This window comes from Sceloporus occidentalis, unplaced genomic scaffold (genome assembly GCF_023333645.1).
Source record: "Sceloporus occidentalis isolate IW3139 unplaced genomic scaffold, rSceOcc1.0.p SCAF_15, whole genome shotgun sequence".
Classification (NCBI taxonomy): Eukaryota; Metazoa; Chordata; class Lepidosauria; order Squamata; family Phrynosomatidae; genus Sceloporus; species Sceloporus occidentalis.
In genome coordinates, this window is record NW_028316995.1 from 15,756,082 (window position 1) to 15,828,170 (window position 72,089).

The window sequence follows — 72,089 nt, forward strand, 5'->3', positions numbered from 1 at the left end:
TTTTATTGTCTGACTACCCATTGAGTGACTGGTTCATGCTGAACTCCGGTTCCTTTGTAGAAAAAAAATCCTAATTCACACTTGAATTCGAGTAAACAAAATCTACAAAGAAGCTATTTCAGGCTAGCCGGGAGATTTACCGTATTTGCTCGATTATAAGACGAGGTTTTTTTCAGAGCAAATGCTCTGAAAAATACCCCTCGCCTTATAATCGGGGTCATCTTATAATCAGACCTCAAATAGGTCTGGCTATGAGGCGACTAAGATCCAGATCCCCCGCAGCTGCAGGGGACATGGATCCACCTGTCCCCCCCGCCGCCCCACTTACCGGTACTTCTGAGTCCCCGGTGTGTAGCTGGGGCAGCGTGTAGATGACACCCCCGCTGCTAGCCACACCTCCTTCCGGCTGAAGCGCAAGTGCGTGGGATCTACACGCTGCCCCGGCTACATGACAGGGAAGTCAGAAGCACCGGTAAGTTGGGGGGGGGGGGCGGGGGAGTGTTAAATGGGAGGCATAAGGCATTTCTGGAGGCAGAGTACTCTGTGAAATGCCTTTTAACCCCCTTAATGCCGCTCTGCCTCCAGAAATGCCTTTTTAACCCTCTATACGCCACTCTGCCTCCTGAATGCCTTAAACCTCCCTATATGCCACTCTTCCCCATAATATGCCTTTTAACCCTCTAAATGCCAGAGTGGCATATAGGGGCATAAGGCATTTCTGGAGGCAGAGTGGCACATAGGGGGTCAAAAGGCATATCATGGGGCACAGTGGCATATAGGGGGTATAAGGCATTTCTGGGGCAGATGTGCATAACTGGGGGGCAGGTTGGAAAATAGAAGGAAATAAAACCAAAATACTTTTCTCAATCATAGCTTTTATTAAAAAAAAAATAGTTTCAATGAATTAACATTTACTGGTAAAACTTTTTTCCCTATAGGGTCGTCTTATATTCAGGCTTTTTCTTTTTTTCCTAAATTAATATTCAGATTTGGGGGGTCGTCTTATAATTAGGGGCGTCTTATAATCGAGCAAATATGGTATTTTATCATTGTTTAATGTATATTGCACTAATTTACCAGATATTACATTAGATGAATGCTGTTGAATCTATAGATTATGCTTCCATGTTAGACCGTGTTTTCTAATAAGCATGTCATGAGCTGTGGGCTTCAAAATGGCTGATTTTATGGGGGGGGGGTTGTACAACTCTTAGGGTTGTAATTACATTCCAGGCCTTGCTGCTGAATCAATAGAAACTTTGCAAATGTAGTTTTGGGAAACCCATATTTTAGGTGTTTTATGATTATAAAGCTTATGGAACACTTCCTGTTAGATTGGTGGCATAGATGTGCGATTTAGAAATGTATAGCGCAAGATCAAATGTTCTTCTACCAATATGTAATTTAAATAAATAACATAACCCTGTGAAAGTATCTGTCGTCGTTGTTTGTGTTGTTCTTGCAAGTACTAGATTGGTAACAAAATGTAAACCTGTCTCCAGAATGTTCAGAAAGGTGGTCCTCAAAAACATGTATATTAAGGAATAACGGGTGCAAGGAGGTTGAATGGAGGCATGCAAGGCTGTGTGGAAACCTCATCGGAATTACACTAAACGTTACAGAAATGGCACAGGAGCTGTGTAGAGGCATCGGCCACCAAGGGTCTAAGAGATGGAAACCACCAAAGCACTATGCTAGATGACTCCTCCTCCACCACAAGACCAAGAGCCAAGGGACTTGGCCATTTTGACTTGAAACTGATATTGAACAACCACTTCCCCAGGACTTCAGGTCCGCATTTCTAACAGTAGCAGCACAATAGAGAGGGAGCTGAGATTCTAGTACAGGGGCGTCCAACCTGCGGCCCTCCAGCTGCTTCAGGACTACATCTCCCATAGTGCTCTTTGAGCTAAAGGTCTGGCTGAGGAGGGTGGGAGATGTAGTCCTGAAGCAGCTGGAGGGTCGCAGGTTGGACGCCCCTGTTCTAGTACCTGGACACTGGAACATCATATGGGAACAGGACTGAAGCAATGAGCCTGAGAATGTTGGTGGCTTAAAAGATACAGGTAGTAACTGGGTATACAGGTGTGCTCATGTTCTACCTTTTCAGCTTAGAAAATGGTAACTGCTTTAGTTGAAAGTGATTTCGAGCCATGATGCAGTATCTGATAAATTAATATATATATATATATATATACACATGTTATGCATATTTTTAGTGAATCACCTTTATATGCTAGATCTGGTGATTTGAACAACCTCTCTATCACAAAATACTCTTGAAAACATTTTGATATAGTAACTAGTAACAATAATTCAAAAACAAACTGGCACAGGGAGATAAGCTCACCCAGAACATAAGCTTGCTGGGCACATGGAGCAGACCCTGGGATTTGTGTCATGTCATATAGTGTACACAAGGTGGCGCTCTATCACTCATGAATGGTAGTGGGACAGAGACGGTTTTATTGCTACAGAGAATGAAAGTGTAAAATAGATGTCCCAACAACAATAAAATTTAAAGGAAGGCTCCAGCGCTCCAACCATGCAGCTCCAGGTCTGCTTACTGATTCATTCATGAAGATTAAGTACAAGTTTTTGGGTTGTTTTTTTTGAAAAAATAGAAATCTGAAAAAATAAACTATTCACTTATAAATAAATTACGTTTAAATAAATACCATTTACTGAACAGATATGGTGGTAATGCATAACCCCATCACTATATACTAAAGCAACTCACACAGAAGACAATTATACATTTAACTATTTATTAATTACTAATTCTAAGGCATCTAAATATCCAATACAATCCACAAGAGATTGTTATTTCACTAGAATTGATGTTATTATTCCCTCTAGCCAGGGGAGCCAAGCTTTGGTTGCCGCAGTCCAAAGAAGAGAAGCCTCTCAGATTCTTCAGGTCTAGTAGTGGCCTTGGTTGTTGTTGGTGGGGTAACTGTTTTACGCAAGATGTCATCAGCGAGGCAGAGGATGGATCTCTGAAGTCCAGGTGGTGCGAGGTTATTATACAAGCGGCAATTTATGGCTCCTTCTGATGGTGGTTGGGAGATAAATGGTTCCTGCAAGGGTTCTGCTTCCTTTACTGCGCTCACAATATTTTTCTCTGCGTTTTTTACATCATTCCTGTTGACAGCCAGCTCTTTTTGGATAGTAATCAGAGTATTCCAGGTGGTATTCTGCTCTTCTCGTAATTTTTCATATTCTATTACAGTGCTCTGAGCCCTTTCATTAGAGATATTTAATTCTGATTTTAAATTTTCTATCATCTCCTCAGAGACCTTGTGTTCCTCCTTCAAATCATTGTAATCTTTGGTTATAGCTAGGCTGTACGAAGCTAGGTCTAAAAATGCTTCCGGTCCTGTCCCCATTTGCGTCACCACCATCCGTACCTCCACTGTCTGCGATTCCAGCAGCGTCTCTATGTTCTTTCCAGATTGAATCTCCTTTCTATATCTCTCAAGCTCCTCCATGTTTGCTTTCAACTCTTTCTGCTGTTCTTCAATGCGCTGCTGTTGTTCCTGCAGTTGGGAAGTCAGTTGGTCGACTTCCCTCTTTAAAGATTCTGGATCAAGAGCAGGACCATCCTGCTCTCCCACATCAAAATATAACTTTTCCAGAAAACATTTGCTGCTTTTCAGCTCCTTTCTGCACCGTGGGCACGATACTTTGGGGCTAGTGCAAAACCACTGAAGGATGCACTTGTGATGGAAAGTGTGCCCGCAACAAATCGCTGCCACGTCACAACTATTATCCAAATAGTCCATGCAAATACTGCATGTTGCCCAAAGGGGCATGGCTGCAGCTTTCTGTAATCTCTGTACTCAAGTTATTCACCTCTATTCACCTCTACACTGTGAAGAAAAATGTGCACACGGAACTCTTGGATCCCTGCTATGACTCTTCTCATGTTTCTGATGTCATAGAGCAGCCATGACTGAGAAAATGTAACCTCTAAACTGCTAATCAGTGAGTGTTTATGTGATTGAGATGGCATTTAAGGATTCTGTTTAAAAACATCGTGCAATGATGGATATTATTTTGTTTAAAGTGTGTCCGTTGTTGCAAAAATGACAAAGTGACATTGTTTTGTAGAGCAAGTCATTAACCCCTTAATGACTTGGAAATGTTTACAATTTTGCTGTGTCTTTTGACCATTTTCCTCCTTTTTATTTAGTGTACACACAGTATATATATCTAACAAATGTTCATGGAAAACAAGTACATTTCTAGTTGTGTTAAGGAACACGCTCACCAGGTTTGGGCCCTGATACAACCTCGAATGCACAACACATGACATATTACACTGTGTCATGATTTAGCATAAATTGTTGCTTGATGTCTTTAGATGCCCCTGGTGGCTGGCTCTGGAATTGCAAGTAATGAAGCTTCAGGCAATGACCCCAGAAAGAAGGAAATTGTAGTCACAGGAGCTGTTGGCTTGATAAATGAGTCTCACATGCAATGTTACTAAATGATGGAACATCCACATTTTGTATTTGTTTAGTAAATATATGTTGCTATCTTTCAGTTTATGCAATAATGTTGTATATTAATGGTTCTGGTAGATCTAAACATAGTACCGTAAATATGTACATTATTGGTGATATATAACTAAAAGATTATAATAATAGTTACACCACTCATTGCATGCTGCACATGTACATTGGAATATATAACATCCAGCACCAATATCGTTTAAAAGTGTATAAACCTCAGTTTTGGTAATATTTTCTGGAAATCAATAAACTTGTGTGCATTTACTTTTGTGATTGCAATTGCCTCCATTAACGGGTACATTCATGGAATAAAGAGGTTAAAGTTAAGTTACTTCTTTATGTCTATGATTTCCAGGAGGAGACGGGGTTCGTTGGGGTTGTGATGCATGACACCGTGGCTGTAGTGTGGGACAGGTTGAGATTTCAATGGGGGGGGGGAACTTGTGCACTCATAAAAGGCATTGGGAAATAGAGATGGTAGGTTTCTCAAATATGTGCCCATGAGTTTAACATCTGATTCAATATTCGCTGCAGTTCTTTATGAATACAAGCGTAGGGTCTTTTTGAAGTATTATGGCCACAATTTCATACTGAGCACGGTCCATTCTTGTCATTTTCTCCCCTTTAGGTGAAGGTTTTAGGATTATCTATTATTGTCACTCAGCAACTCCAAATAATAATAATGTGTGTTGGAATAAAAGATAATTATTTGAGTACTGTATTTGAGTCAACAGTATTATGAAATATTTATTATAGTTGTAGATTTTGGCTGCATCCAACAGAAATATTTCATCTTCCTCCAGAGACCCCATTATTGTTTCTTAATTGTCTCCATTAGAAGGGATCGTTACCATTCTAGGATGCCAGTTGACGTCTCTAAGGTATCTTTTTTGAAATATTATTGGTATAAGTTTATTGTTTTTAAAGAATCAGTTACCTCTACAGCACATAGTCCTCTCTGACCAGCGCTTGTAGAATGCTACGTATGGAAGGATACTCCAAAGTATGAGGATGATTCTACTCTGTACGCTTTGCAGATTTACAGCCTGGCGCAGAAGCTTCTGTTGTGAGATAACCAGCATTGAGGCATGGGGAACACAAGAACCTGACAGGTATTTGCAAGTTGCTTTATCAAAGTGGGGTAACAGAACGTAACCTATGGTGTAAAGGTAAGTTTTATCCAAGATATAACATTAATAAACTGCTTATTTAAAAAAATCTCCATTGGTATAATATACTAATTATCCCCACATTGCTGTCTAGAAAGGTACCAGCAGCCCCAGATGTGTCCTTTGGCCAGATCAGTGATATATGATTGCATATATCTAGGCAAAGTGAGTAAGAACAATATCTGGACTCACCTCACCCCTAGAGATTACTTTACAAGCAAATGTACATATAAATTGGTGGGACTGAATACAATTTAAGAACCAGCATATGACCCTCAAGAGTGCTCATCTTGGGCCAAAACTCTAATCCCAAAGCCGTAACCTTCACACGCACTCCTTTCGGATACAATCACCAGTACCCTGCTGCTATCCGAACACAAAGAACAAGGGACAGGGGCTTGGCTTGTTATATGTTTATTAAGTATTGGAAATTTAGGGGAATGAGTGGCACAAAGGAGGAACACAATATGTGTATCTCTGGAGTCTCATTTACATTGGTATCTGTTGTTTTGATCTCAATCATTCCTTCAATTCACAGGTATTTCTATCACATGACCATTCTTGGTAGTTCACACATTCCCTCACTATTTCAATATTTGTATTTATATAAACATCTATGCAAATGTTTACAGGTGTCTACCAACATGCCCTTGTGCTATACCCTATAGAAAGTTGAGCAAACCCCCCCCCCCCCCCCCCCCCCCCCCCGGAAGTGAGGACATCCACCCACAGACAATATTTCCTTCCTGATATATTGCATGTCGTGACATATGTCGTAAACTAACCACGGAAACTACCAGTATGGGTATGAGTGAAAGGGCTTGAACGCCTATACCTATAGGGTTCTATAGGCCACTTATAGACTATTTCTGTGTATCACTCCACATTTCCACCTTATTTTCCAATGAAGTTCCAGAGCAGATATTATTAGAAATGTTATTTATGTGGTGTCTGTAGGACAGGGCTCTATAACCCTTTTCTTAGCGCACCATTTATATCAAAACACTAAATGGATCTTAATCATGTTTGATACTTTCTATAGCGACTGATGTATGTCCAAAAGACCTCTATGCTCCATCTCTTTACACAATCAGCTTGAATTGAAAATTTTTCTAAACTTTAAACAGAAATATTAATATTGTATTAGTGTTAAGTTTGCTAAAAATTTTCCTGCGTCTGATATTTAAAGGCAAAAATAAAACAGACCAGATATCACACGTGTTAAACCCCTGCCATGTTTTCGAGACAATGCGACTAAACTGCACTTTGATGTTTTGGCTGTCCTTGTATGTAAGGAACCATTGCGATGAGCAGAGAAATGGCAAACATATCCCCTTGATGGCATTGAAGATGGTAAGTGTATGTAATTATAGATTTCCCAACTGTTGGACTTGAAGTAGGTATTTGTTCCTTTAGTTGGTATCTGAGGGATATTTATTCTTTATCCCAGACAGCCTCAAGATGCCCATCTGATCTTCATGGGACAACTTTTAATATCATGTGTTTACTAACCGTACAGATCCTTGGTGTTCTCTGGGATCTGGAACCATTTCCTATACTGATGTGCATACAGTAATTACACAGAAACATAGAATTATCCACTGAGAGAAAAAAAAAGTTAAATGGATCAGGATCCAAAAGAACGGGGCTTGCGTTGACGTGCAAACCTTTAGTTACAAATACAGTACTTTTTAAATATAACACACAAACGCTAAAACAATTCTGATTTTACAAAGACAAAATAGAACACGAAACACAGAAATGCCTTTTCTTTCGCCCCTCACAGAGCTGTATGTTGAATTACAGACATTCTTCTTGACAGTTCGGATCAGTATGTTTTAGCACCTCACCTCTAGCAAAACTTCTTCTAGTACAGTACTTCTGCTTACATTGTGTGTCTTCATCCAACATTCTGTCCCACAATGGCTTCTGTCGCAAAACCATTTAACACAGAGAAGACTTATGCAGGCTACACTTTTCCTTTTATCTCTGGCTAATAGTTACATGACACCCTAACAGCGAGTGTCCTGTACAAACCTGCCATACTTCTGTGTTATTATGACAGGGTATTCATATATTTCAGTTATACTGGTGAAAAGAAAACATCTTTTTGGAGTTATTTATTGTAGATGTGAAAATAAAATTATTTTTAAAAAATTTGGGTTAAATGAATCGTTTTTTCACACTGTAATATCACCTTTAAAATTGTGGACATGTTAACTGTATCTGCTCTCTGTCAGCCTCTTGGATTTTTCATTGGGATCAAGTGTTCCAGTTCACATATGGCTTACCAGTATGTTTTGATTACCATTGGAACCTCTCGGGTATTTAGAGGATTATTAGGATATTTTAACTATTAAAGTGTTCTATTTCATTTGCGCCTGCAGGCTTAGGGCAGCTGGTGTAGGACAACACAATGAAAGCATTTTTTTAACCAGAGACAAGAATACAACTTAAGTAAAGTGGAAAGTGGTTCTAAGTAACAACTCGTGAACAGAAACTAATTCTGAACCAATCAAACTAGTGGTGGAGAACACAGAGCACATGCACTCATTTCAGCTTTATTCCCTGGGAATGTTGGGAGGTGGAATCTTCACCGCTGATGGCTCCACCCCCCAGATCTCAGTTGCATATTCGCTAATTGTCCTGTCGCTAGAGAACTTTCCAGAGCACGCAATGTTCTTGATGACTTTCTTTGTCCATTCCCTGGGGTTCTAGAACAAAAATAATTAAAATTTTAGGAAGTCTCACAATTAAAAAAAAAAAAGAAATTGAAATGATGGTTCCATCTCCAGTAGGGTGGTTTGTTGGACGTCACCTGGCTGTATGTAGCTGTCCTGTTTCCCTCTGAATATACAGTATACATTTGATCAAAAAGTGTAGCATGTTTGTCAAAAGGCCAAAGACTGACCTAAACCGTGTGAGGTTATTCATGTCCCCAAGTAACTGATTACAATGTTAACATGAAATAAACTGGCTTATGGACAATTTTAATGGTGTTCAAAATATAGTTCTGCTCAGGCCCGGACTGGTCATCAGACAACCTTTGAAGTGCCAGAGATGATTTGAATCCCCATTCCTTCACAGGTCCCAATTAATCTAAATTCCATCTTGGGTACAAAACCCATTCCCTAAAGATGAAGGTGTATTAAAACTCTCTTAAACTTAATCCACAGCATAAGGGGTTGGCAACAGACACACGTAGCCCTAATTGCTAGATGTGGCACACAGCATTGCCATACACAGCCGACGGTCCACGGCAGTAGCATAACAACAACAGAGGTCACCACTCTTCCCTGAATCATCACATAGTACACTAGAAAACATGCTTCACGATTTCTTTTAATCCGTGCTTCTCAAGGAACACCTTTACTCTTTACCTATCCTATTTTTACCTAGGGGATTTACCTATCCCCTGAATTAAGTATAAACGGTAGATCCTAAAACTGGAACAGTTGGCGGTTGTTGATGACTTTTCAATGTAAGTAATTGACTGTAAGTCATTAATTCTATATTCTCCATTAGTTATGTCATCCGTTCTTTGTCCTCTTAAATCTACAGGTTCTGGAGTAGCTTTTATTCAATGTGAATGACGATCTAGAGTGTCACTGGACTAGAATTTTAATTACACTGATATTGTGCTTAACACGCACTACAATAACTCATAGATATGACTATAAAAATAAAAATGTATTCGCTATTACACTTACCATGTACAACTGATCCACTTTCTCCTGACATTTTATATAAGCCTCAAAATCTGCAAATACTTTAAACCTGTTAAAAGGATAAGCAAAAAGTTAGCAAATGGCACAAAGAAGTCAGGTGCAGTTACATTGTCTCCTGCCAACCGCATTGTAGTTTGTCAGATATTTTATGATGAAAAACATGTATTCTATATATTCTGTATTTTACATGAGCACAAAATGGAGTCAGAGCCATTTTATTTTACATAATCATATAATGATTATTTCTTTCTGTCTTTGTTCCCTCTATAATTGAGAACAAAGAAGTATACATGTATATAGATACTTCAGTATATATGATCTAATTAACGTTATCTTCCATGAGAAAGTTAAGGCGTAGACACTACATATCCTTAGGAATGTAAATTGGAATGGGGGATACGTCGTAAGACCACCAAAACCTAATTTACTACCTAGGAGGCAACGTCTGGAGATATGGGTGACTACAAAGACCTGATTTACTATCTAGGAGGTAACATCTAAAGATAAGAGTGACCATGGATAAATTCCAAACGCATATGTAATGGTCTTAAGTTATTTCTTAGACCAGAGCGTCTCTCACAGGTAAATTAAGAAATTACAACGGTGTAAATATGAGTAGAAGTCCTAATTATAATGGGTTAAACCCACCGTTATGATTGGATAATTCTAATCAAGAGGTGGAGGCTATGATAATAAGCCCTGTCTTTAAAAGCTTATGTCTTTAATAATTTGAAAGAACTCACCCTAAAACTGACCCTAAAAGAAGGCACCCTGAAACAGACAGACCCTGACGGATTTATTCACCAAATTTACCCCAGAGAATTGGAATCTTAAGATCCTGACACCATAATTTTACTCTTAGAGTTACCTTGAGTTCTAACCTATATAACTTTTAGAAAGTTATATTTCTTCCCACTTAATTTCTTGCCACTGAACCTGGATTAATTTCTACAAGGACCAGTTGGACCACAGCAACAAGTGGTGGTAATTATAATTTTTATTATTCTGAATAGAGGTGAATTTTGTCTTCTTCATATAGAATTCCCATTTTTCTGGGAAATAGTATTTGACATTATTGTATATGACGGCTTGTGAGACTGCAGTTTATAACCCGTGATAATGACAATAATGAAAAGGTATTTTTACCTGTAGATGAAGTTTGACATTATTTGCATCTATTAGGAACTTCACTAATACTCCTATTATGTCATATTAGTTGAACTAATATATAAAGAGTTAGTGATTTATTTTTTTTATTACTGCCCTGATTATTATCATTGTTGGTTGCTGAGTGGACTGGAAATTAATTGTGTGTGTTAGACTCATAAAGTGTTAATTCATATTGATAACTTTCGATAATATACTGTATTTGGAACTAATTCATTTTTGACATGTTTTAAGAATTTTGTGTTTTATATCATGCACTGTGTGACTCATATAGATATTTTATAAATTGTGTTTACAATAAATAATATTTTTGATTGATTATCTTTGTGATATATATCTAATTTGAATTATAATTTTCGGCGATCTGAAAGAATTTAGGATCGGAGATAAAATATAGGGTATCTCCTTAAATTAATATTGTGGATGTGGTTCTACAATATTTGTAGCGTCGTTATTTTGTGTGTGTGATAAAATATTGGTTTAGCCTATTTTGTCTCATTAATATCCCTAACAAGTTTGATGCATATGAATCCAATATACGATTCTAAATTAGAACAATGACAGACCTTGTCGAATCGCTCATCACATGATGTAAAGCAGGTTAAGTGAGTTTTTGCAGCTGCTTTGGCAATACTACAGCCTGATCATCTCAGTGTATACACACCATGTAACACAGTACAACGTAAAGGAGAATGAACCGTATTTCTTTCATTCATCGTTTACAGTTCATTCTCCTTTACGTTGTATGAATGAATGAAATATAGTTAATTCTCCTTTACGTTGTACTGTGTATGCACACCATATAACACAGTACAACATAAAGGAGAATGGACTGTATTTCTCTCCTGAATCAACCCTGCTCATCCTATATATATCCTAGCAGACAATGTCTCTGCTTTTACCTGTCATGGTTCATCAGCATATTGATAACATCTTTGAAAAGATCGGGTTCCCTTGGAGAGAATTGGCCATCCCTTATCTGATCCATCGCCTGCCGTAGCTCAGGGATTCGATCGTAGTACTCCTTTGCATTGTACCTTATGGTAGATTAGAAAAATAATAGGATTATTGCAATTAAATCGTACAGTTCTGAATTAAAAATATGTCTGGTTTAATGAATTGATGCCAAATCTAATACAAACCCTTTCTTGTCCAGTGCTTCGACGTCTTCAACTCTCATGCCAAATATGAACAGGTTTTCCTCTCCGGCTTCCTCAGCCATTTCCACATTAGCCCCATCCATGGTCCCTATGGTGAGTGCTCCATTCAGCATAAACTTCATGTTGCCAGTGCCAGAAGCCTCTGTGCCTGCGGTGGATATTTGCTGAGACAAATCAGATGCTGGAATAACTAGGAACACAACAGGGGGATATCCATTAGACATGGAACAATTGAATCCACAGAAAAGCATGAGGGCAAAGTCAAGTAGGCCAGGAAATGCTGTCCAGATAAAATGTATTCAAAACAGACACACAGGAGAAGCAGAGTCCCTGGACAGGGATTCCTGTGTCACCCACTCAATACATATAGACATAAACAAGAGTCTCTTTCACACGTGGGAGTACATTTCTAGATTGATATATCTAACATTCAACACATGTATATGTTAAAACATTAATTATTCTTTGTATAATTATATCAGAATTCAATGTTTAACAATATTCATAAATATTTCTGTATTTAAATATTTCTATTCTTTTCAGCTTTATAAAGCAAACTACAAGATCTTAAAGGCACATTTGAGCCCCTAGATTTTTAAAAAATATATTTGAATGCCTATTGAGTCAATTTTGGGGGTGAGAGCTCTTTTTAGAAAGGCTCTTATTTTCTTTGTTTTGATGTGGAGAAAACATATTTCCTATACAATAGATTCTCTCTTTTCTAAACTTTTCCATATAGTACCTTTTTCAGCTAGTGATACCCGGTAATTCTCCAAGTAGATGACTTTCAATCGGTCACCAACAACAGGATCATTATTTATGATGTTTCCAACAGAGGTGATCAGCTTGATTATCATTTTAGCCATGTGGTAACCAGGGGCTGCCTGTAACGGCAACAGAGATGAGGTTATTTAAATATGGACACAACTTTTGGAAGCCCTAGACTTGGTGGCCAGGGCCAGCCTCTCTCCTTATCACTTTTCAATCACTGTAACATTTATATTGGAATTACCCTTCCGTGGCAGTTCTGGAGATTATTATAAGCGTACAACTCTTTGTATGTGTGAAGCAATGGTATCAAAATGTTTGGCACCAAGGCATGAAGGTTGGATGCTTGTTTAGTTGATCATTTTACCTTTCCTCCAATCATAACTGTTCTTGGCACAAAGAGTTTGGATGGGTCTTTCTTGATTCCTGCAAGGAGAATATGTAGTTAAGACACATACAAGATATTTTAGAATTATGTTGCTTTATCTTTAAGATTTTGTGTCTTGGCGTTAACCAAGTACTGACTTCTAGTCCAAGTCTATTTCTAAACTCCTTATTCTTTTCCATGAACCCTATTCCGAAATCAACTGTATTTTAATATGTACAATGTGGTTATTTTAACTACATTATACAAATCTCCATTAAAAGCATATACAGTCCCAGCAGGATTTCTGTGTTATTCTGGATACTCATTATCTGTCCACTCTTGACAACACTTACGGTTGTAGAGAGTAATGATATGTAAACAGTTTAGCAGCTGCCTTTTGTATTCGTGGATTCTCTTGACTTGAACATCAAACATGGAAGAAGGGTTGATTTTTACTTTGTATTCATTCTCCAGATAAACAGAAAACTTCAGCTTATTCTCCTGTAATAAAGGCCGTACATTATCAACTGACAATTTGGATTGAACTCCTCCGGTGGCGTTACAGAAAATGCTACACGCTTTTTATTTTTGTAATGTTCAAAAATGTCAAGTAGCAAAAGGAGTTTCCCAAATTCTGCATTTTATAACGATACATTAATATACGTATTACATAAACATATGCAATATTGTTTGCAGATTAAAATCGATTCATATGAATTAAAAAGGCACTTTATATGTACACTAAGGGAACAGCCATTTTGAATTGTTGATCTCAGGTTCTGCATGGCTATTCATCTTTAAGTTATACATTCTCTAACGTAAAGTTACTGATTACTGTACGATGAAAGTGTCCATTACCTGCTTGACTTTGGACACATCATGCACAAAGCTCTCATCGTCCACGAAATCCAACAATTTCTTCAGTTGGCTCAAATCTGTCACAAAATCCTCTCCGATTTTCTGCGAATTATTAATACATAGTACATTATTATTATTAATGAACAGATATTGACGGTAAGATTTCCTATATTATTATCGCTGTCAGGTGTATGTAAAGCAGAAAGGAAGTGTCAGAATACAAAGAAACTTCTAATTACAACTAATAGTCGTATTAATATCACAATGATGCCAAGCCCAGACTAGTTTGTGCTTTTCATATTAACACGGCTTGCAAAGGGCTCTCATTTTTAGGGTCTGCCTTTTGGGATGGGATCTTACCTCTGCGATGATATCCGCCAGACCTGGGTTACACAACATTAGCCAGCGCCTTGGAGTAATACCATTTGTCTTGTTCTGAAATTTTGTTTGTTCCTGGTCATAGAAGTCTTTAAATCTTCAGAATAAAATACATAAATAAGATAATTTTGACCAATGAAGAGACCCACTGGATTTAGAATAATTAAGATACCACTTAAGAACTTAGGAAAGGTCCATCCACCTGTAGACTAAGTGTAGCTGACTAGAACACGAACATGTATTAGAATCCTGTCTACAGTTGCATAGCTGATTTATTTGGGCCATTTGTGTGTAAATTCCATTAGGATGCTGCCCAGCATTGTCACAAGTTATTGTAGTTTGGAAAAATGTTCTTGCGTTGAAGCCAAAGCACAATGTAACACAACTAGTTTGCTTTTAATGGTAGGGGTGCCGCAGAGCTCTCAAAGACTATGCAGTTTTGTTTATGAGTGGGTCATCCAGTTTCTGAACATCAATGTTGCCTGGTTATACATGGCCATAGAAGTGATGGCCGCCACAGAACAATGCCATACTCACACAGTGTTTTTCACAATCTCTGAGTGAATCCTGGCCACTCCATTCACAGCATGAGATCCAATAACACACAGATGCGCCATGTTAATTCTTTTACAATCTCCTTCTTCAATTACTGACATCCTTCTCAGACGATCCATATCTCCAGGATACAATGCAGCTACTTCCTGTTAATTGAAGGCAAATACACAAACAAAGGGGTTAAAAGTACATATGAATTCCCTATGCATTTCCCACGCAAATAATAACAAATATTTAAAACAATGACATCATTAGGCATACCCCCAAGAGAGATCCCTCTGGTCTACAAAAACACACCGAGTGGATATCTTGTAATGTTGCTCTATTCTAGGGTTCTTGAAGGTCACAAATGGTCAACTCTGCTCCAAACCGTATGGGTTAGTGAACACATCCTATATATTTATTACTTTTAAGAATAAGACATTTTGCAGTATAATTTTATACTGTATTGTTCTTGTATAATAGTATTGTTCTTGGTTTTAAAATTATATTTTGATTTAACTTTTTACAGCTCTGACATCATTTCAACCTCCCTCAAAGCCATGTCATACAAACTTTCCTCTAACTGTCCTACTGTCAGAATGAGCAAGAAGTTGCCATACTATTCATTGATCGTACATGTAGTGTTTTACCACTAGTGATGGTTAACGACCATACCCTTTTCTCAAGTGACAAAATGCTGCATATTTTATGTATAGGTGTAAGATTTTATGACTTGGGATAATTTGAATTTTCTTTATAAGAGAATGTAGCTGTCTGTTGTTGATTAGAACTCGAACAAATTTTATCAGATAATCATAGAAGTTGCAGTTCAACAACAGACAAGACGTAAAGCTTCCTATGGTCGTAAGTACTAGCTTGTGACAATCGCATGATCCAAGTCCTTACATCCAGGTGTTTCTGGTTGATTGCATAGATAATCTCCAGGTGACGTGGTAGTAGTTTCTCAAACAGATGGACGGGCCAGCGCTCCAGGGCTTCAGGTAGCACCGTGTGATTGGTGTAAGCACAGGTCCGCTTAGTTACATCCCAAGCCTAAAGAAAAGAGCAAATCTGATTATCACAGTTACAGGAACAACCTGATCATCTCTCAAGTACACAGCACTATCTTAATGGAAGAGCATTTTTAAAGGAATTACTCGAATGCCAATGGTTCCATCAGAGATCTCTGAAATCCTATGTAACTACATTTTTCCTTTCTGTGTTGGCCCATCTAAAAGTATCAACCCTGACTAAAGACCGTAATACTAACAATCCTTTCTGACTGAAAGAAATGGAGGAGATCCCAATGTGTTCCTGCTACAAGAACAGCCGGTATACGCTATTGGAACTTAATTAGTAGTTTGCCTAAACTTGACCTTTAGTGAAGCTGTTCCTTTCAGACAAATGTTGAGAACCCGAGACTCATCACAATAAATGCAATGTTGCCATTGTATATTTCCTGCATAGAATTTCATGTGTTGTTCTAATCAGTCAAACTTTATCAAAAGGACATTCTTCTACAATTCGTTGTAAGGTTTTCTGAATTTATTTTTACTAGTTTCATAGCTGATTTTTTGGGTAACAAGAGTACTCTCCATTAAGAGCACAGATTGGCCAACATTGGCCTACACACGTGGCGGAAGGAGCATTATCCTATCGACATCTATGGTCCTCTTACCTTATCCCAGTCTAGCTGCTCAACATCAACAAGTATCCTCATGAGCTCAGGGATGGCAAGTGCAGGATGTGTGTCATTCAATTGGATAGCAACCTGTTTAAGAGACATGAGGTGAAAATCAAACTGTCAAAGAGTCCAAGGAACACACAATTTTGTTTCAAACATTTGAATAGTGGAGTCATCCCAAAGGTATCTAAAAAAGGTATGCTAAAATCAGTGCCACCTTAGGCCATTAACTCTAATCTAGCAAAGTAGATATTGGTAGTTACTATGGGTATACAGAATGTTTTAGAGTGATCAAGACACCAAATAATTAACCTGTGATGCGTGAAGCAATCCTAAGAACCCTGTTTAATGTTTGAGGGCTATGAATGAATGAGGGCTATGAATGAGCCCAGGCTGTAGGTCTGGCCTCTGGACTCACCAGGAACTGGTCTAATAATAACCATATATCACGTCAAAGACACTGATCTGTTGCGGAGTTGCTGTTACGCTACGTGACTAAAAAATATAAAATCAGTATTCAGTTTCCCATTAGGGCTGTTTACTTAATGAGGTAAGATTAACCTGCTATAATGATGCCTACTCAATCTAAAATATATATTTACAGAGTGCATCCACCACAAAGATGGAGACAAAATATGGTGAGCGGATTTCCACAATCACTCTCACACCGTTATCAAACGGTGATATGTTAAATTATGCACCCATGACCTCAAATCACAGCAGGATTAATCTAGGACAGCTGTAAACTGATTCCCCCAGTAGCTGGAAAAATGCACTACCGTTCTTCCAAATATTCATTTAGTTTTGAATATATCTTTTGGCAACTAGAAACTTGTGGCAAAGCCAATGAGTCCAATGAGTCCATTAGTTACATTATTTTCAGCACAGAGGCTTCTGACTCCAATCCTTTAATCGATGGAAATAATTTGTAAATGTGCACCAAAGTGCTGAACATCCTTATTTCTAAAACTATATAGAATTAAATGTCACCAGTAAATGGAACAAGTTACCTTGTCTGGGAAAGTATCAAAGCAGGTTCTAACTGGATCACGACATCCAAACTTGGAAGACTTGAAGCGTCTGATGATGTCCTGGAGGGTGGCAGCTACAACAAAGTACTCCTGCTTCAGCCGCAACTCCTTACCTTCAAAGAACTATTGGTGGAACAGTCATTAGTATTAGCAATATACACACAGACCCCTCAAACTACACACCCGAATCCCAGATCTTTGTATCTGCACAATTAAATGCATGCAATACAAGTATGATGATAAGCGTAAGCTCTATTTATTTCTTGGCAATATTAAAAAGCAGTGCAAGGTTCTGGATATCAGTGACTTCATATCTGAAGTTCCTAATACTAGATACATGGATCTTAGGGGAAAATGTAATATACTGTATGGCAGATATCTCTTGGTGAACTTAATGAAACCATCTAATGTTAAAGTAACATTAATAAGCAAGTTAAGAGGAACATTATCTCATAATGCTGATCCCCCCAAGGGTCCTTCAAAAAGCAATCATGCAGCTTATGCTCTTATCTACCAGGAACACCCAACAGGTACTTCTATTTTTATTGTTGAACCTCAGCTTCAAAAATTCCTGGTTGCCTGCCCTTCAAATGCAATTAAGCAGCTAAACCCCCCCCCTTAGCTTTCCATTGAACACTTTGTTTCATTTGGGTTTATTGGTTGCAAAATATTGCTTTGTGATACTCACGTTGTCATTGGGATACAGAACCCGGGAGATATTTTCAGCAAGATTTCTGTCCAATACGGCCTCAATATAATCACCAACATTAACTGAAAGACAACAGATTAAATTGATTTATTATGGAATGATGGCCCCACCTATGTTCCTTCTCATCACTATGGAATTTCTGTTCGTTGACACAGTGACATATACATGCAATCTCCCAACCTACAGTCATGATGAGAAAATAAATCCCCAAAGGCGTGACCTATGTTCCCCACTGCAGATGGCCACGGGTAGGGGCAGAGGTTTAACTAGAAACCCCAGGGTCCTGGTGCAAAGAATGCCCCAGGGCCCCCTCGACTTCACCAAGCGACATGATCCACAGTGCCATCTTTGTCACCAAACAGCTTGTTGGTGCCATCTCAGCCCCCACACAGCCTGTCTGTGCCACCTCTGTCCTTCAGCTTACCTAAGCCATCTTTGTCCTCAAACAGCTTGCCTATGCCATCTTGGCCTCCAAACAGCTTGCCTGTTTCTCTCTTCCTCCCTGCAGACTGATCCAGCATGCAGGAAATGCATGTGATGTGACTTCCTGTATACCGGATCAGACAGCGTGCAGGGAGAGAGTGTAAGATCGGATTGGATGATATCTACACTCAAGGTGGTACCGACAGCTGGCAGCTTTTTAAGGGGCAGTTGGGGGGATCGTCCAGGCTGCCAAGAGTGGAGGGCGTAGTCACAGTTGCAACCACGATTGTTACGCCTCCTAGGGGGTTTGAATATAGTGTTAAAAGAAAAAAGCTGTATACAGCATACAACATCCACTGTGCATTTATCACATACTCAAGCATAAACCAAGGATAAGCCAATGGATTTAAATAGTGTACAGTATACTTATTACATTAAAATTTTAGTGCTAGTTTCCAGGCCCCACATTGGATTTTCATTCTCATAACCTTATTTTTGTATAAAGTAAAAAGTGTTTAACACTCTTGGACAAGATGTAGAAGACTTTGGTTGTTAAGTATGGGCTAAAATTGAGTAGAGTTCAGATTAAAATAGCAACCGTCTGGGGCAAATGCATTCCCCTTACATGGTCATCCCGAGAATGTCGCTGGTAGTTTGAAGATATTCACGAGTGAGATAATGTAACAATCCTTGTAATGTTACTGTTCTTCTGTTATATCAAAAGCCGCTGAAAGAAGATCTTTCATTCCCATTCCATGCTAACAATAACCAGTCAGCACCATACAGTAATAATGAGTATGAACAAAAAGATAAAAATGGTGGTTGAAGAAGCCTGGGCTTTTACTGAAATAACCTCTCACAAACACAAATCACCCACAGCCGACTATCATGAGGTCTTGTAATATTAGTGGCATCTTAAGAGTCTGTACAACTCTATCGGTACCGAAAATCTACAGTAGTTTAGAACACATATTTTATGACTGCCTCCAAAAACATCGACTCATTTTCTAGGATGATTTCCAATAAAGATCAGCTGACACAAATTAACGATTACAGTCTGCCATTAGGGATGCAATACACAGATGGCTGTGTTTAATTAAACTATTTTAGTTGACATCACTTCTTGTTCATTCCCTGTAACCTGTCAACAACTTCAATATATTTCCTGGAAACTCTAGGCTTGTGGGGCAGAATGATATGCTACACCAAAGTTTGAAGATCTCAAAGCTTCCTTCAGAACCAAAGATTGGACCTGGAGTCTTGAGAACTTTGGCTCATGATCAGAATCAATAAAGCACAGTGATGAGCACATTTATTCCACACGTGTTGTATCCTCATCTTTATGTTTGACATTATAAGAATATTTTTTAAACAGCATTTTATGTTTTGCCTTGCCACTGCCGCCTTAACTGAAGTACAAATGACTGCCTGTTTTTAACTGCATGTTTCTCCAACTGAACACAAAGGTGTTACTGACATAGCGCTGGGCCACAGGCGACAGACAGACGGGGTACTTTATAATAAACAATGTACTTACATTCTTGCAGGTTAAACTCATTGGGTGCTTTAGCAGACCAAAGCCTCATGGTGTTAACAGTGTTGTTTTTGTATCCTGGGACTGGAGTGTCATAGGGCATCGCAAGGACAATCTGAAGAGACAAAAGTACTTTTCACATTCCATACCTTACAATTAGAACCAATAATGTACTGATTTAGCCACCATGTTCTAAATCCAATGCCCCTAATGACAGGACAAATATTTTAATGTTTAACAACTGACTACCAGCTGACAGGAACATAAAACTAAAGCCTTCAAGAGCCTAAAATGTAAGGTAAGCTCTATGTCCAACACTTAAAGGCCTTCCAAAAATACCAGTTTAACAAATGAGGTAGTCTTCACCACCGGAGTAGGAAACGTGAACACAGATAGAGCAGTGGGAGACGATAATGATATTACTCAGAATTACATACGTTCCTGGGGAACTACATTCATCATTCCCAGGGCAGCTCCATTAAAATGCTCTCTACATAAAAAGGACACAAACCTGTGTGTCCACCCATTTTGCTCCTTCAGCTGTGTGCTCCACTCTGCCGTAGAAATGAACTGGAAGCATGTACTCCGGGCGAGCTTTCTCCCAGGGATTACCATAACGCAACCAGTCGTCTGCCTCTTCAACCTGTACAATGAGGGGCGGAATAGCTTAAAAACTGAAAAATACATTTCAGGCGAACGCAAAAAGTGACATATTCAAAACGTGTTAAGTAAGGAATCCCCAGAGCGTTTAGAAAACTAGTAATAAATAATAATTTATTTAATAATGTAAATTTAAATAAATATATAATTTATTTAATAAATAATAATAAAAAATAATAATAGTTTCTTATTACTCAATACTTTTATAGTCACAAGCTAAAGAATGAATTTTTTTTCCCACAACCAGAACCACTCGCTGGAATACTAAAGTGTACAAGGAATTTGGGTATTATTATGATGATATATTCATTTATTTACAAGAGAAGAGTAACACTTCACTTGGAAGATGTAGATGGAGTGTGACTGAAACCAAGCTTATATTACTCAATGATTGCTCCAAGTACAGGTACTGTCTGAGAGGGTATCTTTAATCTGTTGGAGACTAAAAAACAGCCTGTAACTTGAAAAGTGTGGGCTATTTCCTAAAAAAAAGGAGAAAGGGATTGTTTGGGTTTATTACTCCTTGATGATATGGTAGTGTTGCCATTCCAAATGAAAGTGATACCCATAGGTATAATTAACAGGCTGATAGATCAGTATAGACAAAGATAGATAGGCTGACCTTCAATCAAGTTCGAACATGTCACATAATTCTAAAACAACTAGGGCTGCAACTAACGATTATTTTAATAATAGATTAGTTGGCCGATTATTTTTTCGATTAATCGATTAATTGGATAAAAAAATTTATTTATTTTTTTCAATTTAAAATAATGTAATAAAAAACCTACAATTTACACTTTCATCTCTTTATCACAATGGCCTCTCTCTATTCACCTTCTTATTTTACTGACATAATAATAAAAGCTACAAGAACCCAAACACAGTGTTTCTCAAACTAGGTCTTAATACAAAGTTATTAGTAAATATTAATTCATATGTTAACTATTTTACATATTTAATAAAAACTATGAGAAAAAAGCCGTTTAAATTTTTTTTATTTACCAAACTGCCCCTGGTTATGCACATCTGACCCCCAGCTTGCCACTCTGCCCCCATATATGCCTTATACCTCTTATATGCCAGTGATATGCAACTGAGCCCCCTGATATGCCTTTTACCCCAGATGTTTTATGCCCCCCTGATATGCCTAATATCGATATGCCTTATACCCCCCTATATGCCACTGAGCCCCCTGATATACCTTTTACCCCCAGATATGTTTTATGCCCCCCTGATATGCCTTATACCCTCTATATGCCCTGAAATTCATAATACCCCCCATACACCACTATGACTCCCCCATACACCACTCTGGCTCCTCCCCCTCCCATACACCACTCTGGCTCCTCCCCCTCCCATACACCACTCTGCCTCCTGTCAACCACGGAGGTTCACAAGACACCAGGGAGCCGGGTAGAGAGGCAGCGTGCCGTATGGGAGGGGGAGGAGCCAGAGTGGTGTATGGGAGGGGGGGATCTGGATTCTAGTGTTATAATCCGATCTCTGTTTGAGGTCGGATTATAATTTTTATAATCGATACAAATCGATTCGATTAATCGATAATGAAAATCGTTGACAACGATTTTCATTATCGATTATTATCCATTTTATCGATTAGTTGTTTCAGCCCTAAAAACAACGATTTAATTTCAGGGAAAACTGTCAACAAGTTATGTGTTTAGAACTTCAAATGTGCACTCCAACCAAATCTGGCCAAGCATTACATAAAACACATATGATTACCGTGAAAATCAGTAACCATGGGAAATAGAATTTAACTCAGTACTGGATTTACCTGCCAGCCATTCATAATTCTTTGGTTGAATATCCCAAATTCGTATCGGATTCCGTACCCATAAGCAGCAAGGCCAAGTGTGGCCATGGAGTCAAGGAAGCAAGCTAAAACACAAGATCATCACCATCAAAGCCAATCACACATTAAGTTTTTTTCCAGACGGTAGCCATATTTATTCTTACATAGTCATTTATCGGGTACTGCCTATTAAGTGCCTGGACCAATTTAAATCTCCAGGCTCATCCCTGGGCCATGGTTTTGTAGGGGCCAGTATGCTAAGAATGAGGAAACAAGTCAGAACCATACCTGGCCAGGACTTCCCACTGACATCAGCAAGCGGTCCTGTTGATGTCAGTGGGCGGTCCAGCTGAAGCTGGGGGCGTTACCACCAATGTCAGCGGGAAACACCCCCATTTAAATGGCAAATGGGCGGGGCATGTCAAGACCCCACTCCCGTGACCCGGAGGGTTCGGGTCTTGACCTGGAGAAGCGGTGCTTCACCCGGCAATCTCCGGGCAACCCCAGAGAGTTCCCAGGTATGGTCAGAACTTGTACTTTACACACAAAATGGTTTTCAACTCCACATGCAGACAATAAGGATTAATGAAAAACAACAAAGCATGAGTTTAATGAAACGTGCAACACAAAATCACAATAAATTGTAATGTTTGGTGCGTTTTGATTTATCTTGCTATGTTTTTAAAATGAGTGTTCACAAATAATATATTGCTTCAACTACAAATATGTCACTTGAAAATCCATTTTTTTGTGTCAAGATTACCTACCTGCCAAACGGCCCAGTCCACCATTACCAAGACCAGCATCTTCTTCAATCTCCTCCAGTTCCTCCATGTCCAGTCCAAGCTAAACAGAAACAGAAGGTTAGTTCCCTTAAGCTATATGTTGTCTTGCAGTAACATCTTGACAATGGAAAGAGAATCTACGTATGCTCAGCAGTGATTATGTTTATATCTTGAGTTGTATCTGAAATATAAGAGCCTCTGTCCTTGATATGTCCATGGACGTCAAAAAATTAGATCACAACCCTCCTGGATCCTTCCCCTTTACCCAATAAAAAAGTTGAACAACCCAAAAAATCGTCGAGGAGCATAAACCTTACGGCACTCAATCTTAAAGCATAATGTTCACAATAATTACGTATGTTATGAAATCATTTTTCCATAATTAGCATGATCTGCATCATACCAATATCTGAAGTACGATTCAGTATAGGCATTTCCAATATCGTTGTTCATAGAACATGAATGGGTCACAGTGCCAGGTCAATCTCCTGCAGTCCCAAACTTCACTTAACTCTACAATATAACACATAAGTGATCAAAACTGTCGCAGAGCACCTCATCTCTATTAACGACACAAATTCACTAGCAGTTTAGTGAATAGATGCCCATGATGTAATAAAAAAGCTTGTGATATGAGACATGACAGGGGTGGGTAGACACTTGAGATAAACAGGTTGACAGATCCCAGACGCTGAGCGTAGGCTGCACACAATCCTGCTCATAAACCATTAATAAAGCATGTTTTGTATTGAATGTGCACTCCTTTTAACTCTTTTGTCCCACGATTTTTGCACATTCCTGCGTTAAAGAGCTGTTTTGTGGACCAAATACTAACTTAACGGTTTTCTAATTATAAGCCTTTTCTTTCTGTCTCTGAGGATATACCCCAGTAAGATTTAATGGACATAAAACCTGCGACCTTCATCTTAAAACCCAACTTCCCATAAAAACCACCAAATGATCACAGCCTGAAACAATTATTTTTTGTGAATCCTGGCAAAGATATTAAACTACTACACAAGTCACTCATGTGCAGCTATCAGGCCTTATCTATGCCTTGTGGTGTGTTATGAAGCCACGTTTTTTTTTATACCATGTAAAACTATAATGCCAAAAAACACACCACAAAAATCTAAATGCGATAACTAACTAAAATAACAAAACAACCGATCAGAAGTTCTCCTATACTGGATGAAGTTTATTTAAGGAGTGGGGAACCTATTCAGGATCTCTGTTCTTTTTAGCGAGGAAAATGTGGAACATAGTCTTCCGGTCGATGCAATATGTGCAGATGCGATGGTGATAGAGGTTTCCCTCCGTCCCACATGACTTCCCTCAATTCGCATAGATTTGGAACAAGTCCAACCACGGAAAGATATCACACAAAAAAACATCAAGTCTTAACAGTACAGTACTGTGCAAAAGTTTTGGGCAGGTGTGAAAAAATGCTGTAAAGTAAGAATGTTTTCCAAAATAGAGACTGTCATGATTAACTCATATAACGTAGTGGATGCATGGAAGGGTAACCCAGCAGAGGTGGTTAGTTTCTTTGTTTAGGCATTCAATGAGTTAATCTGAGGTTGATGTAAATGTGTTTTTGTGCATGCCCTCTGTATCTGTTCTGGCTAGAGGTGTCATCTTCCCAAAGGACCCCTGTGGTGATTCATGGCCTAACAGATAAGGACCCTGAGTTATAGGAATTCCATTCCTATCTTAAGTGGGGGGTTTCCATCACCTTTACCCCACCATAACTTATTGGCACATCAAAGATGGGACCCAATTCTTGGGGATGGTGTCATATAATCAGTCATGTGGTCAGAGGGGCGTTTGCTTGCAAAAGTCTAATTTAGGGACAATGCAGCGACCTCAAAGCAGAACTCCATGATATACTCTGATCGGAACAACATCGTAAGAAACCATCTGGACTTAAGGAGTTCCCACAGGCCTACTTATTGGAGAAACTCGTGAGTGAGGGTCCTGTGTATTGGAGAAACTCGTGAGTGAGGGTCCTGTGTTTAAGTCCTATTGTTTTTAAGAACTGTTTGCTGTTTTACTTTTATTTTGTATGTCTTGTTTTTTGTAATTCTGGCACTGTGTAATCTTTGTCTTTTTGTTATTAAAATATTCATAATCCAAGTCTGTCTTTGGGCTCTAGTATCGATATCCACAAACCCTAAGAGAGGATAACACGTTACCGTACTGTTTTTAAGTTTTACAGGATATATATATATATATATATATGTTAGTTGCCCGGGGTGGGTTGATATATATATAGAGATAAAGGTTCTAATTTGGATTTCTCACGAATCCGGTATCAAAATCGTGAGTGGTGGCAGACTACCTCGGGGGATACAGGCAGGATTTGAGGGTTAATTTGGTGTAATTTATGCCTTGTTAAGGGGTGAAGTTAGTAAATCCAGAGGCCTGGTGCTATTAACCCCTTCATGCCCACACCCTGCACACAGTCACGGCTTGGCAAGTAGTCCTGACCGTGACAGAGACGTTAAAAGCTTATTTTCATCATTTAACAAAAATGACACACCAAATATTGATTTGATTTAGAACTTTGCTTCCGCTCACTCACTTTGTAAAATTCATTTTATTTAATAATGAAAATAAACTATTAACGTGTCTATTTTCTAAACTATTCTTACTTTACAGCATTTTTTTCACACCTGCCTAAACTTTATATTGTTTCCAACTTTTATATACTCTTTCAGCCTTCTCTCTGTGTGATCATTTATATTAAATAAATGTAAATTAAGATATTATTGAACCTTTAAAAATAAATAGTTTAACTGTGGTATAGACTTACCATGAAATAAACCATAGAAATAAAAAGAGCAAATTTGGTAAAGATGATATATTTGTTGACTAAATTAATTATAATAGATTTTTCAGGCATATTATCCATTTTGAATTTTTCCTACTCTTTATGATGCATAAATATATAATGGGAAGGACATAATTTTGCCAACAAAAGATTTGAATGGCAGACTAATGTGCGTTCCATGGCGCGGGGAGAACGTTTTAATGATTTTTTTATATAAAAAAATTTGAGCAGGCAGCAAATGTGATGCATACATTAACATTATCATTTAACCCCTCCGGTATTATAATGCAAGATGTAAAAAGCTAGAATCTGTTTTGATAAACCTTGTTTAGCTTGATAAAACAATGACTAGTTTCTGGCAATTATGTCTGAAAAAATCTGGCCCTAGATAAGTATACAGAAACTTGGCAGAAGGAAGCGACTTCCTTTTAGAAACAAAACATATAAAAAAATAAAAAAATTTGTCAAGTAAAATACATTTGCCATGAACAGAAAGCATTCCGATCCAAGCAGTCAATCAGTGGCGTGAAACATGTCACCCCAGAGGATGCATAGGGCCTCAGCTCTGGAGCTGCAGCTTTTCCCAAAGGCACATATCATACCGGCCTTAATGGATTGTTTTTTTTTTTTTTTACGTAAATTCATTGATAAAATAGCAAGAGTGGATCAGCAATAGTAGTGCTGTTTAAAATAATATCATGTAAAAAAATATAACGCAGCCCATAATCAGAATTTTAACAAATTTACTGTAAATCAGATTTTTATTCTCAAATATATTGTTTTTTTTTAATGTACAACATATAATGTGTTTTGACCCTAATTTGATCAATAGCAAACTTTGTATTCATTTGACAAAAGGTTATGCTAACAAATAGGAGGTTATTTATAAAAATTACAGGTCCGCGTATGAAAAAGGGGTCTTATCACGACAGCAACCACTGGAATATTCCTGGTGATTACATCATTTAATTGGCCGCTCTGCTTTTTTTAGACCACTTTTCAAAATCTGCACCGGAATAATAAATAATCCTCCATACAACAGCAATCGAGGTTGGACTGGATATCGAAATGGACATCGGTACCAGTCGTGGCTGGGAGTTACCTGGTAGACAGCTTCGTCGCAGGCGTGCTGGAGACCTAAGTTCAACATTGTGTTCTGAAGAGTTCGGCCCATGTAGAATTCCAGTGATAAGTAATAAATACGCTGTAAGAAGAAGAAAACAAAAAAACATTATAATATACCACCATGGCACCATATGAAGAGTCCTTTTTCCGACCCATTTCTTGTTGTTACTGTACGCTGGACAATGTAGCCCAAACACCATTAGGCTTAACATATAAATGAACTGCTGCAATGGAGAACAATAAAAGCATTCATAGAAATAGTCTGATCTAAAAAAATTCATAACCACACTGTATAAGTTTCTTAGGCTGTACACGTCTCCCAAGCACGTGACACAAACATACATGAACAGAATAAACAAATATTGTAGTTAAGGTCATAGCTGGAAATGAATCTTCCAGGGTCTACAAAATAAAAAGCTTTGGGGTTACGACAACTGGACCTCTTCTAGAGTGAAAACGTCAATGTCACGTTGGAACATCCTATCTCCTGGGGCTGTTCAACACGTACCATACTCAAATGTGACTCTTAGGGCCCTGATTTTTAAGGGGCCACTTAAAAATCAGTATGGCCACCTGTATATCGTATGTAGTATAATTCCCCGTAAAGAATGAATGAACAAAAAACTAAATAAATAGTTTTTGTTTAACTTTTTGTTTCTGAAAGTCCAAAATGCTATACAATCAATATAGATATATCAATAAACAAGAATTATCAGGCTAGGTATTCACAAAAGACATCTTGAGACAAACCGGCTACAAATAAAAAAAAAATAAGAATAATATTTACTTCTTCCAAATACGCAATAGTTATTTTTAACTGGTAATTGAAATTCTTAGAAAGCAGTTTGTACTTTTGAAGCCACAGTCTATTTGATCTCGTCTACCTCGTTTGCGTACAGTGAATACAGACAATTGACACTGTGGGCAAAAACGAGGCATGCGTTTCAATAGAGGTCACATTAACTATAGTTTACACTCTCACAAAGTACCACCGACTCTATTTAACGTCAATGAATATTGTAAAGTTTATTATCTATTAAACCTCTGGCGAGCTCCAAAGATAAGCTATAAAAAAGAGTAAACAAAACTTTGGTATGACTCTGCCAACACAATCGGTTATCACTTTTTGATTCATCGTCTGGTGGGCTCTCAAACATCGTAATCTGTTATATATTACTTTCATCTATGGAAAAATATATTTTAAATGTACTTTTATGTAGCATCAACATTTGACATTACATAACACATAGCTCAATAAACACTCAAACACAACAAGCAACACCAGGAATGTCAGTACAGCGGGAGCTAGAGCACAAGTGTACATAAGCATTGGTAGAGCACCTTCACATGCTTCCAGTTGGGTTGAGTTGGGTTAGCCGTTGGGTTGAGGGCTGAAACCAGCACTGCCCCATTCTCTTGACACAAGGCTAGCCTACTAGATAAGCTAACATCCCAGAGAATGGAATGGATGGAACTTCACATCATTGCACAATGTTCCTCATAGAAATACTCTGACAAGGATATAACCAAGGGTGTCACTACAGGTGGGCTATGGGGGCTGAAGCCCTGGGTGTTTCATGGGCTTCTTTGTTCAGTGTACTTCAGCCTTCTTCCGAGCCCCTGATTCCTACGTGTCCTGCTCCCAGCCACACTCATAACCAAGGAACCCAGCCGGGTCATGTACCATACATTTTGTGATCCTGCAGTAAATTATGGCAGGAGAGCCGTAAGGGAGAGAAAAGGAGAGATATGGATAGCTGTGGGGGAGTTGATGTGTATTTGTATCTGTACGTGTATAGTGTGTATGCTAGTATCTGGTGTTAGAGTGTATATGTGTTAGTGTAGGGTGTTAATTTTAGTGTTAAATGCATGGTCTTTAACTGAGTGTGGGTTAGCGAATGGTGTTAGAGCCACTAAACTGAACCCGTCCTGGGCTGACTCTATCATATTGGGGTAACTGCTGTTGGCAGCTTTCTGTTGGATTCTACTTGTTTCGACCCAGCTCGTCCTGACCTTGCTCTTGGCTCCCGCTTTGGCACTTGTTTGTGATATTGGGGTTTATTTGCTAAAATGAACATTATGTGTTATGAAGGACCAACACTGGAGATCATCCAGAAGGGGTAAGTTGGCTCCACACGTAGATCAACCAAGCTCTTCTTGAATGAGAAGCACGTTGGGGTTGCTCTTCATAACTCAAAAGTAAAGTCTTCTACCCAAAAAACGCGATACCTTTTACTCAAGCAATCTATAAATCACCGAATCAATTAACACGCAGGGGTGCAGTGGCCTGCATAGCACCGATATAGGGTTAACAAACAAATGGCCTCTGATCGATCACACCATACATTATGCAAAGTGCTGAAAGGTTAGAGCGCGTGAAGGTCACAACTGAGAAATGTACCCCAGAGGCCTGTAAAAAACGCCTCTTTATATGTACACCAAAGCATGTTATTTATTTTCTGTGTTCTGTATGATTATTCTTACCGTTATCTCTGCCCTGTTGTTAAGTTGCTGATTGCTTCATGCAGCTTTTGTAATGGTAGAGCAAGGAAAAGGGAGAGAGAACAGCAAGACAGGAACGTGATTAGATAATGCAGGTCCTGCCACAAGCTGCCACTGATCCCAGCGTCCATGAGAATTTTAACACATTTGCAAGCAATGACATACGCAGTATGTCATATAAATATGGCCCTAGAGCACCAATCATGTACCAATCATGTTACTTAAAAAAATGGTCCCACTTCCCCTACAGCCAATCACACATATGGATATGCTTGTACCTCTGCTTAACCTCTGTTCTATGCCTCTCTCCCTCTCACTGTTCCCCGGGTCCTAAGACCAAGGTTTTAAAAAAATACATTATTTTTTTACTTTTTTGTTTATTTTGTGTAGTTAATGTGGTAGGGCCTAGTAAGTGAGGAATTAGACAAAGTTACGGTTAGGGTTTGGTAGGGGTTAAAAAAAAGTAAAAAAAACTATTTAGAAAACTTAAAATAAATGGAAATCACATAGGAGTATAGAGCGGTTTCCAAATTAACAAATATATGGTATTTGTATTTTTTCAGATTTATACGAACCGTAAATAAATGTTTTTTTAAAAATTCACTTAATAAAATTCTAATAATAAAAAATAATGCCTTACATATATGAATCTGGTTTTTTTTTTTTTAAAAAAAAGCTCTACTTGTTCTCCAAAAATATGTATAATTTGCGTGGGTTGAAGAAAGATGCAGCAAAAACATGAAAATTGATCTGGGCCTGCAGTGTAAACGAGCCCTGGTCCTTAAGGGGTTAAATGTTATATTACCTTGCTATGAATTAATAAAATTACTACTAGTGAAACGGTAAAAAGGATTTTAAAAGGGAAGACGTCCATAAGCCTCATTTAATTTTTTAAAACGGATCTGTGTAATGAAAGACAGATGAGTGATGCATAATGCCAGCAAATGACTGCAATAAGGTCAGCCAGTCAAGGTCACTTTGTTCCTGTGTATTGTCTCACGCTGAGAAACACATAAGAAACCGTAATCCAATTAGGAATTTAACACTAAAAGCAAAACCTGTTTTGTCAAAAGGAAATTTGTAAGAAAATTGTAAAAAATATAAACTATACTTTTGACAGGTGACCAAGTGGAAATGCACTTTCTTTTTCACTAAACAGAGAGCCTATATTAAATTAAATTTAACAAAATGTATTCTGTTACAGACTGAACTATTCAAACGAAAAGATAGAATAATGAAATAGACACAAATGTATTAAAGAAGCCAATTAAAAGAAAGCACGCATTCTTTACACCAGGGGTAAAGCTAAACTAAGCACAGCTGAATCATTCTACCAAATATAGCCATTAGAGCAGAAGGTGCTACTGACAACGTCACCGGGGCACAAGATACAGAATACAGGCAGCCGTCACCATTCATTTACATGACAATTAGACAACCCATACCATAAGAAGGAGAGAAAATAGATGAACTAAAGTACTCAAAATGGTAACGGACATCCAGTGGTGGATGCTGATCAGCAGTACATGGTAACTACTTGAAAGCTAACTACATGATACGCGATGTGGGAGCATCCATACATCTCCCGTTGAATATAGAATGACAGTACTAGAGGTCCGTCATCCATTTTAGTAGCCAAGTCTCCATACAGTAGGACTCCTTCTCCAGTTGTAAAGATGGCTGTCTGTGGATGGGCACAATCCCTACCCCAGGGAATTTCTAAACCTTGCTACGTAATGTCCTGGAGCGTTAATAAGAAGCTTCTACAATCTCTCCTACTACTCCAACGCCAGGGTACTTATATAAGAACACTGTATCGCTTTAAGAGCTTGTTTACAAACATGTAAACAAACACTTTTTAATGTTTACAAATTGTAAACAAAAACATAATGGTTTTCGAGGATCAGCATGTATATTTTTATAAATATACATGCTGCTAATATGGTATAAGATAAGGTTATATCAATGTTATAATTTTGCACTTACTATAATATAATATTAATCATACTGGTGGCCAATTCACATATTTTTGTAACTAGTATACGCCCAGATATTATCTCAATATGGCCTCCAAGTCTAAATAACTACCAGCCAAAAAAAAATCCTTTAATGTGTTTGTATATTGGAACTATATCATCATAATGTAAATTCCGTTACAAAGGCTCCATCGCAAGAGAAGCAATTAAAAAATTGATGGAAAAAACGTCATTGTGAAATTTATTGGACTCATTTCACTGACATTTTTCTGCATGTGAGACTGAAACGGGCTGGCATTTCCAGAAATTGTGATGACGGGTGGTGAATAACCTTTAAAAGAGACATTCTAGCTCTTGTATGCACCTTAAGACATATGACATCAGAGTATTACCTATACATTTGTTTTTAACAAGCAACTGCTTAAGAGGAATAATGATTCAGGGATAGCTCCGGTGCTGAGTCATGCGAGAGTTAACAGGGAGTCTGAAAACCCTGCATGCATGCGCAGAAGTAGTCCAAATTGCTCTTTTATGTTGTCAAATGGTTCTTAATGGCTTGTAAATAATAAGATAATCGCAGATCTAAATAATATTATCACCTGTCTGACATCATCTTATCACAAAAGATGGACATCCGTTCCCTGAAGCCTAATCTAAGCCATTATAAAATACATGCCCATAGATGAGACATAACGGTGGCAAATACACAATTAGTAAAGGTAACAGGACCACACGGGTAACTCGACAGCATTATTCCTATTTGTAGAGTTGATCGGATAGCACCCTTTCTGTTCGTATCAATATTTACGCTGGGATGGTCCTATCGTATTTACAGGTCAATCTAATACAATATTGGCCATTAAAAAAAAAAAAGCCCAGCAAGAATGGTTTAGAATTCTGATTTTTTTTCTATTACACTTTTAAGCCAATTTCATTGTGTTTATACCTAAACTTACATCTATTAAATTTACAGCAGCCTGTTCAGTTTTAGATCCTCATTAAGCGGTGCCACTGAATAAAAGGAAAGATTCAATGGAAAGATTTTTTTTTTTTAAAACTGGCGTAACACCCAAGGCTAGAAATACACAATATTAACCCTTTAATATGAGTGAGAGACATTTTTTTTAACATTAGCTAAGCTTTGATCATGCGGCTAAATATTTAAATAATCAAAAATGAATCCATGTCGACATGTAATGGATTCTCTAGATTCTCATAGATGTATGACATCAAAATGAAAATGGCTACAACATATTGAAGAAGAGCATGTTTTATCAGTCGGTTGGCCTCATTTATGGAATAAGTGCTATTGATGATTAAAACATCATGATGATGATTAAAACATCATCACGGACAATAATGCAACCAAAATTTCAGTAAGTAGCTAGTTACAGAAGGATCGAGTTGAATATAGGCACCAAATATGATGTGGCTGCCATATAATACTTCTTCTTGCCATGTTACCTATTTATTTCCAGGTAAACATCAATTTGTACTGCGCTGATCTTAAGAAATATAAGTATAATTTATGCAGAGGTTTTTAAAATTTCCCATCTGACTGCAGAGAAAATGGTTCAGGATACGGGGGCAGCCTGGTCAAGGGCATTGGGAAATGACGTAGGGATACGTCATCACTGGTACTCCAGCCGCACGGGCCTTACCATTTCATTTGAAAATGAGTGCAATGTGTTATTTGCCTTGTACTGCATGATTTTAACATATTATTATCGCTTATTTATACGGCATCAATTTACAATCTAGCTATACATGCGTGCCACCTACACCAGTGCCACTCTTCTATGTATGAATCCAATGAATGTGTTTATTTTACCTGTCATTATAACTGCCTAGTAGGGGTCACTCTGGGGTTTTATTGATCATCGTGCATACGTGTGATTTACATGGACACACATACTGCACGTACGCACGGTGTCTGCAGCGCTGGCACGCATACAGTCCCGTATACAGTCCCATATACAGTGTGTGACCTCCCTTCTGCAGGAACAAAATGCTGCAGTAAATAATCAATAGTGAATAATCACACTTTTACTGGGACCGCGATCTAGTTATGGCTGCAACACATAGCATCCCCATGCATGTCACTAAAGAGGTGTGACGCACTTTTACGGTTTACGAATCATTGGCAACGAATGATTTCCAACCGGGAGCAAACATCCGAAACGTATGTGACCTCCAGGTAGGTTAATAACATAACATGATTTTAGCATTAAACAGACTATTACTCTGAAAGGCTGTGATCTTCTGATTAGGGGTTAGAACCGGTTCTTTAATGAAATGCTCGTGCATCCTTTAAATGAGATGCAGAACTGATCCTGCAAAACAAGTCAAGATGGATGATGTTTATGGCTGAGCAGCGCACTCTGCCCACTTGGTCATCGTCTATACAGATCAGCAGATCGGGGTTTACCTTGGGGTCCTTCTCGTAGTAATATTGCTGGGTTCTGATCCATCGTCCCACCAGATGGTCCCTGACAGTATGTGCCAGGGCGAAGTAATAGTCTCTCGGGGTGGACACGTTCCTATCCTTCACTAAGGTGAAGTGGAGATGCCTATTGAAGCTCTTCCTGACTTCAGACACATCCCCGAGCCCTGCGATGCCCCTCACACTAATCTGCTTCCTCTTGTCGCTGTCTGTCAGTGGAGCAGCCATTTCTTGACAATGGGGATGAGCAAGACAAGCTGGGAAGGAGTCTCACTCTCAGGTCTCTGCTTGAAGCTGATGATTTGGGTGATCAGCCTATGCCCCCAGTCGTTCCACTAGTAGCTGCAGAGGGAGGGATTGCGCATGCGCACTGTGCACTGCAGCCCAGTACATGCACCAGGAGATGTGCTTTGAGCATTAACCTCTGCTTTACTTATTAATGCAGGGTGACTCCTCCTCCTCCTGCTCTGCTCAGCAATGTTTTGCAAGCAGGCTGTACAGTAGGAACACACAACCTTTGTCTCTTCAACTCATTAGTATTGAAAGCAGCTCAAGGGCTGGCAGGGAACCTGGAATATGTTGTTTTTTCCTCTGTTAGCTCAGACGCCATCCAACATTAAGAAAACATGTTGGGAATCACCATGCAGAGCATTGAGAACATCCCAGCTGCTGTAGGATCTCCTGCATGTTGGCTGACGTAGATGCATGTTTAGGGAATTCTCCATTAGCGCTGATACTTGTACTAGAATAAGTATGGACATGACTTAATACCATCATTGCCAACCTGGCATAGGAGTTTCAGATCATGGGAAGAAAAAATGGAGTTGTTGATATCACGCTAAAAAGTGACATAACATTTATTTCCAGTAAATGTACGCACCCTTGACTTAGTTATATATTGTTTATAGTGTCCTAGAAGATTCCATAGCACTGACCCCAATGAAACAAAGTCTTTGCAGAGAATTTGGTCAGAGGCATTGACGATGGTTTTCGCTAGAAGGCCCACTATGCTTATCTAGATAGCATCATTTAAGAGTAATTGTTGGGCAAAGTACTAACCGTTTAGCAGTTCTCATGCCAACCAGTGGAATATGTCAGCTGATTGTCCCACATTTTGCATCCAGTACTAAAACACATTTCAATCTGAAAACATTTTGCCCGTAGCAGTACATTACTACATGCTCTATGCATTGATCGTAGGCACATATTTAATTTTACATTACTTAATGCAATCTAGCACTTAAGAGAACTGGTTTTCCGTTCACACTCCTGTAATTTTTTTTTGCAAATCTGGACGTTGTAGGCGGTCATATAATATTTTTATCACATTCCAAACAACACCGAACTGATTCTTTATGGCACGGCTAATGAAGCACATTTCCCACACAGACCTTACTCAGAGGGTTCGAATAAATAAAGCTCTTAGTGTTAAAGAATAAATCCTGCATATGGGCAGCTGCTGCACACTTTGAGAATGATCCACAGATACTGATCCATTGGGCTAGTGTGGCAGGCAACCTTGTACTGTATCCAGAGACTGACTGTGGTTTGGACTTTGACAATCAACCTGTGGAAAATGTCAGTGAATGGAAACCAAAATGCTCTATACTGCTTACTTTAATAATTAGCCTGTGGCACTTTAGCAGCTGGAGTAGATAGCAGGGACAATTAAGTTATTATACCAGAAGAATTGAAGGAAGCATATGTGAGACTAAGAAGCTTACATTAGGTGGGCAATGGTAAATCCATTTGCAAACTTCGCAAGTTTACGCAAGCAATAGTACCTTTTTACATTTCATTTTCGACAACTGTAATTAAGTAATTAAGCAGGAAACAGGACTTTTACATTGTGAAAACCCACTTCTTATCTCGGCGAACATACTCACCACATCATGTCCACACACTGGTGGTTTTAAAATACTCCGCAGGCAACTCTGCTGGGAACGTGTTACCTTTATGGATAAGGAAGTGGCGTTACATGTAAAAGGTGGGATTTTATTTGATGGCTATCGTCGCATTAGTAAACCCAAAGGAATAATTGAATACAGCTGTTATTTAGTAGTGGTTGGCATCTTTTGGGCCAAGAGAGCGAGCCTCATCAGATGGCCCAGTAATACGCAGGCTGGTGTACATTTTGCAAACAACACATTCAATAATTACCACCAAATACACTTTCACCACAAGAGACTGGGTAGAAAGTGTGTATACATAAAGGTTGCAGTAAATAATTTAAATGCCCCCTCAAAGATGCCACTTGGTAAGCGAAAACCACTCGGCGCCCTCTCTCTCTTCCGCTTTAAAAAAAAAAAAGTTTATATATATCCTACAACCGCAGGGCAGAATTTTCCAGATGCGCAAACAGTCAACATATAAAATGTGCATGCATTCTGGGAAAATGGCTGGTGTGATCACCCTATTATGAGATAAATGCAAGCAGGCTGGATGGGACTGTCTCCATTGAGGTATGCCTTTGAAGTTGTAGTGGTCTTTAAGCCAAGAGCAGCACCATAAATAAAATACATCACTATATCCAGAGTCAAATGATACAGAGTAGGAGAGTAGGACATTCCACTTGTCACCCCATTGACACAGAACTGAGAAGACTTCATGAAGGCGGTGGATTCATAGACAACTTAAATGGTGCCACACTTTGGGAGTGTGATCTGGGATGTCACAGTGGTGGCTTACGGTGGGATGTAACCGGTAATGTGCAGCATGCTCTGCCAACACAAACCTTGCCATCATAGAAACACAGCAGATAAAGTCTATTCTGCCCATCTCTATTTTGCCCGTTCTTCATGATGTAAAGAATTGGTCACTTGCTAGATTCAAGATAGTTCTCTGGGTCCAAGTGAGGGGCACTGAAAGAACTATTGGGGATGTAGCATAAGTTGTATATCACGTCTATTATTATTTATTGTTGTATATAGCGCCATCAAATTCCGTAGCGCTGTACAATGGGTGCACAGGACACAAGTAGTATGTAACATAACAATTTGACTTACAGAGACAACAGGTGAGGAGGCCCCTGCTCAACGAGTTTACAATCCAGATTGTCAGGTCTATGTCACCGGAGCTGGGAAAGCTGTCAGGTATACATCACCTTCAGGAAGGGGTTACCTTACACATGGACTATTGTATAGACGTCACGTGAGGCCTGGGTGACAGCAGGTGAGGCCTGGGTGACAGGCATCTAAATGCACGAGCCATATTGGCTTTAAAATGCAGAGGTATTAGAAATAATCACTGAGGGTAATAAATACGCTCATATAAACCCCACAATAGAACTGCTGCATTATGTGCAACACAATGCCGACAAGAGATAGCCGAACGCGGGTCTCTGTGCTATAAATACACTTTATGCCGCGTCCGCATCCCTGCTAACCCGCTTCTAAACGCTTCTACGGGACGAAATGTAATGTTACGCTAATGTCAATTACTCGACGTTGCTAGGTAGACTTATAGCTAAGGAACGTTTCATTGGTCCCTCGGGAGCGGCATCTTTATTTTGGTTGGGTTCTAGGTTTTTGACGTCAGTGAGCTTGTCTTTAAAGAGGAGATGTAGGGGGCGTGGCGTTATGGTAGTTTGGCGCGGCTTTTGCGTTTGTGAGGAGAGGGTGGTGCAGAGTGAAAGGCATTCACATCCTGGTAATGTCTGCTGGCGGTGTGCTGAGAGGGCTATCGCGATAGAATAGCCTGATATGCGTCTAATTCCTGAGCTAACGAAACAAGAGCCGCCATTGTTGCATTAGAATGGGTTTCTGGGGGAAATAATTGTCCTTTAACCCCTTAAGTGCTAAGCTGTACGCATAACACTGTATATAAAATAGATTTATATATATATATATATAAAGCAACTGCACTGTTAGGGTGTCAGTGTCCCAATAGATAAAATAATATATCTAAATAAGCAGCTTGGACTCCCATCTGTTTGTGTCTGGTGCAATGGGCTTTTTCACCATTACATTTTATGGGGGCGCTATTGTTTCAGAGAAGAGACTTTTTTTCTCCAATGGCCTCATTTCCCATTGTGTTTACCAGAAAAGCTCTTCAAATGTGTGTTTGTGATTCTCCCCTTTTCACTCTGTGGCTTATTCACTAAAGGGAGAGTTTCGGGAAAGGTGTGAGTCAATCTCCCTCACTTCACTATTCATTATAAACGGCCAACACTCCAGTATGAGCCGGTCCTGTGTAATTCAGTGGATGAGGTCCTGCGTACATAAATCTTGTTGACTTAACTATATGTTAGCCACGCTTCCTGTAACACAAGATCACCGGGGTGGGACCTTCACGATGTATAACAAGGTCAAGGAGTTAAACCATGAACTCTCGCTTTAGTGACTGCAACCCTTTGAGTGACGGAGAATGACCGCTCCGTTAAAACCCTTTGGCTTAGCCATGGCCTGTCTACGTGTATTATTATACCTGTGATAATGTAACTGCTGCCATTCTGTTTGTAGCAAACATGTCGCACACGTCTCAGAAGCACAGGGACTTCGTGTCCGAGCCTATGGGCGACAAACCAATAATGGCATTAGCTGGTATCGGTGAAGTTCTTGGAGGCAAATTAGAAGAACTTGGCTTTGATAAGGTAAGCTGTGCTACAAGTCTTGTGATCAAGGGAAACTGACTAGTGCTGCGATGTGCTATGTAAATGTATTATAATCAGAATAAGATTAATGTTGGTAATTATAATACACACTCTAGCGCAAGAGTGTATATTATATATTTTTCCCTACCAACGATTTTCAACTTTAGTTTAGGAGTATTTCGTCTGAAGCATAATTAACAGGCGTTAGAGCATAACCTGGAGCTCTCGGATAAAATACGATGGTTCATGTGCCGCAGGTTGAGAAACACTCACAAGATTACCTTAATGCAAAAACTCTTTGAAAATCATTGGGATTGTAATTCAGCAACATGAGGAAAGCTGCCTGTTGGCTACCCTTAGTCTAATCTGTAATAGTGTTCATCCGCAATGTTTTAATATGCAAAATTACTCTGATTTGATTAGCCTTCCTAGACAGCTATTAAACTGAAATCAAGCCAGATTATGTAAAGTATTACAGATTTAGAAACCTCCCGTAGCACCTCCCGTAGCATCTACAAACCTTTGTTTTTTTAGGCATATGTACTTCTGGGACAGTTTCTGATACTGAGGAAGGATGCAGATGATCTCTTCAAAGACTGGCTGAAAGATGCCTGCGGGGCAAACTCTCGTCAAGCAGAGCTCTGCTCGTCCTGTCTGAAGGAGTGGTGTTCATCCTTTCTATGATGGGCACTTTTTGCAGATTTTTTTTAACATCTCTGCAAGTGGAGTTAAAACTTTAACATGCAGTCAAAATGCATTGCACAGAAATTACCTTTTTTATACCAATGTACTAATTTAGATTTTCTATTGAAATAAAGTGAAATGTATACAAGTGGTGTTCTTTCTAACAAACCTTTCCTGGAACCATGCAAGCAGTAAGCTACGATTTGACACAACAGTGGGATAGCAACCAACATTTTTACAATTATGTGATAATTGTAAAGTACAGTATATACTGTTTGTTTATTATTATATACTTGCTTATTTTTGAGGATGAGAATTTAAATCCAATACATAAAATAGATTTTACATATGTACCATCAAATTTGTCTCTGGCCACATCTTATGTGTTGGGCTACAATATTCAAAGTGCTGGGTGTAAATATTCTGATAAGAAACATGGTGGCAAATCAGCGGGACATATTGAACTAATTTTAAATATACTTCAGTCTGTTGTAATTCTGAATATTACTGTAATGAGTATTTTACAATTTCATGTTATAGGGAATGTTTTCTCAATGCCAAGTTGGTGGTGCTGGAATGGACTGATATTTACCATTTGATTAGTCTGCAGGCATTTTGTATTACTGGATAACATTATTTGTGGGGCGATGGTCACATCCTGAAAGTCACCAACTTTTTTTTTAGCCCCATTTTGAAAATTGTGTGCTGTCTCGTTAGCTATGTATAATGTCACAAAAAAACTATTTTGGAAGCAAAATTAAATAAGCAGTGCTGCATTGGCACAAGGTGCCAGGGGTTTGCTTGCTATTATGGGAAAATATTCCAGTTCGTCGAATTATTCCAGTTTACAGAATCAAACATTGACTGTTCTTGAAGAGACAGACATTGCTTACATAGTATGCCCTGTGTAGTAATATGTAATAATATAATATTACTAGCCCGCTCCTGGAAAGATGTGTTGTTATAGGCAAACGGATGTTGACAATTCACTGTTCTGCTGCCTTCATAAAGACTGTGTATATGGAGCAACTGCATATAGTGCTGGCCTAAAAGATAATAACCACACCTGTGTCCTTTCAATGGTTGGGTGGGTATGGTGTATGTATTAAGCAAAACTTGTATTTTCTTTCTAGTGATAACGTTCTGATTGAGTTTTCCATTTACCAAAAATCACATACATTTTGATGGTGTCCTATTACCTATATACAGTGGCTTCTATGTAGTATACTTAAGTATAAAAGGTCATATGCATTGAAATTCCGGGATTGCTGCTGGAATAATGACCGAAAAGTACACATAAAGCAAGAAATCAGTGCATACCCAGTGAACACTATTCCAAAAACATATCTAAGGCATTAATATTGGAGATTCCATCACACTATATGGCCATATATCGGTTAGCAGGCTAATACCATATTTGCTTGATTGCTCTGAAAAATACCCCTCGTCTTATATTCAAGGTCGTCTTCTAATCAGACCTCAAATAGAGGTCTGACTACAAGCCTCTGCTGCTGCCGGCACTTCCTCTGGAGGCTTCTATGATGAAGCGCGGGCATCACTTGACCTTCCGTTGCTCTACCATAGAAGTGCCGGCAGCGGAGGTTGTCTGTGCACATCCCGCAGCGAATGAACGTTTGCGGAATGCGCACAGACAACCTCCACTGTTGCCGGCACTTCTGCCAGGGCTTCTATGGTGGAGCACCGGAAGGTCATGTGATGCTGGCACTCAGTCATAGAAGCCCCGGCAGAAGTACTAGCCACCAGCAGTGGAGGTTTGCATTGCACAAATTGGGCCCAATCAGCCGTTTCCCCTTCCTGGTGTTATGTGACTCGTTAGTGTTACAAGGTCTCAGGTGTGAATGGGGAGCAGGTGTGTTAAATTTGGTGTTATCGCTCACACACTCACATACTGGAAGTTCAACAAGGCACCTCATGGCAAAGAACTCTCTGAGGATCTGAAAAAAAGAATTGTTGCTCTACAAAAAGCCTGGGCTATAAGAAGATTGCCAAGACCCTGAAACTGAGCTGCAGCACGGTGGGCCAGAACAGGCCTCAAAGAAGTTGAGTGCATGTGCTCAGCGTTATATCCAGAGGTTTTCTGGGACATAGAGTGCTATGAGTATGAGTGCTGCCAGCATTGCTGCAGAGATTGAAGGGTCAGCGTATCAGTGCTCAGACCATACACCGCACACTGCATCAAATTGGTCTGCATGACTGTTGTCCCAGAAAGAAGCCTCTTCTAAAGATGATGCACAAGAAAGCCCGGAAACAGATTGCTGAAGATAAGCAGACCAAGGACATGGATTACTGGAACCATGTCCATGAGACCAAGATAAACTTATTTGGTTCAGATGGTGTCAAGCATGTGTGGCGGCAACCAGGTGAGGAGTACAAAGACAAGTGTATCTAGCCTACAGTCAAGCACAGAGGTGGGAGTGTCATGGTCTGGGCCTGCATGAGTGCTGCCGGCACTGGGGAGCTACAGTTCATTGAGGGAACCATGAATGCCAACATGTACTGTGAGATTGTTGTCACATGTAGCACACAGCCAGTACTTGCCAGAAATTCCTGCGGTTCCTTTAATGTTGCAGTAGGCCTCTTGTAAGCCTCCCTGACCAGTTTTCTTCTCGTCTTTTCATCAATTTTGGAGGGACGTCCAGTTCTTGGTAATGTTTCTGTTGTGTCATGTCGTCTCCACTCGATGATGACTGTCTTCACTGTGTTCCATGGTATATCTAATGCTTCGGAAATGCTTTTGTACCCTTCTAATGACTGATATCTTTCAACAATGAGATCCCTCTGATGCTTTGGAAGCTCTCTGCCGACCATGGCTTCTGCTCTGAGATGCAACTAAGCAAATGTCAGGTAAATCCTACTCGAACAGCTGAATTTTATTTGTGATTAATCAGAATCACTTTAAATAATGGCAGGTGTGTAATGACTGCTTTTTAACATGAGTTTGAATGTGATTGGTTTATTCTGAACACAGCACCAGTTATAACAGGGTGTGCACTTTTATGCAACTAGGTCCCCCCCCACACAACGATTTCAGCTTGTTTTGCAATTGAATTGTTCACGTTATAGGTCACAAAGGTGGAAAAAGTTGACATGATTTATCTTTGTCTCATTCTTTAACAGCACAAGAACCTTGCATTTTAACAGATGTGTGTAGACTTTATATCCACTGTGTATGTGTATAAAATTACATACACACAGGATACATTTCCTGAAGGAGTTTAACCTTTCAGAAATATTTATTTTTTGTAACAGAGGTGTTTAGTTAGATAAATATATAGAAACAACTGATATTTAAAATAAATAAGTCTTTACATGCAAGTCCAAGGTGTTGTACTTAATAGGGAGGTGACCAAAAAAGAGTAACATTTTAACATCTTATGACATGCAAATAAATTACTCAGACTCGTTTGTTACAATAATTGTCTTTATTGCAGTGCCATCTTTGTGATCAGCCCTTAGTTGACAGGGCATTTTACCACTTATTTTAAAAATATAAAGTCTAGTTACAAATGGCATGCGATTAGAACATACAGATTATAAAAACACATCCAAAAAGGAAACACGCTATCAGTCATATTAGAATATTTTTGACACCAGATATTTTGTCCCATTAAATTACAGTAACAGAATGTCACCATTTGGTGGCTGCATCACAGAAAATGAGTCAATATATGCACCCTTATGATGATAAAAAATCAATTCAGTGCGAATTACAAGGCGTTCAACCTCCCAATGACCTTTGTTTCAGCATGAAAGCAAATTAAACAACATCTCCAAGCACTGCGGCAGTTCTCGAAATGCAACTGTGAAGAACAGTATCATCAGTAAGCATTACTCCCATGACCATGTCTATACAGGGACTAGCAGACTATTATTCTCAGTATGGGGTGGGGGCACCTCATCTACTTCTCTTTAAATGTATACGTTGTATAAGATATCTACAATCTCTTCCTGCTCTGCCCCGACTCCGGTAAATTATACAGAGCTCATCTATGCATATATTAATACACCCTCAAGCCAACCAATGCAGACTTGTTGATACGACTACCTATGTAGAACAACCTGGGCAACCATGAGGATGCCAGTAAATTAAATTGTAGGCATTAAAAATGCTGTTCCACACAATTTGTAACAAAAACATTGAATAAACTAATTCTATAGAAACAAACTATCAGTGCCTGCTTTTGTGGCACATACCAATTAAGTGAAGACAAAAATTATATATAAAAAAGGTATTCGAGGTTAAAATGATTTATTCAAAAGGATTAGTAGATTCATCAGTAGCGGCAACGATGGTTTTAATGCTATCTTTAAGTACAATAGTATTACATTCAGTAGAGTAGGTGGAACAGCATCTTTTAAGGGCTCGATCTGGTGTATACTGTGGTAAAATCATTTATTTTATTACAAAATTAGAAAAGAGCATCTAACAATACAGGGACGGAATTTCAATAATAAAATGGTCGTTCAGTTGAATATTAAATATTTTAAAAATGATAGACGTAATTATTGGTTTCTAAAGATGAAAATGTATTTCAGTTGCCAAATATGCAGAAACATTGTCATTTGAGAGTGTCAAACATTAAAAGCCTTACTTTAGCAAACTGAGGTAGCAGAAGGCATTTGAAACACCTTACAAACGGCAACAGATAACATTAAAAATACACTCATTAAAATATTTATTTTACATAGACAACTTTCATTACAACATGGCAAACTGCGAAATGGAAACATACAGTCCGTTAAAGTAACGAGTAGGACATTAGAGAGGACTTTAAGAGATCTTCCATTCATATGTTCTAGGAAATATATATTTACATGTGTTGCACAGTAGTTACACCTAATATCGAAACCAGATGTGTAACACACCCATAGCATTTAAAAAAAAAAAAACATAAGAAAAACAATACAAAGTTAGGAAGAGTGAAGTTAGACATGACAAAAATAAAATGCAAACAAAAACCCAAAAAATCAACCACAAAGATGACTTTGTACTGCACAGCTTTGAAGCTATTCGTAAGGCTTACAATGGGGAAACATGCTACAGATTATAATCTTATATATAAAACCGATTATTATAATCGATTTATCAAGTAACGGAGTGCTGGAAATTTGTATGAAATTTTAACAAATGTATGCTAAAATTGCAGATCTTGCAAATCTGTCCCAACTGGTTATGCTTGGAATGTCTTCATTTAAAAAAGCAAAATGGGTTTAGTTGGTCGCTTGAGTGATCCTGCCATAACCACGCATACATACGTATAGTAAAAAGGGAACGTGTGTGCGAGGTTAGGCCAGTATCATGCTGATGCTATACATTTTTCTCCAATAAATGTGTTGAGAGCATGTTTGCTGTTTTTCTCCTCGTGCAGCTACAGATACGATTTGAAACAAACCCTGTTAAACAGAGGTTGTATTTTGTGGCCGTTTTTAATATCTCCAAACGAGCAGAAGTCATCTTTGTTCTAAGCTGAAGTGTCTTGTCATATGAAAACCCCTACCCCGAACGAGTACCTGGGAGGTATGGCTTTAATAAGCTGAAGGGAGCCGTTCCAGAAGGTCTCTGTGTACATTAGCAGAGATACTACTAGCTTTCAGACAAATGAAAGCTTACATGCTCACGTTACACATTCACAAGAGATGCATGGCACTCTATGATGAACCCACACACTTAACTATGCAACTTTCCTTTGCCCCTCATTGTTAAAAGGCACTTATGTGTCTCTTCTCCCAGCAGAATTACCCACAATTGATTGACCTTCTTCGGCACTTGTCTTTGTGTCCTAATCGATCTGGTGTTGCCTATAGTAAAACTACAATACACCGAATGTCAAATTTTTTGATGTGCCTACATAATAGCCATATTATTCTTAGAGAAAATGAAGTATTTAGTTGAAGTCTGACTTTTATTGGGCCAACATAGGAAAAGTTGTAGTTAGAAGTTCGAGACGTATTTCTGTGATGGCCCCATAAAAAACCACCAACTTCAAAAAAAGACTTCATTAGTCAGTCGAGTAACAGAACCTACAAATAAAAAGTGACCAGATTCCATTTGACCCGTAGTCTAAAACCTTATACACATCGTATGGCAGATAAGGTATTTGCAATAAGAGATTTACACTTCTTATCCGTCTCTCGGCATTCTATGCCCCCTCCTTCCAGTTAGGCTGGTCATTTGTTATTTAAAATATATAGTTTTTATAATTATGATTTAGTGCACGGCAGAGCTAACAGGAGGTCTCAATTTTTTTTAAAAAATGCCCACGATATAGTCAAACTATCTTAAATAGTTTCACTAGACGCCATCAGCGCCACAAACATAAATGCAATGGTTTTATTACAAAATCTAATTAAATGTCAATATTATGTAAGGAAGGAACATCGTAGAAAACAGTTAAAAATAAATGAGTGAGAGCAGACAGTAAGGAACAAAGAATTAGACACATTTAGGACACAAAAAATAAATATAATCTATGATAAGGTGGCCATATTGTTGTATAAAACAAGACACTGAAGTTCCGAAGAGGTAATAAAAAATATTAAATAATCACAGTACTTTGTTACTAGAAAAAAATAAACATTCAATTAAAAACAAAAGAATCATCCCAAATCCTCCGCCTCGCAAATCGTGCCCGATCACTGTGTAAACACAAGTTTACCGCGCACCTGTATACCAGCACAGCAGGTTTCAATAGAATGGAATGGATTGGATTCAATTTAGCAAACTTTGATTCACATTTTTCCGCTCGCAGTTCTCATCTGTTTAAGTTGGATTCAGTTTTTTAGTATGTTTGTATAGTAAAATGTTGCTCCCAAAGCCCAGCTGGTCTCAACGTGGTTTATTTTATTGGCAAGCTGCGAAGGGAAAAATAAAGGTTAGAAAGAGTAAAAAAAAATAAAAAATAGTAATTTTACTTACCGTAAATTCTTTTTTCCTTAGTGTAGTGTCAGTACCACGGGGTGTCGCTCTTCCTGGGACAAGGACCTAGAACCGAAGAGGTTAAGATACCTCCTAACCCCTCCTACTCCTCCCTATAAGAGCCCCGGCAACCCTCATACCTTCAGAAAGTACCAAGAAACACAAGATAGCTTGCAAAAAATAATTTTAATACAAAAATGCACAGGGAGGGATATATGTACTGACACTACACTAAGGAAAAAAGAATTTACGGTAAGTAAAATTACTATTTTTCCCGTCGTGTAGTGTCAGTACCACGGGGATATAGCAAGATGACCCCTCCTGGGTGGGGAAAAAACGGTCACGAGGTAACTGCCTGAAGCACCTTACGCCCGAAGTCAGCATCAGAGGAGGAGAAGATATCTAGCCGGTAATGCTTGATAAACGTGTGAAAGGAAGACCAAGTAGCTGCTTTGCATATTTCTTCTGGAGATGCCGAAGACCTTTCAGCCCAGGATGTAGCCATAGCTCTGGTGGAGTGAGCAGTAATGCGGGATGAAAGAACCTGACCACTGAGAGAGTAGGCTAAGCGAATAGTATCGGAAAGCCATCGAGATATCGTGTGCTTGGAGGCTGCATTGCCTGTGGATCTACCAAAATAATTAACAAACAATTGATCCATGGAGCGGAAAAAAGCAGTGCGGTCTATATAAATTCGTAGAGCTCTGTGGACGTCTAAAGTGTGCCAGAGTGATTCTTCCGGAGTTGAAGGAGACGGGAAGAAAGAGGGCAAAATTAATGGCTGATTGACATTAGCTTCAGAGATAACCTTGGGCAAAAAAGAAGGTTTAACATACAGGACGACTTTATCTTGGTGGAAAATAGTAAATTCTGGAGCCGCGGAAAGAGCTTGAAGTTCACTGACCCTCCTCGCTGAGGTAATGGCCACCAAAAAAGCCGTCTTGAGGGATAAAAATTTTAGAGATACCTCTTCCAAAGGTTCGAATGGTTCAGAGCAGAGTGCTTGGAGGACCAATGACAAATCCCAGGAGGGAAAATGCGAACGTCTGGGAGGCCGTTGAATGATGGCAGCCTTAAAAAAACGTCTGACGAGAACTTGGGACGCCAACTCCGACAGGAGAAAATGACTCAGGGCTGAAACCTGTCCCTTAAGCGTCGAGACTGTGAGACCCGCTGAAAAACCTTCCTGCAAAAAAATCCAGAACAGAACTTGTGGGGGGAGAAGAGAAATCCAAACCTTTGGAGACACACCAGTGGAGAAATTTATTCCAGACTCGAAGATAAATAGTGGACGTAGATCTTCGTACTGAACCCAAGAGGATTTCTGACATAGAATTGGAAACGCCTCTGCTCTGGAGGATCATCCTTGCAGCAGCCAGGCCGTCAATCTGAACTGCAGAAGAACATCCTTGGACAGGTTCTTGTTTTCCAGAAGATGGGAGGAAACTGGCAGCTCCCATACTGAAATCGCCATACTGAGCAGCTCCGAAAACCAACTTCGATTCGGCCAATAAGGGAGAATAGCTAAAACCCTGGCTCTGTCTACCCGAATCTTTAGGAGGATCCGAGGAATCATGGCTACTGGAGGAAACACATAAGCCATCTTGAAAGACCAAACCACTGACATTCCGTCTAGCAGGGGGGGGATTGTCCTGCCTGTAAAGGGAGGCGAAAACTGGCAATTTCCTGTTTTGTCTGGTCGCCATAAGGTCTATATCTGGTAGGCCGAATCTTTGAACTAGGAGAGAAAAAATGCTCTTGTCCAGGGACCAGTTTGCTTGGGAGCAACGAGATCTGCTGAGATCGTTTGCCAGACAGTTGTCTACTCCTTTGATATGTGTCGCTGCTAAATCCTCCAGGTTTCTTTGGGTCCAGCGCATGAGATGGTCTGAAAGGTCCTGTAGCCTTGGAATCCGAGTGCCACCCTGTCTGTTTATATATGAGACTGTGGTGGCATTGTCGGACTGGATTCTCACAGCTTTCCCCCGTAATCTTGGACCGAAGGTCTTGAGTGCCAGGAACACAGCTTTCAGTTCCCGAAAGTTTGATGATTGGGCTTGATCGATTAAGGACCAACTGCCCTGACTGCAGAGGTCGAGTAGATGAGCTCCCCAGCCTACCTTGGAGGCATCCGTGGTGAGGGTGATCCAATGACGTGGTAGAAAAGATCGCCCTTGGGTGAGGCGCTCCTTTGCTTTCCACCAATTCAGCCGGAGTAAAACCTCCCTGGATACCGTGAAGGTAACATCTAGATCCTCCGGTCTCCTGGACCACTGTTGTAGGATGTCCCATTGCAGGGGTCTCAACTGCGCTTTGGACAGGCTTACTGCCGGAATACACGATGTAAGACTGCCCAGGATACTCATAGCCAACCTGAAGGAAAGGGTTGGATTTTGTTGCAGAAAGGAAACCTGATTCTTTATCTTCTTGATCTTGGAGCGTGGGAGATAAAGTCTCGAAGAGACGGAATCCACTATGAGCCCCAGAAACTGGATCTTCGTAGTTGGAATCAGGTTGGACTTTTTGTAATTTATGATCCAGCCGTGTTCCCCCAAGCATCGGGTCGTAAAGCTGAGATGTGCCCGGAGCTCCTGAGAAGAACTTGCTTTTAGCAGCCAATCGTCTAGATAAGGGACGACTGTGATCCCCTCTTTCCGTAAAGCCGCTGCAATAGGAGCTAAAAGCTTTGTGAAGATCCGAGGAGCTGACGACAGGCCAAAAGGGAGAGCAGTAAACTGGAAATGACGAACTCTTGTCCCGACTCTTATGGCAAACCTGAGATATTTCCTGGAGGCTATGGCGATAGGCACATGGAGATAGGCATCTTTTAGGTCTAACGTAACCATAAGGTCCCCTTGTCTCAACAGGCGGGTAACCGTGAGAATGGATTCCATTCTGAAGTGACGGTAAGGAATATATGCATTGACTTTCTTTAAATCCAGAATTGGACGGAAGGACCCATCCGGCTTTGAGACCAGGAAGAGACGGGAATAAACTCCCTGAAACTCCTGATACTTTGGAACAGGCTCTATGACACCCTTTTTTAGAAGGGTAAGGCTTTCGGCCAACAGTGCTGAGTTCTTCACCTGAGAGGGGTAACACGAAATCAGGAACAGAGGACGAGGAAAACTGGAAAACTTTATCCTGTACCCGTCCGCAATGATCCTGAGGACCCAGGAATTGTTTGTGGTTTGCCTCCATTTTGGTAGGAACCATTGCAGACGACCTCCAACACCGTCAGAACTTCCTACCCTCTGGTTTCTTAGGGTGTTCCTGAAACTTTCTCTCGTGTTGTTTACGAAAGGCTTGAGTCTTGAAAACTGGTTGAAAAGGCCTGGAAGGTCTATACTGGTATCGCTTGTTCCATCTGCTTTTCCTATCCTGAGGAAGTGCCTTTTTAGTATCAGACATGTGTCTGATCAGTTCCTCCAAGGAAGAACCGAATAGCTTGGTTCTTTCAAAGGGCAGATCGCATAGAGTAGATTTGGAGGCAGTATCTGCTGCCCAGGAACGTAGCCATAATGCCCTTCTGGCAACGGAAGACAAACCCATGTTACGGGCTGAAAGCTTAAGGCCCTCTTCTGCAGCTTCCAGCAGGAAGCTATTAGCCAGTGTCATCCATAGATTCTGAAAGACTGCCCTCTAAGGACTGCAACCAGACACCCTGCGCTTTAGCCACAGATGCGCTAGACAACGCCACTTTACACTGGAATCCAGATGATTGGTAAATACGTCTGCAAGACGTTTCTGCCCTCTTATCCATAGGATCCTTAAGACCAGCCACTTCACTAATGGGAATGGTCGTACGTTTGGAAAGCTGGGCTATCTGGACGTCTACTTTAGGGATATCTTCCCATTTTTCATCGCCCTGAAGGTAAAAAAGCTGCTTAGAGTGCTTTGATATAAAGGCTCTTTTGCCTGGATTATTCCACTCTCTATACATGAGATTCTGCATGTGAGATAACATGGGCAACCCTTTGGGGTGCGCTGACAGGTCTGAATCCTGAAAAAGCTGTGAGACTTCCTTAACAAATTTACGCAGCTCCTGTGGAGGAAAATTGGTCTCATCCTCTGACTCCCCACTAGATGAAGCTGAATAGGATGAACTAGAAACCTCCCCAGAGGATAAATCAGAATGAGGGGATAATACCCTCTTACGTTTGTGGGATTTAAGTTTAACGGGTTCCACAGGTGTAGCAGCTGCTGCTTTAAACGTTTCAAACGTTTGCGCCAGGTTGTCCTGGAACCAACCTAAAAAAGACTGCATGTCTTTTTGTTTTTCTTTTGCCAAACTCTCAGCAGAGCAGGCATTGCAAAATTTCTTCTTACAACCATCCGGCAACGGAGTGGCACATTCAGTGCACGATAAATGTTTGGTTTTAACCACAGCCTTTTTTGGAGCAGGTGTAAAAGATTTCTCTTTATCCGGCCTATCTGGTGAAACCGGACCAGACATCTAATATAAAACACAAAAAAAAAAAAAATTTTTAGTAGAAAATATACAGGGCAGAGGATTTGACAGGGTAAGATTAACCAAATCCTACCTTACAACTCCTCAATCCGTGTGGGGGGGCTGGTGACACGGAAATCCCAGTGTTGACAAGCTCCTCTGCTGTCAGACTGGGCAGCACAGCTATATATATGCGAAAACCAGTTAGTTTTCGCGCCCTGAACAAGAGAAACTGAATCACGCATGCTCAATAGCGTGTCAGTACTCTTGGTGGAACGCAGCGCCCTCTGGCGTGCGTTCCACCGCTGTGCGCATGCTCCAACCTGCCGGCATAAGAGCGAGGGGTCTAAACGGCTCCGTAACGTCCGCCGATGGGACAAGGAAAGAACTGAAGGTATGAGGGTTGCCGGGGCTCTTATAGGGAGGAGTAGGAGGGGTTAGGAGGTATCTTAACCTCTTCGGTTCTAGGTCCTTGTCCCAGGAAGAGCGACACCCCGTGGTACTGACACTACACGACGGGAAAAAATACATATTCTAAAAAAGATTTGTTGCCATCTTTTGGATCATTGTATAACTTTCAGATTTGTAGGGGATGGGAGCTAAAGAGCAACATCCAGGCAATGGACAGCCCGCTGCACAAAGATCAAACTTTCAAAGATGAAAGTTCAGCCTCTATCTCCTATAATGCTGAATGTTATACAGCGATCCAAAAGATTGTTTCCCGCCAAGTCACAAACATACTTAATTAGAGTAAAAGGGAAACTAAAGGCCCCTTACCACTTTTCCTCCCCCATCGTACTGTTACTGCACATTTTCATGATAAAAGCTCATCTTAGTGTCAGCCCTAAATAACATCTCCAGGCCTACCTAGTCTGTTACATGTATACAATTACCTTCAGTTCCTTCTCCTTTGGGAAACCCAGTTCTTGCAGAAGGGAGGTTATATACGTCAGATCCATACAAAGAAATGGATTTTCACCTGCTGTCTTTTCCATATTTTTGCACTCTAGGGAAAAATGCACAAACGGCTGGTCATGCACATGTAGCGCCACAGCAAGATGTAAACATTTTTATCTTCTTCATCTGAGGTTGTATTTACCCAATATATATGTAGTAGAAGCATTATTAAACACTCATCTACAGACACCAGACGGCTTGTTTTTTCCTCAGAAATCTCATGGTGCTGCCACAACCACAAGTGTGTATTGCACACCAACCACTGCTTATCTGCCCGGTGCCAAATAGCTGTAGCAATAAATCATATAAAATCCAATGATAGTTACCGGCACTCCAGGGACTTTGTTTTCCGATTTTCTGGTCAACATTTCAGTCTATTTTATTGTAGACTTTCATTATATATATATATATATATATATATATATATATATTACACATATATACACACACACACATTCCTCATTTTAATAGTTTCTTACCTCTCCTGGCTGTAACTTCAAAATCCTTCACCTTCAGAGAACCTCCAAGCTCTGGATCTAGGAAAACAATTAGGTGTTGGTATTTATTGACTGATCTGCTTTAATTTATATGTAAACAAGTACACAGGGCAAGCAGGGCACTCCTTGTCTGTATATCCAATGCCACCTTGGGGAAGATGGCAGAAGCTTCGGATTTACGGATCGGACATCTGCAACCGGATTTACACTCCAAGGTGAATAGAATATGAATAGAACCACAGTGAATGCTCTATTACACATCACCGCACAATGGCAGCTCCCATGTTACCGTATTGGCTCGAATATAGGCCGCACTTTTTCCCCCCACTTTAAGTCTTTAAAGTGGGGGTGCGGCCTATATTCGCGGGTCTAGCGCCCGACGCTCGGGACATGCAGTCCCGGGCGCCGGGCAGGCAGCGGGGTTAGGATACAGACCCCCCCGCAGCGGTGCAGGGGACCTGCATCCTACTCCCCGATACGCTCAGACAGCCTCCCCTGCCAGCACTTCCCATGGGGGGGGGGGTGCCGGCATGGGAGGTTGTCTAAGCGCATTGTGCGGACCGGAAGTTGTATACGCATATTGCGTAGATGTCCCCCGCCGGCCCCGCAAGACACCCGGGAGTCTGCTCCGGTAAGTCGGGGGGGGGGGGCAGAGGAGGACAGTGGTAGCATATCTCGGGGGGGGACAGTGGCAGCATATCTCAGGGGGGAGGACGACAGTGGTAGCATATCTCGGGGGGGGGGGGGGGGAGGACAGTGGTAGCATATCTTTTCGGTGCTTTTTTCTTTAAAAAAGCACCAAACTTTTAGGGTGCGGCCTATATCCGAGCCAATACGGTATTTTCATGCTTTCTATTCATTTTCTTTTTTAAATACGAATTTGTGACTGCAAGAGTTACTTTTGTCAAAGATGAACTCGGCAGCAGCCACTACCTATCCTGTCATTAGGGTTGTGGGAGAACTTAGGTAAAGTGAATCCAAAACAAGGTTTGCTTTACTTATTGACGGTACAAAAACAAAAAAATTAGCTATCGCTTTAAATCAGCTTACCTATTAGGAGAGTGTCCACAGCCCGATCGTAATAATATGAAAATGCATAAAAGAACAGGTCTGAAACTTCTGTGGCTGCGTGAACTTTTCCTTTGAGTATTTTTGATACGCTTACAGAACATGCTTCATACATAGACGATTCTAGCAGGGGGAAAATAAATTAAACAGGAGCCAAACATCTGATACATTTGTTCTTTGCAGACACAGGCATTAACTTGGGATTTGAATGATAAATAAAAAAATACTTCTGAGAAATGAAAAAGCTCACAGCGCAGATTATATTATAGCCGTGGGAACTCTCAGTGTTTGACACTGAGTCGGAGTGTTGTTGCCCCAATCTTAGGGTAAATGGGCAGAATCTCACACAGTTTTCAGTGGACTCCTTCCTATTCTGCGATACTGTGTTCATTAATAAGCCTACGATTTTGCTTCTAGTATGTTATGGTTGAGACCCCTCCTTGAATGCACGTGGTGTAATTACTCTAAGTAATGACCAGTCAAGGCTTTCCATGAGCACCGCTATTAGAGCCATGTGGGCAACACATTTGGCAAGTCACTATATAGAATCTTCAAAACCTTTGGCACCCTAGCAGTCTCAACACCTGTAATGTTACACAGGATTATGGTTGGGCTTAAATGGCCTCTGAACCCATAGCGGCTTTAACAGAACTTTAATGATTACCAAACATACACACATCATCACCCCTCTTCTATAATGCACTCACATTTAATGCATTACAGGTGGCTCTTTGAGAACTGTCACTTCTCATTATGCTCATCATAGTCCTGCTTTACATATTATGTGATCTAAATAACTGGTGGTAAGCAATGTAAATCCAACCATATTTTGCAATAAATAACCAGCATCTCCAAAAGGAATTATACTGCGACTGTTCTAATATTAATCTAGAAACATTCTATTTTTTCATAGCAGAAAAAAACCATTTACCAGTGTCTTGTCCTCGTATGGGATAAGTAATTCCCGCTTGATTAAACTCTGTGGCAAATCTAGGTGTTAAGCAGGGAGTGACCAAGCCTTCTCCTTGTTTCACTGCAAGAATAATTACAAAAACACTGTTGTGAGACATATATATATTATATATATGTGTGTTGTTTTCACTATTACACAAAAGAATGGAACAAAAAAAACACAACAAAAACTTACAAGCCTTCCCTTCTTCACCGCCCATGATTGCCAGCCTTGCTGACATTAATCCAAGACCTAGATAACTGTTGGGAGATATTAGAACAATATAAAACCCTTATGTTAATTGTAATGAAGACATCTACAACAACAACATCTGCTTTAATATTGTCAATGTGATTAAATACGGTTATCAAGACTTACTATATTTTATAGGACACACACCCCACTTCTCTCCGCGCTCGGTCTTAATTCAGGAACAAAAGTTCTCAACCCTCTGGGTGCAGTGCAGCTAATAAATAATCATCCACAATAATCGTAGAAAATCAGGTAATTCCTTAAGTTCGACAGAACATCATCATATCTTACTCTCTTATGAAGATGTTGCATTTCAAATATATGTTAGGTTAACCCATAGGAAGCTCTCCTTATCGTGTTAAGATTTGTGATGCTCTCTCTGTGGAGCAAGATCATCTCGGCACAGAAGTAAAAGATTTGTTGAAGATGATGATTAACCTTGTTTTCCTTATTTTCACTGTATTTCTGCCATTTTCATTATGATGTTTCATTTAGTAAATGCATGCACGTTAACAGGCAAAATAGCCTATGGTTATTATCGGACACTCATATGATTTTAACTCCTAGTATGCTTCTCAAAATTCCATTTAAACTCACTTTTTCAGTGTTAGAAAATATAATTTTGTGGATCTGGTTGATACCATCTTTAACAAGCTTTTTTTTTTGTAAACCAGTATTTTACCAGAAAGCTGAGAGGTTTAAACAGAAAACAAATACTCACCTATGTGAATACAGGGTGTAGGTGGTGTTGAACAGCTGGAAGGTGGTGATGTATCCAGCAGGTGAATTGGGGAATGTTTCCTAAAATTGCAAAATTTACGAACATGTCACAATATCCAATAATGAAAAGGGATTTAATTATGTCACTGCACAGTAATCATGCATCAATCAAGCATGCGTAATTAAAATCCTGGACTGCAGCTCTCTGGCAGAAGGCCACAGTAAAGAACAATGTGTCACCGGCAAGCTTTGCCAAGATAAAATTCTTGTTCTGTTCAGCCAAAGCCTTGGACTGGCAACCTGCACTCATATTATGGGTTAAAGCATGTTAATACACATCATTGGAAATTACTATTTTTTTATTTAAAAAAAAAAAAAAAATATATATATATATATATATATATATATATACACACACATATACACACACGAAACAATTTAAGGGCTCATTCCTTTAATTGGGTGCGATTAAATCGATACCTTAACGTAAGGATAAAAGGTAATTTGAGTGGATCCACCTCCGAGATCCAGCATTCCAGCGAGCTTTCGGCTAGGATTCATTAAACTGCCTGAAAAAGCAATAACATCGCCAGTGAACAAGAATCCTTCATGATTGGCATCAAGTATTTTCTTATTTAATGCAGAGCACGTTTTTAATTGTACGTACACGCACCTGTACAAATACACAACAGATAAAACAAAGCCTTACTAGCCGCTTTTGAGCAATGTGTGAGCTTAATGTCTCCATTTACTTATGTCTTTAATCACCGAGGATTGTAACGCAAGACATTCTGTTTGAGGCTTGCATAGGTCACTCAGGTCTATCCCATGATGAGACACTACAGGTCAATGGGAGCCCAAAGTGGCTGCATGACCTGGTAGTTGACAAGAGGGGCACATTAACTATATAGTGGCTGGCTTGCTAGTTTGATGATTATTATTATTTATTTAATGGTTGAACTTGTCCCCTCCTTATGTGTAGTTAAATCTGTAAGAATTCTGGATCGTCTAATTAATTTAACTTTACATTACACAGGGCCAGCTCAGCAAAAACTAATCAGTGGTGGCCTTTTACAATGCAACTTTCATCACGCTATTTAGTATTCAAACCACCCTTTTTTTTTTTTTTTTTTTTAAGCATTTTAACCACATGCTTGCGGTTCCAGTATATGAAAGAGGAAAGGCTGCAGGTCCAGACTGTTGATCAGGCTGTCCAACTTACCTCTATAGGCACTCTTACAGCTTTTAAAAGCGCGACCATGCGTAAGAAAGTATTGTGTGTTATTTACCACCTGCCAGAATTTAATCCCCAGCCCACCTTGCAGGTTTAATCAATAGCGACCCCAAAAGGAGAGGATCGCAAGGTCAAATATGTTAAAAGTATACACGGACATTATGTTATTGAAAAACTCAAAACACTTACCCGTTAAGAAGTTTACTGTGATCCATGCAAATATTCCTATCAAAAATAAAAGAATTAAGTTGCAAAAAAGTTACGAACCAGCAACCACAGGAGATCAATCAGTAAATGCATGGGGTTCTCTGAAACTAGGAATGATTACAATCATTTTGAACACTGCAGTCTGTAGAATAATTGCCCTCAAAATATAATCAACAAAATTACTAAATGGCTAGAAATAAGGAAAACATGGGCACCAGAGTTTTGTATTAATTTGCAATTGTCTTTTTTATTAAATAAAACATAGCAGATACTGCCATTACAAGGCTGGCTATTGATTTGTTATGGTCGCTCACATGTACTCACCTTCATCAGTTCCATTCATTATAGAAACACTGTCCTTTCCTATAAGGAAGGGGGACGCCTGAAAAACTTCAGTCACCTTTAAAATAAATAATTATGTGTAACCGGTCAGCGCAGAACAAGAAGCTTTTCTGGGATGTCAGAAAGGTACACATGGAACGGATTGATTATAAAATATTAAATACAGTAACAGTACTTTAAAAAGCTCTATGAGCGCATGAAAATTCATATGAGTAGCCAAAACTGCACATTTCTCTAGATAATTTTTATATTGACCTATATCAACAAGATGCAGTTAGACAAATATGTCTAATAATATTTTCAGAAACCCTGAGTAGACATTCTTTCCATTAGGTCCGTTTGTGATGTTTGGTAATAATAATGATGTCACATGAAGCAGAACTACTCTGGGGGACAATCAGTCCTTAGTTTGGTGTCCAACTTTTGACAAAAAACAAAAAAAACAAAAAAAAAATAAAAAAAATAAATATATATATATATATATATATATATATATATATATATATAGATAGATATTTTTTTTTTTATCAGTGCAGAGATCCCTTATTTTTATTTATAAAAATTAAAAAAAAAACCAAAAAACAAAAAAAAAAACTTTCCCTTTGTGGGAACAGGGAGAAACCTTGTTTCTCACTCTTCCCTCTGATCTCACGGCAATCATCAAGCACGTCTTCATAGACTTGCATTGCTAATCACAGTGCTTGCAATCGGCCAGCAGGTGAAGAAATCAGACATTCCAGAAGATCTAGGTAGACCCTGCAGTGTATACCCTGCTCTCCAGTGATCTTACCGTGGACGTCGGCAGTCGTACAATCGGGCATTTCTTATGCAAGAGCACTTGCGCTGAGCGCCGTTAAAAGCGATCAGCCAGCAGGAAATCAGCCATCTATCTGCCCCTATCGCTGCAAAAAAGTCAGGACGTATCGGTACGTCCTAATGGCCTTTTAAGCACAGTTATTTTAAGACACGCCGATAGGTCAATAGGGGCGTGAAGGGGTTAATCACATAAGACATAAGAAACCATTTTGGTTTCTGTAGCAACAATCTATCGGTGCCTGCAATTGTGTCATGCGACAATGAAACTTCCTGGCAATGAATAAGGCATTTTATAAAGAATATAAACCTCCACAAGAAATAATTATTTCTTGTGCAAGGAATAATGTTTCTAAATGTGTTTAGTAGCACGTGCGAATAGATGGAACAGCACCTACAAATGAATACTAGTTTGATTTTCACTGGCGACAAGTAGAATATTTAAAAAGTGGAATGCATATACTAGTGATTAGAGGGCAGTTTTTATGTATTCATCACCATGTAAATGGATAATTAGCTGATTCTTCCCATTTCAAAACACACCGAACCGACACCAGGAACAAAAAACGGATTACCTTATCCAGGAGCTTCTGCGCTTTCTCGCCTGGTAAGAGACGTAACCCAGCTGTGGCTTTGAGGACCAGTGGAGTGGATCTGTGCAAGAACTCGGGTATTTCTTTCTTAGCAATATCGAGAAGTTCATTTATCCCTGCAGCGCTCTGAAATGTTTGACGGCAACAAAAGAGTCAGCCACGAATGGTCTGTAATAGTAACACGCGCCTATTACACAAGCGGGGTCGGGATAAGATCGCCCAAGGCAGTGAGAAAGCTACTGGCTCACCTGATGAGTTGCTATGAATGACACCAAGCACAAAAAGATTTTGCATATCAAAATAGCAGAGAATATTGTGCTTTTCTATACATCGCATTCACACACTCAGGAAGACAATTTACTTGCACAAAGTGTGATGTGCTCGAACCTAACACTACCTTTCAGAACCTCCTCTGCTCCGAGAGCCAGCATCCGAAACTGCGCTGATAACGGGACAGTCTCATGCCCCAAATAGCCGCACTTCGCAAGAACGTTACCGGTAAACACTAGTGGGCAAATCCATCCACACCTTTCACACATATTAAAAAATTACACAGCTGCTCTAGTTTTAGCACCAACCCCCAGTTTTACCAACACATGTAGTTCTGCCACAAGTATTGTGTTTAATCTTTTTATTTCATTAACTTTTAATGTGAGATTAAGACCCCCCCCCGCAAGAAAATAAGAACATTAAACCACCTAAATCTCTTTGTCTGGATGGGAAATATCTTGCGTTAGCCAAGGTGCCAGGACGGCTGGCAAAGTGAGAAGAAAATCCTGCTTCAGGTAGAGTTATCGAAGAGAAACTTAATCTTTCACTTTGCATTCAATGGCTGCAGCTGTCTCCTACAACAGGAAAAGGGTGTCGTGTCCAATGTATAACTGATGGAATGATGGTTAAACAGACCCCTGCATCATCTGCAGGGCATTTAACTAGGGGGGCAATGCATTTGGGGGGATTCTGCATGCATTTTCAAAAACTGACCCCAGGAAAATTTAAAGGGGCTACGAACATCATATTCATTAAAGTGTATAAAATGGCTGGAATGTCCCTTTATGTTTACACAAAAACAAAATGATGTTTCAGTATCGAATGAGGCTATATTATGGGGAGATAAATCTATCTGCTATTAGAGGCGGTTTCATAGATACTCATGATGGATGAAAGAGGCTATAATTAGGATACAAATCCCAATAACATATTAGAATAGGAGAACCTGGGGAACATAGTAGGACTTTCCACTAAATGCTATAACCAAAAAAATAAAAATAAAAAACAATGGGTATTTAAAAATATTCACTTACCTTATCTGGTTCGTCTGCATATGCCGACAGTCCTGGCTTTAAGGCCTTAAAGGTCTCATGTTCCAGTTGAGGAATATCTTTGACAAGAGAATAAAACAAAGTTTCCATGAGTATTAATGCCTTATCTCATAACAAGCTTTATGAGAACGGTTTATCTGCTTTTAGGTCAACAGATAAGACCTATTTGGCTCTTCTAGGCTGCCTGTTCTTCCTGATGCAAAGATAAAGTGCAATAATGAGATATGGTTGAAGAAGTGGTACTATCGCCATAGCAACCGACGGCCATAATAACTTGTATATTCCTTTTAAAATATAAATAAAACAAATAATAAAAAAAGTTATGACTTACCAGTGGAGCCCCGAGTAAACCTATATATATGGATGCGAGTCCCTGTGCTCCCGGCATCAAACATTATGCCATAAGATGCTTCATCTCTGTTGCTTATTTCCTCTCCACTCATGGCAGCTGATCCAGGACCATCAAGTGTTAGCTGGGCAATAGGATACCACCAGATATAGGCAACGAACAACGTAATGGAGACCGTTGAAAACAAAATGCACGACCTTGAAATCTTCATGGCTGAAAATCTGTAAAGTAAACAAATCACACATTTTCTTAACAAAAAGCATCCGTATTTATACTACAGTCCATTTTGTTTTTTCAATTAAAGGGACGCCCTGGCCATCATATATCAACGTTAATGCGGATTACATTTTCACGGCGTCCCTTTTGCAACCGCATGGGGAAATTCTGCAGAATCCTCTATACGCTAGTAACCCTTTCAGCTCCATTGCTGGCTTGCGGGACACTGCCCAGACCCCCCATGTATGCATGTTAGAGTGAGAGGGTTTGCATAAGTGTGCGAGTATAATTGTGTATGTGTGTGAGAATGAGGGTGCAAGTGTGTGTTAGTGAGTATGTATGAGCATGAGTGTATAGGTTTGTGTAAATGTGAGAGTGTATGTGTGTTAGTGCATATGTGATTTACCAAGGGGGGCTGATAGGGCCAATTGGCTTTTCCTGTCCCTCGGTTGGGGTCCGGGAGCCACTGAAAATTTTAGAAGTTTGTATTGCACCCCCAACAAAACCAATTAATACACAGATGAACATACTAACACACATATTAAGATATTTTACACACGTTTCTCCTCTATATCTTTGTTGGCCCAGGACAACTCTTCTGCTCCCTCAGAGCCCCCACACACTGCTTATGCTAGAGTGATGGGAAATTACGTCATGCCCCCACGGTGCGCGCCTGGCGTTGAGGGCCCTAACAGGAAAGTACAAAGCATACCTAAGCACTAAAGTGCAAATCGGGCGCAGATACCATTGTGGTTTTTTTTGGGGGGGGGTTCCTAAGTAACCCACATAGTTTCCCTGACTTTCAGAGTGTTGCACCTTCGCTGTCACATTCAAAAGCATCTCATTTTCTCTCTTTAAGAGCATCCCCATGATCTTTGAGGGCAAAGGAGCAATAAGTGCGATACGTGATGTGCTCAGGAAAGCAAACGTGCCGTTTCTACCTCAATCACAATTTCTTGGTTTCTACCCGAGCATTTCTAGAACTGTTGCTGTGAAACCAGTGTGAAACGTGCAATGCTCAGAATTCTATCCAAATTAAAAGATTTGTATGTGTAATCAGGTCACACAATATACACGGTGACACATATTCCTACCCGTCACTGTGACACTCAATGATAAATATGCATGGAGCGTGTACCGAGCAGGGAGGGCTGGTATCATTCAGCCAGGGGCAATGCCAGCCTGTAATTAAGGAGCTTAAGGTATATTTGGAAGCAACATATAGAATGTGTACCAAAAAGGGAATACATAAATCACTCAAAGAGAATGCAGTGGGAGCGGCTTACATAAGGATCCATACATTTTTACAAGATAAAGACTTCTCAGACCTTGATCAGTCTATGGGATAGCTTTATGACTGCCCCATGTATGTTTAAATTCCCTCACTCTATTACCCACTGCCACTTCCGATGGGAGGCAGTTCCATTTATCACCCTCTAGGTAAAGCAAAACAAATTACATGTAACCCCTCCCTCCCAGCCCTCTAATTTCAGAGGATGACCTCATGTTCTAACTTTAAAAATTGTGAGAACTAGCTTTAAAAATATCAGGGCATGATGGGTAGGTAACTATTTGTGTCAAACATGTGAGTTACGAATGAATTTTGGGGCAAACTTTATAAATAAATTCCTTACAACAAAATAATTACAATACTTACAAAATATAAGGTAAGAGTTCCTCCTTATATAGGAGCAGCCCGGTAAAGCAATTGCCTCCCTCACCCCTTACATGCCATATATAATACATATATATATTGCATCAAATATATGGCAGTTTAAGATTGTCCATCCTCATGCTATACAAACTGTGCTAAAATAATGAATTACCAAACCCAGCTATATCTGGAACACCCAGAGACCACATATCTCAGTCACATACATTCATCATTACGTATATTATTCAATATTATTATTATTATTATTATAAGTTCATATATAGCTCTTTAGATTTACATCATCTCCAATAAGAGTCCCGGAACGGACATTCGCACACATACCGTAAAAACCTACTTGCGGAAGACACCGACTGACAGCGTCACCAACACACCGGTCTCCACATCCACAAAACCTTCAATTCCTGAATTAGGAAGGGACCGGTAAACCCACCAATCAAAAGAGCCGACGTGAGTGACGTCATTGCAAGGGCTCGGTCAGAGACGGCGCTCTGCATTTTAGCGGCCATTGCTGATTTGGGCGGAAGATAGTTAAAGAAAGCGTCACTTTGTGTGTGGAGTGGAGAGTTGCTGCCATTAAAACTCTCGTTTACCATATAGTAAATTTAGTCCAAAAGCGGAACTGCTGGCCGTGTTCTTTCACTCGTTAGTATCGGGTAACCTGAACGAGCTGGAAAATTGCCCACAAGCAAAATGGCCATCTTTTTCGCACAGCCTAGCCTTTTTTGACCACGGAGGATTGTATTTTAGTCATGCGCAGTGCAGTGTAGCGTACAGTTAGAAGGAATTTGTGGAGAGAAGCTCGTTAAAGTAACTCGTAGTTGGCGGTTATTGAATGCATTTATGTTTGTAATTGAACTTATAAACTTCGTGCTGTTTATATGCACATGCTTGGAAAAGCAGAAAAGAGACATAAAAGCCTCACGGTGGAGGAATCAGGCTTGGTTATCAATAAAACTGCTGCCGGCCACGAAGGGGTTATATCGTGACGGGACTGTTTTTACTTTTTTAACCCTTCGTGACAGCGGTTTTCTCATTCACTGAACCCACACAAATGATACATTCTCTTTGTTCAGGACAAGAGGGACTTTCTTTAGATACTGTTATTTTGATAATGTCATAAAATGTATTATATAAAAAATAAAATATGGTGAAAAATTGAAGAAGAAAAACCCTTTCTGGCTGTTATTTTCTAGTGGGAGGAGCATAAAGTGTGTTGCTGCCTATTTTTACATTTCATTGTGTGTGTTTATATGTGTGTGTATATATATATATATTTATATATATATATAATGTTATACCGTATTGGCTCGAATATAGGCCGCACCCTTAAAGTTTGGTGCTATTTTAAAGAAAAAAATATTTTTAAAGAAACAATACACATTAGTGGAATGGTAAAACAGTTATTTATCTAATGAACAGGCATACATGTATTTCAACATTTTTGGTATCTATTATGCAGTTTATCAGCATATGTTATATACAGAAAACCAATAGCCATTTTAAGGCCCCCCCTTAATTCATAATGCACTTTACCTATAAATATGTCAATCTGCCCCTAATATGCTTTATAACCCCTGATAGGCTTTATGCCCCCAAGATATGCTTTATGCCCACTGGAAATGCCCACTCTGACCCCCAAGATATGCTTTATGCCCACTAGAAATGCCCACCTGCTCCCCCAGATATGCTTTATGCGCCCCTGATATGCCACCCTGCTTCCTAGAAGTGCCAACCCCCCTCCGACTTACCAATGCACCCCCAGACTCCCTGGTGTCTAGCGGGGCCAGCCGGTGGATGTCTGTGCGATGCGTGCAGACAACCTCCGCTGCTGGCACTTTCGCTGGGGCTTCTATGGTGGAGCACCGCACAGGGCGCCATGGCAACAGGGGCGCCGTCCGGGACTTAAATTATAACATTGGGGGGTTTTTTTGTAACTTTATTTAACATGGAGTTAAACAAAAAAAACAAGTCCCGGGCAGGGGCGCCGAGCGGTTGCTCGTGAAGTTTTCAGCAACCTCTCGGCGCCCCTCACTCTCCGTGACTCCGTCGCGGTGCCGGCGAAGCGTGCACCGCGGCAGAGCGGGAAGGCGCCTCCCGCTCCCACCACAGGACTCCGGCAACAAGGTAAGTAAGGATAGGGGGTAGATATAGTGATAAGGGGCAGGGGGGGGTAGGTAATGATAAGGGGCAGGGGGGTAGATAATGATAAGGGGCGGGGGGGTAGATAGTGATAAGGGGCAGGGGGGGTAGATAGTGAGAAGGGGCAGAGGGGGGATATTTTTTTCCTTTCTTTTTTTGGAATGGGGGGGCGCCAGAGGAGTAGTCCGCACAGGGCGCCAGAACACTTAAGGCCGGCTCTGCCAGAAACATCATGTCAAAATTGTCATTTGTTGTGTCCTGTTTACCCATTGTACATTATACTACATTTATGATGACTTTTATAATTAAGAATACATCCAACTTAAAGCAACAGTCATATCAAAGGAATGTTCTGTTTTCAGACAGAATGTAATCTTCATACCTGGGAACTCTCCGGGTTTGACCCGGAGATTGCTGGGTGAGCACTGCTCCTCCGGTTCTCCGGGTCAAGACCCGAATACTCCGCGTCGCGGGAGCAGGGTCTTGACACGCCCCTCTCCCGCCCATTTTTTCATTTACATGGGGGTTATCGCCCCAACATCAGCGGGACTGCCCACCAACGTCAGTGGGACCCAGGTATGGTAATCTTGCGTAATCTCTCAGAGAAGGTGATTAAATTACAATAAAATGTATTAGTATTATTTTACAAATATGCATAAACCTAATTTAAATAATGAAATAGTGCCCCAGAAGTAAATCTCAATTTTGCAAAATCCTCACTTCTGCCACCTGTGTCCTCTCTTAAATCAGTGGTACGGAATAAGCCAGCCCTGGCACCTGAACTAAGCAACAAGTTTCTTAACTCTTACGCTACCTGCATGATCCATATAGCTAGAATGCATACAAATGGCTAATCTGCAGCTGTCTGAAAAAACAGTACGCACAAAGTAGAACTGTTTAAAAAAGAGCACATGACAATACTTTGAACACGTTATTATGTTTAATATGAAACTAGTAATTTATACAATTGGTGGGAATTTCCATTTAGCATCACAATAAATTATACACGTTCCCATACCCGAAGTGGCCAGAGATAAGAGCTTGGCTTGTTTTGGCCGGTTTACCCATTGTACAGATCTGCAGAATATGATGGGGCTACATTAAAAAAAAAAATTTGAAGAAAGTGGGCGGAGTCAGAGGCATGCCCTCTGTGTAGCAATACATACAATCGACCTGCAGGGGGAGCTGTAGTGAGCTTCAGAAAGCTGAGTGGTTGAACATGAGTTGGTCATCATATGGTAGCTGTGTATCAAACAGGGCCGGCCCTACAATGGAGCCGAGTGGGGCAATTGCCCCAGACGGCACTTTTGAAGGGGCGGCACTTTGCTGCCCTGCGCGGTTTTTTTTTGAAGCGGAGGAGAGAGAGGGGCGCCAAGTGGTTTTCGCTTACCAGCTCGGCGCCCCTCTCTCTCCTCTGCGAGCCCTCTAGCTCGGTCTCGGTGCCGGCTTGTAATGCTGAGCGCCGGAAGTGACGTCAATTTCCGGCGCTCAGCATTACAAGCTGGCACCGTGGCAGAGCAGGGAGACTCACCGCTGGACTGTTTAACAGTAAGTACAAAGGGGAAAGGGTAGATAATGGCGTCGGCGAAGTTTAACCTCTTGATGACAATTGCCGGTCCGGGCACATCACGGAAAATCAATTCGTTAACGACAATTGACGTGCCAGGACCGGCACGTCTTTAAACGGGTGCAGAAAGCGATCTATTTTCGCTTTCTGCACCTAAACGGCGTTGCTATAATGCCTCGACTTCGAGGCAATCAGCAACGCCATGATCGGCACAAAGGGGCTATCTCTGGCCCCTCCCCGGGGCGTCAACATCCGCCATACTTTGTATGGCGGCGGACGCCCGTTTTAAAAGCGTTTAGATAAACTTAAATGGTGTCGCTGGAATGCCTCGATCAGGAGGCATCCAGCGACACCAAACACTTACCTTGGGATGGACTGTGACCGCTCCGGAGAGCGGTCAAAGCCGGGAAAAAAATAAAGATGAAAAAGTTCGCTAGATGGTCTCCAGACCCTCTAGAGAACTCTGGCTCCACTTGCAGGTTGAATACAGGTACTGCACTCAACCATGCAAGTCAATGGAGCCCAGCTTTCTAATCACAGTGTGATTAGTAAAAAATGAAAAAATAAAATACAATTAATAATAATTAGAAAAAAAATAGTAAAAAAACAGTGAAATGTAAAAATATCCCATCAGGGGAACCTTCAAGTTGAAAAAAAATGTTAAATTTTTTTTTAAAAAAAGGCAAAAAATTTATAAAATATATATAGAAAAAATATATTTTTGTGAGCAAGTCCTAAAATTAGCATATTAGCTTAAAACAATTCTCGCATGGAAAGAGTTAAAATACTGGCATATGGGGTGTCTACTTTTAAAAAATGTATGATTTGATGGTGTAAATTGAATTGGCCGGGTTCAACAATGTCCCAAATAACACGGGGGGAAGGATGGCCACACATCTAATTTCCAATTAGAAAAATGCACACGTACCAAATGTGGCCTTTTAGTTCCCCCAAAAAATGACAAACCCATGCATGTGGGGTATCACTGCGCTCAGGAGATGTTGCTGAACACATATTGGGGTGTTGTGTGACAGCGGCATAAACCAGGAGCTGTAAATTCATACATAAAGTAGGTGTGGGGGAAAAATACACACAAAAAAATACTACTGCAAACTTTGAAAAAATTCTGGTGGTAAAATGTGTGCATGCAAAGAGTTAAAATACCAGCATTTAAAATACCCTGGGGTGTCTAGTTTTTAAAAATATATGGTTTTGTTGGGCACACTGAAATGGCCCAGCTCAAAGATGTACCAAATAGGATATGGGCAGTTGATCGCCAAACGCCAAAGTTCAACATTGAAAATGCGCGTGCCCCAAATGTGGCCCTTTTGCCCCCAAACAGCCAGGCAAAATCATTCATGTGAGGTATCGCTGTACTCAGGAGATGTTGCTGAACATATTGGGGTGTTTTGTGATAGTGACATATACCAGAACCTATTTATTCATACCTGAAGTAAAATGTGTGTGGAAAAACAAATGCAAAAAAAATTACTACCATAAAGTTTGACAAAGGCTGATGGTAGAATTAGTGCTTGGAAAGTTTTAAAATACTAGCACTTGGAATACCCTGGGCTGTCTAGTTTTCAAAAATATATGACTTGATGGGGTAAATTGCATTGGCTGGCTTCAGAGATACCCGAAATGGCACATGGGGGGAAGAATTACCAGATTTGGAAAAAATGGCTTTGAAATAGCAAAACGCTACCTGTACTTATTGCCCCATAATGTGTAGAAAAAAGCAAAAAAATATAAAAACATTGGGTATTTCTAAACTCAGGACAAATAGTAAAATCTATTTAGCAGGTTTTTTCATTACCTTTTATAGATGAGTAAAAGATTTTTCAACTAAAAGTTAGAAACAATAATTTTTTTCTAATTTTTTCACCATATTTTATACTTTTTTTTAATAGTAAATAATATGATACAATCAAAACAATGTCATCTAAAGAAAGCCCTTCTTGTCCTGAAAAAAACAATAACTAATGTGTGTGGGTTCAGTAAACGGGAAAGAAGAAAATTACAGCTAAACACGAGCAGCGCAGAAATGTTAAAACGGCCATTGTCACGAAGGGTACAAAAAGTAAAATCAGCCTTTGTCACGAAGGGGTTAAAATGTTGCTGCCTCCCCCGTTGTTGCTGCCCCAGGCGGCATTAAGTCTTGGGCCGGCCCTGGTATCAAATCTATGCTCAATAAGTGTTGTTTTCATCGAGTATACAGCAGTTTTGCATTGGCTATACAATATACAGGTCCAACTAAGACCTTCTTACAGGAGATCCTCCCTGGGGTCTGCTCTTTAAAATGCAAATACATATTGAGTTAAAAATCCAACTATCCTCTAAACCCAACCTTTAGATATCCTCTGAGTCTCCATTTTCAGATATAATCTGTGCTTAATTTATGGCATCTGTACAAGTTGAAGTGAAGTTCTATGAATCTACAAGATGCCACAAATTTAATATTGCATTTTTCGGGGCCAGCACTGCCCTTCTAGCCTAGTTTAGTCCTTTCTAGGTCAAATTGAAGGGACAGTTTACTGTAGCTCACAACCCCACTAAAGAGGGATGTGTATTAAAGTACTCCGTGAGAACTTTAAAATTCATTCTCCAAAAACAAAAAAGGACTTACCTGAGATAGAAGTTCCTTCTCCACAGTTCGATGATTCTTGCCAGTGATTGACTGCCAATCAGTGACAAGAAAAGCGTTCTCATTGATATCATTGGGAGAGCTTGCACATGCGCACAGGGAGATGAATAACCGTGTGTGGGCAAATGCATAATGCTGGGATTCTGCTATATATTTGAAAAGGGGTCAGCTATCTCTCAGCTATCATATACATTAAAGTGTTCATCATATTTAACCTTACCTGCAGCTCAGTGTTATTTTTATTTATTGTTTTATAAAAGCGCCATCAAATTCTGTAGCGCTGTACAATGAATGAACCTCTACTATGTGAAATAGTATGTTAAAATATAAAATATATATAGTATGCATATAATAGTGTATCCAGGAAAGGTAAATGCATCTTGTTTGGGGCAACTAATATCAGCTGCAAAACTGGGGACATTTTATGAACCTACAGTAACTATATGGCACCAGCAGAGGGCAGTATTTCCCATTAAAAAGTGTAATCTGATGCAGCAAGCGGTTTTAATTACACTATATGTGATCTCTGCTGTATTTCACTTCTTTAGTATGGATTTGGTAGTATTGTTTTCATGATTAGAATTTGCTTAATTTAACTTGTTTCAATATAAAGTAGAATTATATTTTGTGAAAACTATCCAAGTTAGATAAAGTGAACATTTGCAATTTTGGAGTGAAAGAACCTATTACTCTGCTTTTATGTTGTTAGAATAGTACAATTAGCTGTGATATCTGAACAACTAATATCAGAATTACATATTAAATAACTACAGTTATAATAATATTGTAGAACAGCTGATATGTCAATGTCGGATGTATACTGTAATGTATATAGAAGAGCAAACATTAAATTAAGCACATTGTAAATTAACATTAACGTGAGATTATGTGTCCCAGCGGTAATATTGCTGCTGGGACACATAACAGTACATTACAGTACGGTGTAATGGAGCGAGAATTTTTTAGTGTAAATGTGTTTCAGGGTGAATGTGTAATGTCGGTGTCTGTATTAGTGTGCATGAGAGTGAGTGTGTATGTGAAAGTGATTAAAAAAAAGTCTCTTGCGCTTCAGGATATAAAGGTCTGATTTTTTTATTGAAGCTGCAAGGTCAGTGTTTCCCCGTGAAGATAAAAAGGGTGATGCTGCCCAATTAAGGGCCACTGCAGACACCAGATCCTCCAATCTTTATCTTTGGTCGTCACACTCCTAGAACGGATAAAAGTTTGACATGAGATCTTAATTGCTGGGCTATGTCTGAATAAACATGTGGTTGGAAAAGATATCGGTGTTTGTTCTTTAAACAATGAGTTATGGTGAGATCGTGAATCTCAATAATATTCCCAACAGCCATGATGGAATGCTGACCAGTATCCTGACTGCTTGCAACCGCCCATGCACTATGCCAAAACCAGATGTGCATCTAAAAAAAAGAAGAAATATTAAAGTTCATGTGAGCACTGGAAAGTACCTTTAAGCATTCTCAGTTCTTATGGCAACAACTCATCAGTGCATGCTTTTGTGTCATATGATGCTTAATCATTCCATGAAAAATTATGATTTAGACAAAATTTGACATTAGTAAATAATTATCATTGGAAAGGCTTTGGCCATTCAATACTAGTGGGTGCTTCCACTGCTGCATTTTGACATAAAGTGTTAAAAGCAGCAGAGTTAAGTGGGACAGCAACTTTAATAATAAATACAGCCCAGAAGAGAGCTGGAGTCGTGTAACAGCTGCCAACCCTCAAAAGTCAGAGATGATTAAAAGGAGAGAAGCAAGAATCAGTTGTTAAGACTGCAGCATAAAATGCATTATCCCTGCTTCTTACTGGAACGGCCTCCACTAAACCCTGTTACCCATCTCTTCACTGAGAGCCAAAAAGTAACACAGAGTATAATGAAACATTAATTCCCAAACTCCCTACAATTTATTTGTTTCGATAGGGTAAAGTAGAAAGTGCTTAAATCCATTTTAATTATCCAAACACATCAAAACCATTTATCCCCAAAGCTTTCTAATTCACTGCACAGGGCTGCTGCTATCTTGCTTGCTGCGCGTTGTTCAGCCTTCCAAGCTGCATGTCTTTGGGTGTAAATGAAAGAAAATGCTGTTGCGTTGCAATCGTAACAGGCTTTCCCTTTTGGGTCAGAACATCCGCTACTAAGATGTTTGATGACCAGTTTCTTGCCTTTAGCATGACCAGACTGGGGATGAAAAGCAGCCGTGGCAAGTAATCTCTTACCCAGCCGGCAGCCGTGAGGACTAAATCTGCCCCTCGAGTGGCATTTAAGGTTTGCCAAATGGCCTGGTCTTTGGCTGCTAATTATACTGAAAAGAGGGTATTGGTCATGCGAAAAACAGGTTAAAACAAGGATAAAGAGAATTACTCCGTTTATGCATTTATTTGCAAATGTGCCGCAGACTGAACCTAGGGCAAACTGGGAAAATGCACAGTGGGCAGGTGCCCAATGGCTGCCCTCATATGGAAAATCCAGTCCTTTGGTGCTGTTTAGACATACCTGGCGCATGCTGCAAAAATATTAATATTAATCAAGGTATTTTGTGTGATATAGCAAACCAAAACATAACTGTGTTATATGTTCACTCCCTACCTAGGACCCTTTCGCGGAGGCAGGCGAGGAGCAGGGTCAAGTAACACAACATTATGTGTCCCTGCGGTAATATTGCTGCTGCAGCGCGTGAGCAGCTCCAAGAAACTGCTCCAATCAAGGCAAGGTAAGGGTTTTTAGTGAAAAGTGTTATTGATAGAGTGAGGTGTACTGGAGTGAGTATGTTAGTGTGTGTATTAGTGTGCTAGTGTGTATGGGGGGATCAATGGTCTGTGGGGCCACTCAGCCGTACCTGCCCCCTGGGCCAGAAGGTGCTGCTCTTCCCGTCCACGACCCATGTAATCTGGGCAAAAACGCACATGATGTCACAAGCTCTTGGTCATTCAAGCAGAATTATACATCTGGCATTGTAGATTCCTTTGAACGTGCATTTCAGATTTCATGGAAATATTTCCTCTATAATGACACAATTAAAGGGAAATGTTTGATGCTCTTGGTGCTTGCGATAAGGCTATGAACATAGCGTTCTTTTCTGTTCACGAGTTGATCTAGGAAGGTTTACATCTTTACAGATCAATACAGAGCAATACGGGTTCTTTGAAGTATTTGAAGTATTTATTTGATCCCCATGGAGATGGATTAGGATTTAGTGCTTTGTCCTATAACTGCTTCTGATTTTCCTTAACTGGTGTGATCTAAAGTCCTTGATCAATATACTTGAGTACTAGAAGATCTAATTATTTCCAATTTGATGCTTGTACATGAAGATTCCGTTGCTCTCTCTATTAGGGGTACATGAGCAAATAGAACATAACGAGAAGAGCTGTGAAAATGGATCCTGCAGCACATTGGACTGCTTATTTACTATGTACAGATCTACTGTCTCCAAAGTATCTGTTCACTAAACGCAAAGTTGGGGTTTCATCTAGAGGTAAAATAGGTAATTTTAAGAACACTTGAATATTATTTAAATATTTTGAGTCCTGTTTGATCTGAAAACAGCTTTACTCTGTTTTCATTACTCACCTATGTATCCACATCTATCCTGATACATTTTCCTTTTTATTTTGTTTTAGAGTATAAATTACCCACTGTTTAGTACCCAACTGTACTTTTACAATTATTTAATCATCCATCC

The 72,089-nt window shown here is 39.8% G+C and overlaps 3 protein-coding genes across 3 annotated transcripts; 1 reads left to right on the forward strand and 2 right to left on the reverse strand.

The window, feature by feature from the left end:
• Positions 1–8,247: 8,247 nt before the first annotated feature.
• Positions 8,248–34,398, reverse strand: LOC149303308 (glycogen phosphorylase, brain form-like). Its single transcript, XM_089481478.1, has 20 exons — positions 34,156–34,398; positions 27,227–27,328; positions 23,274–23,352; positions 22,489–22,592; positions 20,542–20,673; positions 20,034–20,145; positions 18,053–18,135; positions 17,344–17,487; positions 16,328–16,420; positions 15,556–15,702; positions 14,650–14,813; positions 14,095–14,209; positions 13,735–13,836; positions 13,230–13,377; positions 12,877–12,935; positions 12,484–12,625; positions 11,724–11,931; positions 11,484–11,618; positions 9,397–9,463; positions 8,248–8,400 (listed from the first exon to the last, which is right to left on the reverse strand). Exons 1-20 carry the CDS (start codon positions 34,396–34,398, stop codon positions 8,248–8,250), a joined length of 2,532 nt encoding a protein of 843 aa, XP_089337604.1.
• Positions 34,399–38,635: 4,237 nt separating this feature from the next.
• Positions 38,636–39,445, forward strand: LOC149303309 (barrier-to-autointegration factor-like protein). Its single transcript, XM_089481656.1, has 2 exons — positions 38,636–38,761; positions 39,296–39,445. Exons 1-2 carry the CDS (start codon positions 38,636–38,638, stop codon positions 39,443–39,445), a joined length of 276 nt encoding a protein of 91 aa, XP_089337782.1.
• A 6,792-nt stretch (positions 39,446–46,237) lies between these two features.
• On the reverse strand, positions 46,238–60,232 carry LOC149303310 (ectonucleoside triphosphate diphosphohydrolase 6-like). The gene is made up of 13 exons (XM_089481429.1): positions 60,121–60,232; positions 59,772–59,848; positions 58,450–58,593; positions 57,044–57,119; positions 56,702–56,737; positions 55,759–55,847; positions 55,280–55,359; positions 54,502–54,566; positions 54,286–54,387; positions 53,337–53,477; positions 52,269–52,325; positions 51,726–51,838; positions 46,238–46,318 (listed from the first exon to the last, which is right to left on the reverse strand). The coding sequence occupies exons 1-13, from the start codon at positions 60,230–60,232 to the stop codon at positions 46,238–46,240; spliced, it is 1,173 nt and encodes a 390-aa protein (XP_089337555.1).
• Between the last annotated feature and the right edge of the window lie 11,857 nt (positions 60,233–72,089).

Coding starts and splice junctions, on each gene's coding strand:
- LOC149303308 (XM_089481478.1), bottom strand. CDS start 34,398: ATGGCTGCTCCACTGACAGACAGCGACAAGAGGAAGCAGATTAGTGTG. Junction 13,378..13,734: donor ATGTGTCCAAAGTCAAGCAG/GTAATGGACACT, acceptor CCTTTATTACAG/GAGAATAAGCTGAAGTTTTC. Junction 8,401..9,396: donor AAGTGGATCAGTTGTACATG/GTAAGTGTAATA, acceptor TTTTTGTTCTAG/AACCCCAGGGAATGGACAAA.
- LOC149303309 (XM_089481656.1), top strand. CDS start 38,636: ATGTCGCACACGTCTCAGAAGCACAGGGACTTCGTGTCCGAGCCTATG. Junction 38,762..39,295: donor AAGAACTTGGCTTTGATAAG/GTAAGCTGTGCT, acceptor TTGTTTTTTTAG/GCATATGTACTTCTGGGACA.
- LOC149303310 (XM_089481429.1), bottom strand. CDS start 60,232: ATGAGTGGAGAGGAAATAAGCAACAGAGATGAAGCATCTTATGGCATA. Junction 54,567..55,279: donor TACACCCTGTATTCACATAG/GTGAGTATTTGT, acceptor ATCTCCCAACAG/TTATCTAGGTCTTGGATTAA. Junction 52,326..53,336: donor TGTGGACACTCTCCTAATAG/GTAAGCTGATTT, acceptor TTGTTTTCCTAG/ATCCAGAGCTTGGAGGTTCT.